Source organism: Anolis carolinensis, unplaced genomic scaffold (genome assembly GCF_035594765.1).
Source record: "Anolis carolinensis isolate JA03-04 unplaced genomic scaffold, rAnoCar3.1.pri scaffold_7, whole genome shotgun sequence".
Taxonomy (NCBI): Eukaryota; Metazoa; Chordata; class Lepidosauria; order Squamata; family Dactyloidae; genus Anolis; species Anolis carolinensis.
The window spans coordinates 29,205,211-29,262,710 of record NW_026943818.1 but is presented as its reverse complement, the minus strand read 5'-3'; the positions used below and the strand labels follow the sequence as shown (position 1 = coordinate 29,262,710).

The 57,500-nt window shown below is 33.3% G+C and overlaps 3 protein-coding genes across 11 annotated transcripts in view; 2 read left to right on the top strand and 1 right to left on the bottom strand.

The window, feature by feature from the left end:
• Positions 1 to 12,250, bottom strand: part of unc45b (unc-45 myosin chaperone B) — a 42,177-nt gene extending 29,927 nt beyond the window's left edge. Inside the window, exons 1-5 of one of the 2 annotated variants that reach the window (XM_062960478.1) lie at positions 12,171 to 12,250; positions 12,042 to 12,089; positions 8,926 to 9,087; positions 8,811 to 8,847; positions 6,104 to 6,279 (exon numbers count right to left, since the gene is read on the bottom strand). In XM_062960478.1, the coding sequence (XP_062816548.1) occupies positions 6,104 to 6,279; positions 8,811 to 8,847; positions 8,926 to 9,087 (375 nt within the window). In that variant the 5' untranslated portion in view covers positions 12,042 to 12,089; positions 12,171 to 12,250. The remainder of the gene's footprint in view (positions 1 to 6,103; positions 6,280 to 8,810; positions 8,848 to 8,925; positions 9,088 to 12,041; positions 12,090 to 12,170) is intronic. The other variant, XM_062960479.1, reaches the window with a different exon arrangement.
• Positions 12,251 to 16,513: 4,263 nt separating this feature from the next.
• On the top strand, positions 16,514 to 31,353 carry rad51d (RAD51 paralog D). 7 transcript variants are annotated; one of them, XM_062960500.1, is made up of 11 exons: positions 16,599 to 16,751; positions 16,936 to 17,033; positions 19,953 to 20,014; positions 20,111 to 20,290; positions 22,356 to 22,437; positions 25,671 to 25,805; positions 25,936 to 26,031; positions 27,153 to 27,246; positions 27,343 to 27,413; positions 28,891 to 29,052; positions 29,674 to 29,921. In XM_062960500.1, exons 2-11 carry the CDS (start codon positions 16,952 to 16,954, stop codon positions 29,736 to 29,738), a joined length of 1,029 nt encoding a protein of 342 aa, XP_062816570.1. In that variant the 5' UTR covers positions 16,599 to 16,751; positions 16,936 to 16,951; the 3' UTR covers positions 29,739 to 29,921. The 7 variants fall into 7 exon arrangements, with proteins under 7 accessions (XP_062816565.1, XP_062816564.1, XP_062816569.1 ...); XM_062960496.1 differs by lacking the exon at positions 29,674 to 29,921 and adding an exon at positions 29,947 to 31,353 and having other exon boundaries at positions 16,624 to 16,751; positions 20,111 to 20,229; XM_062960495.1 differs by lacking the exons at positions 16,936 to 17,033; positions 29,674 to 29,921 and adding an exon at positions 29,947 to 31,353 and having other exon boundaries at positions 16,514 to 16,751.
• A 4,852-nt stretch (positions 31,354 to 36,205) lies between these two features.
• Positions 36,206 to 52,671, top strand: rffl (ring finger and FYVE like domain containing E3 ubiquitin protein ligase). Of its 2 annotated transcripts, none has more exons than XM_062960491.1 (7): positions 36,206 to 36,345; positions 40,938 to 41,125; positions 43,257 to 43,613; positions 46,425 to 46,508; positions 48,786 to 48,993; positions 52,092 to 52,115; positions 52,212 to 52,671. In XM_062960491.1, the coding sequence occupies exons 2-7, from the start codon at positions 40,943 to 40,945 to the stop codon at positions 52,409 to 52,411; spliced, it is 1,056 nt and encodes a 351-aa protein (XP_062816561.1). In that variant the 5' UTR covers positions 36,206 to 36,345; positions 40,938 to 40,942; the 3' UTR covers positions 52,412 to 52,671. The 2 variants fall into 2 exon arrangements, with proteins under 2 accessions (XP_062816561.1, XP_062816562.1); XM_062960492.1 differs by having other exon boundaries at positions 36,255 to 36,361.
• The last annotated feature ends 4,829 nt before the right edge of the window (positions 52,672 to 57,500 follow it).

The window sequence follows — 57,500 nt, the reverse complement described above, 5'->3', positions numbered from 1 at the left end:
GAAAGGGAAAGTGAAACTGTTTATTCCTGTCCGCATAAAATTATATTATTATTATTATGACATTGCTGTTAGAAAGGGAAAGTGAAACTGTTTATTCCTGTCTGCATAAAATTATATTATTATTATATTACATTGCTGTTAGAAAGTGAAAGGGAAACTGTTTATTCCTGCCCGCATAAAATTATATTATTATTATTATGACATTGCTGTTAGAAAGGGAAAGTGAAACTGTTTATTCCTGTCCGCATAAAATTATTATTATTATTATTATGACATTGCTGTTAGAAAGGGAAAGTGAAACTGTTTATTCCTGTCTGCATAAAATTATATTATTATTATGATGACATTGCTGTTAGAAAGTGAAAGCGAAACTGTTTATTCCTGTCCGCATAAAATTATTATTATTATTATTATGACATTGCTGTTAGAAAGGGAAAGTGAAACTGTTTATTCCTGTCCGCATAAAATTATTATTATTATTATTATGACATTGCTGTTAGAAAGGGAAAGTGAAACTGTTTATTCCTGCCCGCATAAGATTATATTATTATTATGATGACATTGCTGTTAGAAAGTGAAAGCGAAACTGTTTATTCCTGTCCGCATAAAAATATATTATTATTAATATGACATTGCTGTTAGAAAGTGAAAGCGAAACTGTTTATTCCTGCCCGCATAAAATTATATTATTATTAATATGACATTGCTGTTAGAAAGTGAAAGCGAAACTGTTTATTCCTGCCCGCATAAAATTATATTATTATTATTATGACATTGCTGTTAGAAAGGGAAAGCGAAACTGTTTATTCCTGTCCGCATAAAATTATATTATTATTATTATGACATTGCTGTTAGAAAGTGAAAGCGAAACTGTTTATTCCTGCCCGCATAAATTTATATTATTATTATTATGACATTGCTGTTAGAAAGTGAAAGCGAAACTGTTTATTCTTGCCCGCATAAAATTATATTATTATTATTATGACATTGCTGTTAGAAAGTGAAAGTGAAACTGTTTATTCCTGCCCGCATAAAATTATATTATTATTATTATGACATTGCTGTTAGAAAGTGAAAGCGAAACTGTTTATTCCTGCCGCATAAAATTATATTATTATTATTATTACATTGCTGTTAGAAAGTGAAAGTGAAACTGTTTATTCCTGTCCGCATAAAATTATATTATTATTATTATGACATTGCTGTTAGAAAGGGAAAGTGAAACTGTTTATTCCTGTCCACATAAAATTATATTATTATTATTATTACATTGCTGTTAGAAAGTGAAAGTGAAACTGTTTATTCCTGCCGCATAAAATTATATTATTATTATTATGACATTGCTGTTAGAAAGTGAAAGCGAAACTGTTTATTCCTGCCGCATAAAATTATATTATTATTATTATTACATTGCTGTTAGAAAGTGAAAGTGAAACTGTTTATTCCTGTCCGCATAAAATTATATTATTATTATTATGACATTGCTGTTAGAAAGGGAAAGTGAAACTGTTTATTCCTGTCCACATAAAATTATATTATTATTATTATGACATTGCTGTTAGAAAGTGAAAGCGAAACTGTTTATTCCTGCCGCATAAAATTATATTATTATTATTATTACATTGCTGTTAGAAAGTGAAAGTGAAACTGTTTATTCCTGCCGCATAAAATTATATTATTATTATTATGACATTGCTGTTAGAAAGGGAAAGTGAAACTGTTTATTCCTGTCCACATAAAATTATATTATTATTATTATGACATTGCTGTTAGAAAGTGAAAGTGAAACTGTTTATTCCTGCCCGCATAAAATTATATTATTATTATTATGACATTGCTGTTAGAAAGTGAAAGCGAAACTGTTTATTCCTGCCGCATAAAATTATATTATTATTATTATTACATTGCTGTTAGAAAGTGAAAGTGAAACTGTTTATTCCTGTCCGCATAAAATTATATTATTATTATTATGACATTGCTGTTAGAAAGGGAAAGTGAAACTGTTTATTCCTGTCCACATAAAATTATATTATTATTATTATTACATTGCTGTTAGAAAGTGAAAGTGAAACTGTTTATTCCTGCCGCATAAAATTATATTATTATTATTATGACATTGCTGTTAGAAAGTGAAAGCGAAACTGTTTATTCCTGCCGCATAAAATTATATTATTATTATTATTACATTGCTGTTAGAAAGTGAAAGTGAAACTGTTTATTCCTGTCCGCATAAAATTATATTATTATTATTATGACATTGCTGTTAGAAAGTGAAAGCGAAACTGTTTATTCCTGTCCACATAAAATTATATTATTATTATATTACATTGCTGTTAGAAAGTGAAAGCGAAACTGTTTATTCCTGTCCGCATAAAATTATATTATTATTATATTACATTGCTGTTAGAAAGTGAAAGTGAAACTGTTTATTCCTGCTCGCATAAAATTATATTATTATTATTATGACATTGCTGTTAGAAAGTGAAAGCGAAACTGTTTATTCCTGTCCACATAAAATTATATTATTATTATTATGACATTGCTGTTAGAAAGGGAAAGCGAAACTGTTTATTCCTGCCTGCATAAAATTATATTATTATTATTATGACATTGCTGTTAGAAAGTGAAAGCAAAACTGTTTATTCCTGCTCGCATAAAATTATATTATTATTATTATTATGACATTGCTGTTAGAAAGTGAAAGCGAAACTGTTTATTCCTGCCCGCATAAAATTATATTATTATTATTATGACATTGCTGTTAGAAAGTGAAAGCGAAACTGTTTATTCCTGCCCGCATAAAATTATATTATTATTATTATTACATTGCTGTTAGAAAGTGAAAGCGAAACTGTTTATTCCTGCCCGCATAAAATTATATTATTATTATTATGACATTGCTGTTAGAAAGGGAAAGCGAAACTGTATATTCCTGTCCGCATAAAATTATATTATTATTATTATGACATTGCTGTTAGAAAGTGAAAGCGAAACTGTTTATTCCTGCTCGCATAAAATTATATTATTATTATTATGACATTGCTGTTAGAAAGTGAAAGCGAAACTGTATATTCCTGTCCGCATAAAATTATATTATTATTATTATGACATTGCTGTTAGAAAGTGAAAGTGAAACTGTTTATTCCTGCCCGCATAAAATTATATTATTATTATATTACATTGCTGTTAGAAAGTGAAAGTGAAACTGTTTATTCCTGCCCGCATAAAATTATTATTATTATTATTATGACATTGCTGTTAGAAAGTGAAAGCGAAACTGTTTATTCCTGCCCGCATAAAATTATATTATTATTATTATGACATTGCTGTTAGAAAGTGAAAGCGAAACTGTTTATTCCTGCCCGCATAAAATTATATTATTATTATTATGACATTGCTGTTAGAAAGTGAAAGTGAAACTGTTTATTCCTGCCCGCATAAAATTATATTATTATTATTATGACATTGCTGTTAGAAAGTGAAAGCAAAACTGTTTATTCCTGCCCGCATAAAATTATATTATTATTATTATGACATTGCTGTTAGAAAGTGAAAGCGAAACTGTTTATTCCTGCCCGCATAAAATTATATTATTATTATTATGACATTGCTGTTAGAAAGTGAAAGCGAAACTGTTTATTCCTGCCCGCATAAAATTATATTATTATTATTATGACATTGCTGTTAGAAAGTGAAAGCGAAACTGTATATTCCTGCCCGCATAAAATTATATTATTATTATTATGACATTGCTGTTAGAAAGTGAAAGCAAAACTGTTTATTTCTGCCCGCATAAAATTATATTATTATTATTATTATTACATTGCTGTTAGAAAGTGAAAGCGAAACTGTATATTCCTGCCTGCATAAAATTATATTATTATTATTATGACATTGCTTTGAGAAAGTGAAAGCGAAACTGTATATTCCTGCCTGCATAAAATTATATTATTATTATTATGACATTGCTGTTAGAAAGTGAAAGCGAAACTGTTTCTTCCTGTCCGCATAAAATTATATTATTATTATTATGACATTGCTGTTAGAAAGTGAAAGCGAAACTGTTTATTTCTGCCCGCATAAAATTATATTATTATTATTATTACATTGCTGTTAGAAAGTGAAAGCGAAACTGTTTATTCCTGCCTGCATAAAATTATATTATTATTATTATTACATTGCTGTTAGAAAGTGAAAGCGAAACTGATTATTCCTGCCTGCATAAAATTATATTATTATTATTATGACATTGCTGTTAGAAAGTGAAAGTGAAACTGTTTATTCCTCCCCGCATAAAATTATATTATTATTATTATGACATTGCTGTTAGAAAGTGAAAACGAAACTGTTTATTCCTGCCTACATAAATTAATAATAATAACAACATTGCTGTTAAAAACTGAAAGTAAAACTGTTTATTCCTGCCCGCGTAAATTATATTATTACATTACTGTTCGAAAGTGAAAGCGAAACTGTTTGTTCCCGCCTGGATAAAAAAATAACAATAATAATAACAACAACAACATTGCTGTTAGAAAGTGAAAGTGAAATGGTTTATTCCCACCTGAATAAAATAATAATAATAATAATAATAATAACAATAATTACATTGATATTAGAAAGTGAAAGCGAAACAGATTATTCCCGCCTGGATAAAATAATAATAATAATAACAACAACAATATTGCTGTTAGAAAGTGAAAATGAAACTGTTTATTCCCGCCTGGATAAAATAATAATAATAATAATTACATTGCTGTTAGAAAGTGAAAGCAAAACTGTTTATTCCCACGTGGATCAAATAATAATAATAATAATAATTACATTGCCGTTAGAAAGTGAAAGTGAAACTGTTTATTCCCGTCTGGATAAAATAATAATAATAATAATAATAATAATAATAATCATAATAATAATTACATTGCTGTTAGAAACTCAAATCAAAAATGTTTATTCCTGCCTGAATAAAATTATTATTATATTATTACATTGCTATTAGAAACTGATTATTATTATTATTATTATTATTATTACATTGCTGTTAGAAACTGAAAGCGAAACTTATTCCCACCCACATAAAATTATTATTATGATTATTACATTGGTGTTAGAAAGTAAAGCGAAACTGTTTATTCCCGCCTAGATAAAATTATTATATTATTACACTACTGTTAGCAAGTGAAAGTGAAACCCACATAAAATAATAATAATATATATATACTAGCTGTGCCCGGCCACGCGTTGCTGTGGCAAAGTGGTGGTGGTATTGGTTAAAAGTTGTTGTGGAATTTGTATTTGACGTTATTTGTATTTTTAAAATTAATTTTATTGTAACTTATCTTTTTTATTTATTATATTTTATTATTTTGTTGTATTATTTTTAGTTATTTTGTTATAGTATTTTATTGTATTAATTTTTTTAGTGTTTTTTATTATTATTTATTGTATTATTTGTATTTATTTTATTTTTTTATTCTTTTATTAACACTGGGCTGAGTGGGTTGCTAGGAGACCAAGTGGGCGGAGCTTAGACTTCTAAGTGGCAGCAATTGGATAAAAACAATTATTTCTCTCCCTCTAATTAGGACTTTATTTTTCTTTGCTTTTTGTTGTATCAACCTAGAGGCGTGGATGATGGGTTGTGTTGTCAAATTTCGAGGTTGGGGGGCCTTTAGTTTTGTTGTTTTGTGCGTCGCCATGATGCCATCACTCTTTTATATATATAGATTATACAGTTTTGCTTTCACTTTCTAATAGCAATGTAATTATTATTATTATTACATTGCTATTAGAAAGTGAAAGCGAAACTGTTTATTCCCGCCTGGATAAAATAATAATAATAATAATAATAATAATAATAATAATAATAATAACAATAATAATAATAATAATAATAATAATAATTACATTGATGTTGGAAAGTGAAAGCGAAACTGTTTATTCCCCCCTGCAATTCGAAGACCGGACACTAGATGGGGCTAAAGACACGGAGAAACTGAAACTGAAATTATTTCACTTGCAAACCCAAAACCGGTCACTAGATGGGGCCAAAGAGACGGGGAAATCCCAAAACCGGTCTCTAGGTGGCGGATTGGGGCCTGACCTTCTCCTGGATGTTGCTCCCGAGTCGTCGCAGGTTCTCCTGGAAGGCCGTGTTGCGTGGCTGGATGGCGGCGCAGCGCTGGAGGTCCTTGAAGGCCTGGTCCAGCTTGCCCAAGTGCTCCAGCGCCTGGCTCCGGCGGAAGAGCGCCTTCAGGTCCGAGGGGTCCACGTCCAGCGCTGCAAGGGCAAGGGTCAAGGCAACATCATCATCATCATCATCATAAAAATCAGAAACTCCTCAAAACACAGCAGACAAAGAATCAGTACAAGAAAATCGCACTACAAACTAGAGCTGACAGCTGGCACTACAAAAAATTGGAAAGTTCCTTGACAAAATTGAAGGAAAAGCTGATAATAATAATAATAATACCAGTACAAGAAAACCGCACTACAAACTAGAGCTGACAGCTGGCACAAGAAAACATTGCATGGAAAGTTCCTTGACAAAACTGAAGGAAAAGCTGATAATAATAATAATAATAATAATAATAATAATAATACCAGTACAAGAAAACCGCACTACAAACTAGAGCTGACAGCTGGCACTACAAAAAATTGGAAAGTTCCTTGACAAAATTGAAGGAAAAGCTGATAATAATAATAATACCAGTACAAGAAAACCGCACTACAAACTAGAGCTGACAGCTGGCACAAGAAAACATTGCATGGAAAGTTCCTTGACAAAACTGAAGGAAAAGCTGATAATAATAATAATAATAATAATAATAATAATAATACCAGTACAAGAAAACCGCACTACAAACTAGAGCTGACAGCTGGCACTACAAAAAATTGGAAAGTTCCTTGACAAAATTGAAGGAAAAGCTGATAATAATAATAATACCAGTACAAGAAAACCGCACTACAAACTAGAGCTGACAGCTGGCACAAGAAAACATTGCATGGAAAGTTCCTTGACAAAACTGAAGGAAAAGCTGATAATAATAATAATAATACCAGTACAAGAAAACCGCACTACAAACTAGAGCTGACAGCTGGCACTACAAAAAATTGGAAAGTTCCTTGACAAAATTGAAGGAAAAGCTGATAATAATAATAATACCAGTACAAGAAAACCGCACTACAAACTAGAGCTGACAGCTGGCACAACAAAACATTGCATGGAAAGTTCCTTGACAAAATTGAAGGAAAAGCTGATAATAATAATAATAATAATAATAATAATAATAATAATAATACCAGTACAAGAAAACCGCACTACAAACTAGAGCTGACAGCTGGCACTAAAAAAAATTGGAAAGTTCCTTGACAAAATTGAAGGAAAAGCTGATAATAATAATAATAATAATAATAATAATGATAATAATACCAGTACAAGAAAACCGCACTACAAACTAGAGCTGACAGTTGGCACTACAAAACATTGGAAAGTTCCTTGACAAAATTGAAGGGAAAGCTGATAAGGAGAAGACCTGGCAGAAACCAGTGCAGGTGGTTCCGGTGGTGATGGGCACACTGGGTGCCGTGCCAAAAGATCTCAGCCGGCATTTGGAAACCATGTCTATTGTTACGATCTGCCAACTGTACAAGAGAACCGCACTACAAACTAGAGCTGACAAAAAACCAGTACAAGAAAACCGCACTACAAACTAGAGCTGACAGCTAGCACAACAAAACATGGCATGGAAAGTTCCTTGACAAAATTGAAGGAAAAGCTGATAATGATAATAATAATAATCCGAAAATACGTCACACAGTCCTAGACACTTGGGAAGTGTTCGACTTGGGATTTTGTGATACGAAATCCAGCATATCTATCTTGTTTGCTGTGTCATACAATAAAACAATAATAATAATAATAATAATAATAATAATAATAATAATAATAATAATACATCACACAGTCCTAGACACTTGGGAAGTGTTCAACTTGTGATTTTGTGATACGAAACCCAGCATATCTATCTTGTTTGCTGTGTCATAATAAAATAATAATAATAATAATAATAATAATAATAATAATATATCACACAGTCCTAGACACTTGGGAAGTGTTCGACTTGGGATTTTGTGAAACAAAATCCAGCATGTCTATCTTGTTTGCTGTGTCATACAATAAAACAATAATAATAATTTATAATAATAATAATAATAATAATACATCACACAGTCCTAGAAACTTGGGAAGTGTTCGACTTGTGATTTTGTGATACGAAACCCAGCATAGCTATCTTGTTTGCTGTGTCATACAATAAAACAATAATAATAATAATAATAATACATCACACAGTCCTAGACACTTGGGAAGTGTTCGACTTGGGATTTTGTGATACGAAATCCAGCATATCTATCTTGTTTGCTGTGTCATAACATAATAATAATAATAATAATAATAATAATAATAATAATAATAATAATAATAATAATAATAATAAATCACACAGTCCTAGACACTTGGGAAGTGTTCGACTTGTGATTTTGTGAAACGAAATCCAGCATGTCTGTTTGCTGTGTCATACAAAGTCATTGTGTCAATAATAATAATAATAATAATAGCCGACTTAGATATAGTCATTGGCACAGAGGCCAGCAATGAGGTGTCCAGCAACTCTGTGAGTGTGATACGAAATCCAGCATGTCTATCTTGTTTGCTGTATCATACAATATAATATAAGAATAATCTAATAAGAATGGTGATGCAATAATTATAATAATAATATCACGTGGTCATACTGAACAGGACGCACCTCGGGACGCATCGGACGCCGCTTGGACGTAGTTCTCCTGCGGAAAAGGCAAGTGGTGATGAGCGACAGGGTTGGACTACAAAGCCCAGCATCCCAGGTGGGGACTCCCAGGTACCTTTTTGAGGAAGCAGGCGGCCCGGTTGCGGAAGAGGAGGCCCCGGAGGGCGGGATCGGGCCCGCGCTTGAGCGCCTGCGAGTAGCAGCGGAGGGCGCTCTCCACGTCGCCCGAGGCAAAGTGCCCGTTGCCTTCCTCCTTCAGCTGCAACGGGTCCTCCATCTGCACAATATAATAAATATTATTATTTATTATATTTTGCCCGGCCACGTGTTGCTGTGGCTTATGGGAATCCTTTGTTGGCCAGGTGGAATAGCAGTGAATAGCCTTGCAGTCTCAAAGCCTGGCCGTTTTCTGGAGCTTTTTGCTGTATAAACGTAGAGGCATGGATGAGGGGTTGTGCTGCCAAGTTTAGTGTTTCTGGGATGTGTAGTTTTGTTGTTTTGTCCCAGGCCGAAATTTCATTATCTATATATATAAAAGGGTAATGGAATCACGGCGCCGGACAAAACAACTAAACTAAATGCCCCACAACCTTGAAAATTGACAGCAGAACCTCTCATCCACGCCTCTACGTTCATACAATAAAAAGAAAAGTAAAATTAAGTCCTAGCCACAGCAAAGCCTGGCCAGGCACAGCTAGTCTATATATATATATAAAATGGTAATGGAATCACGGCACCGGACAAAACAACTAAACTAAACGCTCCACAACCTCGAAAATTGACAGCAGAACCTCTCATCCATGCCTCTATGTTCATACAATAAAAAGAAAAGTAAAATTAAGTCCTAGCCACAGCAACGCATGGCCAGGCATAGCTATCTATATATATATATAAAAGGGTAATGGAATCACGGCACCGGATAAAACAACTAAACTAAACGCCCCACAACCTTGAAAATTGACAGCAGAACCTCTCATCCATGCCTCTACGTTCATACAATAAAAAGAAAAGTAAAATTAAGTCCTAGCCACAGCAACGCGTGGCCGGGCACAGCTAGTCTATATATAAAAATGTAATGTACATTTGTAGGACTGAGTAAACAACAAAACCACTGAACCAAACCACACCAGATTTGGCCACAAAAGACATGGTCATCCCCTCTATGTCTTTCAAACAAAAAACCTGGAAAATAAAGTCCAAATTGGGGGACGAGGAAGAGCCATTTTCAACCCTGGTTGCTGGTCAGAAGGGTAGGCCCCGCCCCTTTAGGTCCCGTCCACTTCGTCTCCTAGCAACCCCCTCGGCCACACTGGCGGCTTACACAACTGGCAGAATCACTACCAGTACCTCATAATACAATAAAATAAGAATAAAAAAGTTATATATAAATATATATACACACACACACAATGTATATGACTTACAAGAAAGCCATTGAATATACAGACTGGATAATAACTATTCTATATGTGTGTCTATATATATTACATTACATTACATTACATTACAATATATATATATATATATATATATATGAACACACATGCACACACAGACATATTTGAATACTGATATATTATTGAATATATATATATTATAATTATTTCATATATATATATATATATACACACACACACACACACACACATATATATATATAATGAAATATTCTATCTGTGTATATATACATATATATGGGACATATTACTTGAAAAAACTATTATATTATATATAAATTTTATATTTTATATATTCTTGTACAGCACAATGGGACTTATATTGCTGGAAAAAAACGATTGTATTATATATAAATTGTATATTTTATATATCATTGTATAGAATAATGGGACTTATATTGCTGGGAAAAAACTATTATATTATATATAAATTGTATATTTTATATATCATTCTATAGCATAATGGGACTTATATTGCTGGAAAAAAACTATTATATTATATATAAATTGTATATTTTATATATCATTGTGTAGCATAATGGGACTTATATTGCTGGAAAAAAACGACTGTATTATATATAAATTGTATATTTTATCTATCATTGTATAGTCTAATGGGACTTATATTGCTGGATAAATTGTATTTTTTATATATTGTTGTATAGCATAACAGGACTTATTTTACACACAGAGAGATTGTATAATAATATAATGCAACATAATATAATATATAATATATATAATAGGTATTGCTGGGAAAAAACTATTATATTATATATAAATTGTATATTTTATATATCATTGTGTAGCATAATGGGACATATTGCTGGAAAAAAACGACTGTATTATATATAAATTGTATATTTTATATATCATTGTATAGCATAATGGGACTGATATTGCTGGAAAAAAAGATTGTATTATATATAAATATATAATATATAATGGGACTTATATTGCGGGGGAAAACTATTGTATTATATATAAATTTTATATTTTATATATTGTTGTATAGCATAATGGGACTTATATTGCTGGGAAATAAAACTATTATATTATATATAAATTGTATATTTTATAAATCATTGTATAGCATAATGGGACATATTGTATAAATTGTATAAAATATACAATTTATATATAATATAATATTTTTTCCCAGCAATATGAGTCCCATTATGCTATAGAATGATATATAAAATATACAATTTATATATAATAGGTTTTTTTTCAGCAATATAAGTCCCATTATGCTATACAATGATATATAAAATATACAATTTATATATAATACAATCGGTTTTTTCCAGCAATATAAGTCCCATTATGCTATAGAATGATATATAAAATATACAATTTATATATAATACAATCGTTTTTTTCCAGCAATATGTCCCATTATGCTATACAATGATATATAAAATATACAATTTATATATAATAGTTTTTTCCCAGCAATGTAAGTCCCATTATGTTATAGAATGATATATAAAATATACAATTTATATATAATACAATAGTTTTTTCCAGCAATGTAAGTCCCATTATGTTATAGAATGATATATAAAATATACAATTTATATATAAAATAATAGTTTTTTTCCCAGTAATATAAATCCCATTATAATGGGATTTATGTTACTGGAAAAAAACTATTATATTATATATAAATGTATATTTTATATATTGTTGTATAGCATAATGGGACTTATTTTACACACAGAGAGATTGTATAATAATATAATGCAATATAATATATAATATTTAGACGTACCTTCTGCGTTTTCGTTCCGAGTCCTGGAAGAGTTTCCTTTGGGCGGATCTGCCAATCAAAACAAAACTCAATTAATAAAACCGATCAATAATAATAATAATAATAATAATAATAATAATGGATAATAACCGATCAGTAAGTCTAATACAGTCTGCAAAGAGAACCCGCTAGACTCTTTCTATCTCGTCGTGTGTGATTATATATATATATTTTTAGCCCAGCCAAGTGAGTCTGAGATAAGAGTGGGCCGGGCTTGGGAAGGAATGCCAGGAATCCCAGTATCCACTGGCTGGACTGGTCTCAATGGGGAGAAAAAGACACATGGGATCTATTTTAGGAAAGGAAGAAATTTGATGCTTCGGAGCAACAGCTGCAGCAAAATAAAAGTCCAGCCAGAGTCTGGCTGCTTCCAGAAATTGCTGGAAACACTAATGTTAATTTATAATATTACAATATATTATATACTTTGGATGCAATCATAATATTTATAATAATAATAATAATAATAAATATTATTGCTAAATTCGTAATTACAGTAATTACAACATAACATCCTCCAAAGTATTCTTGTTTGTTTGGGGAATTAATACGTTACAATAATAATAATAATAATAATAATAATAATAATAATAATAATAATAATAATAATAATAATAAATTATTATTGCTAAATTCGTAATTACAGTAATTACAACATAACATCCTCCAAAGTATTCTTGTTTGTTTGGGGAATTAATACGTTACAATAATAATAATAATAATAATAAATTATTATCGCTAAATTCGTAATTACAGTAATTACAACATAACATCCTCCAAAGTATTCTTGTTTGTTTGGGGAATTAATACGTTACAATAATAATAATAATAATAATAATAATAATAATAAATTATTATTGCTAAATTCGTGAATACAGTAATTACAACATAACATCCTCCAAAGTATTCTTGTTTGTTTGGGGAATTAATACGTTACAATAATAATAATAATAATAATAATAATAATAATAATAATAATAAATATTATTGCTAAATTCGTAATTACAGTAATTACAACATAACATCCTCCAAAGTATTCTTGTTTGTTTGGGGAATTAATACGTTACAATAATAATAATAATAATAATAATTTATTATTGCTAAATTCGTGAATACAGTAATTACAACATAACATCCTCCAAAGTATTCTTGGTTGTTTGGGGAATTAATACGTTGTTGTTGTTGTTATGATTATTATTATTATTATTTTATATTTAGTATTATATTATTATTATTAGCAATATATTATTATTATTATTATTATTATTATTATTATTATTATTATTATTATTGACACAAAGACATAGTATGACACAGCAAACAAGATTTTATATTATTATTACATCGTGATATTTTGGTGCTAAATTCGTAAATACAGTAATTACAACATAACATTACTGCATATTGAACTATTTTTTCCGTCAAATTTGTTGTATAACATGATGTTTTGGTGCTTAATTTGTAAAATCATAACCTAATTTGATGTTTAATAGGCTTTTCCTTAATCCCTCCTTATTATCCAAGATATTCGCTTATCCAAGCTTCTGCCGGCCCGTTTAGCTTGGATAAGTGAGGCTCTACTGTATAGTACAATATTAATAATATAATAATAAAATATGATGTAATACTAATATAATAAAATATAGTATAATGTAATACTAAAATAATATAATACAATAATAATAATAATATAATATACTTTGAAACACTAATAATAATGTATAATATTATTATATGTTATATTAATAATATATAATACTAATAAAATGATAATAATAATAGTGATATATGAATACTGATATAATACAATACTAATAATATAATAATAAAATATAATACAATATAATGTAATACCAATATAATAAAATATAGTATAATGTAATACTAATATAACGTAAAATACTATAACGTAGTATAATGTAATATAATGTAATATAACTACTATTACAGCCTCACTGTTTTTAATTCTATGTTTTAATAAGTGTTTTTTTTTAAATTTTAATGTGTAAATGCTACTACTGGTGCATGTTATTGTTTGTTGATGTATTGTATATTGTAACTGTATCTGATATTTCTGTGAGCCGCCCCGAGTCCCCTTCGGATACAAATAAACTTATTATTATTATTATTATTATTATTATTATTATTATTATTATTATATGCCTGGCTGCTTCCTGCCTGGGGGAATCCTTTGTTGGGAGGTGTTAGCTGGCCCTGATTGTTTCCTTCCTGGAATTCCCAATTTCCCTGCTTTCAGAGTGTTGCTCTTTATTTATTTACCGTCCTGGTTTTTAGAGATTATATTGTTCTGTATTATTATACCACTGAAACACTAATAATAATGTATAATATAGGTTATATTAATTACTAGCTGTGCCTGGCCAAGCGTTGCTGTGGCAAAGTGGTGGTGGTATTGGTTAAAAATTGTGTAATTTTTATTTGACGTTATTTGTATTTTTTTTATAAATTTTATTGTAAGTTATCTTTTTATTATATTTTATTATTTTCTTGTATTATTTTTAGTTATTTTCTGATATAGTATTTTATTGTATTAATTTTTTAGTGATTTTAATTATTTTTTAGTGTTTTTTATTATTTTTATTGGGTTGCTAGGAGACCAAGTTGGAGGAGCTTAGCCTTCTAACTGGCAGCAATTGGATAAAAGCAATTATTCCTCTCCCTCTAATTAGGACTTTATTTTTCTTTTCTTTTTGTTGTATCAACCTAGAGGCGGGGATGATGGGTTGTGTTGTCAAATTTCGAGGTTGGGGGGCCTGTAGTTTTGTTGTTTTGTGGGTCGCCGTGACGCCATCACTCTTTTATATATATAGAAGATATATAATACTAATAAAACAATGATAATAATAATAAATGTGATATACTAATACTAATATAATACAATACTAATAATAATGAAATATAATGGGATACTAATATAATAAAATATACTATAATGTAATACTAATACTAATATAATGTAATCTATATATATAAAAGAGTGATGGCATCACAGTGACCAACAAAACAACAAAACTACAGGCCCCCCAACCTCGAAATTTGACAACACAACCCATCATTCACGCCTCTAGGTTGATACAACAAAAAGAAAAGAAAAATAAAGTCCTAATTAGAGGGAGAGGAATAATTGCTTTTATCCAATTGCTGCCAGTTAGAAGGCTAAGCTCCTCCAACTTGGTCTCCTAGCAACCCAATAAAAATAATAAAAAACACTAAAAAATTAAAACAATAAAATACTATAATAACAGAAAATAACTAAAAATAATACAAGAAAGTAATAAAATATAATAAATAAAAAGATAACTTACAATAAAATTAATTAAAAAATACAAATACAATAGAGTCTCACTTATCCAACATAAACAGGCCGGCAGAATGTTGGATAAGTGAATATGTTGGATAATAAGGAGAGATTAAGAGAAAGTCTATTAAACATCAAAATAGGTTATGATTTTACAAATTAAGCACCAAAACATCATGTTATACAACAAATTTGACAGAAAAAGTAGTTCATTACACATTAATGCTATGTAGTAATTACTGTATTTACGAATTTAGCACCAAAATATCATGATATATTGAAAACATTGACTACAAAAATGCGTTGGATAATCCAGAACGTTGGATAAGCGAGTGTTGGATAAGTGAGACTCTACTGTATATAGAAGATATATAATACTAATAAAACAATGATAATAATAATAAATGTGATATACTAATACTAATATAATACATTACTAATAATAATGAAATATAATGTGATACTAATATAATAAAATATACTATAATGTAATACTAATACTAATATAATCTATATATATAAAAGAGTGATGGCATCAGGGCAGCGGACAAAACAACAAAACTACAGGCCCCCCAACCTCGAAATTTGACAACACAACCCATCATTCACGGCTCTAGGTTGATACAACAAAAAGAAAAGAAAAATAAAGTCCTAATTAGAGAGAGAGGAATAATTGCTTTTATCCATCTATATATATATAAAAGAGTGATGGCATCACGGCGACCCACAAAACAACAAAACTACAGGCCCCCCAACCTCGAAATTTGACAACACAACCCATCATCCACGCCTCTAGGTTGATACAACAAAAAGAAAAGAAAAATAAAGTCCTAATTAGAGAGCGAGGAATAATTGCTTTTATCCAATTGCTGCCAGTTAGAAGGCTAAGCTCCTCCAACTTGGTCTCCTAGCAACCCAATAAAAAATAATAAAAAACACTAAAAAAAATTGATACAATAAAATACTATAATAACAGAAAATAACTAAAAATAATACAAGAAAATAATAAAATATATTAAATAAAAATATAACTTACAATAAAATTAATTAAAAAATGCAAATAACGTCAAATAAAAATTACACAACAATTTTTAACCAATACCACCACCACTTTGCCACAGCAACGCGTGGCCGGGCACAGCTAGTATAATATAAGATAGTATAATACCATGTAATAATACTATATAACCATGCTTTCTGACTCGGTTCCCGCGCCTGGCCAGGAGAGGGCGCCAAAGCTTCCTCTCTGTCCCTTCTAGGGATGCAAGGAGGCCACAGAGAGGGAGCTGCAGCCTGGGAAAGCAGGAAATACATTTTATTTTATTTTCTCCAACTTTTTTCCTGCAAAGTGGGTGAGTTTGCAAAACGGGGCAAGGAAATTCCTTGTCTGGCTTTGCAGGGCCCTTCTTTCCAACCAGGCCCAGCAGTTGCATGCTTTGTTTGGACCCCCCAGAAAGGTTGCATTCATTAATTTTGCCTTGGAAATTTGCATTAATTTTGCAATTTTGTCCTGAATGGTTTTGGCTTGACCTGCAGGAATCAGGAAAAGGCCATGACCCTCCTCCGGCCGGGCCTCTGCCCGGGACTCACGCCGGAAGCCGTGGCACTCCTCCGAGAACAAGGCGTCCACACAGGTCAGGAGCTGGCTGGCCGGCTGGACATCTGCCGGGAGGGATCGAAGGGGGCAGAAGTGGGTCAGCCTTCGGGGGTCCCTTCCAACTCTGTGATCAGGGAAAAAACAATAAGAATATTTAATATTATTAAATTATTATTATTATCCATTATTCTTAATATTATCCATTATTATTATTCATTATTTTTATCCATTATTCTTAATAATCATATCCATTATTCTTAATAGTATTATCCGTTATTACTATTTATTATTATCCATTATTCCTAATATCATCCGTTATTATTATCCATTATCATTATTATCTATTATTATCCATTATTATCCATTATTCTTAATAATCATATCCATTATTATTATCCATTATTCTTAATATTATTATCCGTTATTACTATTTATCATTATCCATTATTCCTAATATCATCCGTTATTATTATCCATTATCATTATTATCTATTATTATCCATTATTATCCATTATTCTTAATATTATCCATTATTATTATTCATTATTTTTATCCATTATTCTTAATAATCATATCCATTATTATTATCCATTATTCTTAATAGTATTATCCGTTATTACTATTTATCATTATCCATTATTCCTAATATCATCCGTTATTATTATCCATTATCATTATTATCTATTATTATCCATTATTCTTAATATTATCCATTATTATTATTCATTATTTTTATCCATTATTCTTAATAATCATATCCATTATTATTATCCATTATTCTTAATATTATTATCCGTTTTTACTATTTATCATTATCCATTATTCCTAATATCATCCGTTATTATTATCCATCATCATTATTATCTATTATTATCCATTATTATCCATTATTCTTAATATTATTATCCATTATTACTATCCATTATTCTTAATATTATAATCCGTTATTACTATTCATCACTATTATTATCCATTATTATTATCCATTATTATTAATAACCATATCCGTTATTATTATCCATTATTATTATTATTATCCATTATCCTTAATATTATAATCTGTTATTACTATTCAACATCATTATTATTATCCATTATTATTATTATTATCCATTATTTTTATCCATTATTATTAGTAATAATATCCATTATTATCCTTCTTAATATTATTATCCATTATTATTATTTATTATTATTATCCATTATTCTTAATATTATTATCCATTATTATTATTATCCAGTATTATTATTATCCATTATTACTATCCATTATTCTTAATATTATAATCCGTTATTACTATTCATCACTATTATTATCCATTATTATTATCCATTATTATTAATAACCATATCCGTTATTATTATCCATTATTATTATTATCCATTATCCTTAATATTATAATCTGTTATTACTATTCAACATCATTATTATTATCCGTTATTATTATTATCCATTATTATGATCCAGTATTCTTAATATTATTATCCATTATTATTATTATCCATTATTATTATTTATTATTATTTTCCATTATTCTTAATATTATTATCCATTATTATTACTCATATTATTACTACCATTATTTTTATCGATTATTCTTAATCATATCCATTATTATTATTATTATTATAATGGATAATATTATTATCTATTATTATTATTATCCATTATCCTTAATATTATAATCTATTATTACTATTCAACATCATTATTATTATCCATTATTATTATTATCCATTATTATGATCCATTATTCTTAATATTATTATCCATTATTATTATTATCCATTATTATTATTTATTATTATTTTCCATTATTCTTAATATTATTATCCATTATTATTACTCATATTATTACTACCATTATTTTTATCGATTATTCTTAATCATATCCATTATTATTATTATTATTATAATGGATAATATTATTATCCATTATTATTATTATCCATTATCCTTAATATTATAATCTATTATTACTATTCAACATCATTATTATTATCCATTATTATTATTATCCATTATTATGATCCATTATTCTTAATATTATTATCCATTATTATTATTATCCATTATTATTATTTATTATTATTTTCCATTATTCTTAATATTATTATCCATTATTATTACTCATATTATTACTACCATTATTTTTATCGATTATTCTTAATCATATCCATTATTATTATTATTATAATGGATAATATTATTATCCATTATTATTATTATCCATTATCCTTAATATTATAATCTATTATTACTATTCAACATCATTATTATTATCCATTATTATTATTATCCATTATTATGATCCATTATTCTTAATATTATTATCCATTATTATTATTATCCATTATTATTATTTATTATTATTTTCCATTATTCTTAATATTATTATCCATTATTATTACTCATATTATTACTACCATTATTTTTATCGATTATTCTTAATCATATCCATTATTATTATTATTATAATGGATAATATTATTATCTATTATTATTATTATTATCCATTATCCTTAATATTATAATCTATTATTACTATTCAACATCATTATTATTATCCATTATTATTATTATCCATTATTATGATCCATTATTCTTAATATTATTATCCATTATTATTATTATCCATTATTATTATTTATTATTATTTTCCATTATTCTTAATATTATTATCCATTATTATTACTCATATTATTACTACCATTATTTTTATCGATTATTCTTAATCATATCCATTATTATTATTATTATTATTATTATAATGGATAATATTATTATCCATTATTTTTGTCCGTTATTATTAATAATTATATCCATAATAATAATAATAATAATACAATAATAATATAATATTACAATATTAATATTATTATTAATAATAATAATAGTAGTAATAATAATAATAAATGTTATTCCATATATAATATATCTGTATCTGCTTGTAGTGGTGGACCTGGCCTCCTCGGACCTGGAGGCCTTGGCCCAGCGGTGCTCCCTGTCCTTCAAGGTGAGTGAGTGAGTGAGTGGCGGGGACCCCGGTGTTGACCCTGGAGGGACCCCAAGGGTGACCCCTGACCCTTCCTCTCCCCCCCCCCCCTTGCAGGGCCTGTCCTCGTCCCGGCGCCTGCTCCTGGCCCGCTTCTCCTCCTTCCCGGCCAACGGGACCGACCTCTTCGAGGAGCTCCACAAGGGCGGCGCCATCCTCCCCACCGGGACGCCCAGGTCAGGACCACGGAGGGACCCAGGGAGGGATGGACCTCTGCCGGGAGGGGTCGCGCCGAAGGTGGGGACCTTCCAACACTCGGGCTCCACCCATCCATCCATCCATCCATTCATCTATATCTGCATCTATCCATCCATCCATCCATCCATTTGTCTGTCCTTCCGTCCAACCATCCGTCCATCTATCTGTCCATTTGTTCATCCATCCATCCATCCACCAACCGATATATCCATCCATTCTTCTGTCTGTCCATCTATCTATCTATCGGTCTCTCTGTCTATCTATCCATTTGTCTGTCCATCCATCCATCTGTTCACTCATCCATCCATCCATCCACCCACTGATATATCCATCCATTCGTCTGTCTGTCCGTCCGTCTGTCCATCCACCTATCTATCCATTTGTCTGTCCATCCATCCATCCACCCACCCACTGATATATCCATCCATTTGTCTGTCTGCCTATCTATCTCTGTCTATCCATCCATCCATCTATCTATCCATTTGTCTGTCCATCCATCCATCTTTCCATTCATGTATCAGTCTATCCATCTGTCCATCTGTCCATCTATCTATCTATCCATCTATCTATCTATCTATCTATCTATCTATCTATCTATCTATCTATCCATCCATCCATCCATCCATCCATCCATCCATTCATATATCATCAATCCATCTTATCTATCCATCCATCTGTCCATCTATCTATCTATCTATCCATCTATCTATCTATCCATCCATCTATCCATTCATATATCAGTCTTCCAATCAATCCATCCTATCCATCAATCCATCCTATCTATCCATCCATCTGTCCACCTATCTATCTATCTATCTATCTATCTATCTATCTATCTATCTATCTATCCATCCATCTATCTATCTATCTATATCTATCTATCTATCTATCCATCCATCTATCCATTCATATATCAGTCTTCCCATCAATCCATCCTATCTATCCATCCATCTGTCCATTCATATATCAGCCTGTCCATCCATCCATCCGTCCATCCATCCATCTGTCCATCTATCTATCTATCTATCTATCTATCTATCTATCTATCTATCTATCTATCTATCTATCTATCTATCTATCCATATATCAGTCTATCCTTCAATCCATCCTATCTATCCGTCCGTCTATCTATCTATCTATCTATCTATCTATCTATCTATCTATCTATCTATCCATCCATCCATCCATCCATCTATCCATTCATATATCATCAATCCATCCTATCTATCCATCCATCTATCCATCCATCTGTCCATCTATCTATCTATCTATCTATCTATCTATCCATCCATCTATCCATTCATATATCAGTCTTCCCATCAATCCATCCTATCTATCCATCCATCTGTCCATCCTTCCATCTATCTATCTATCTATCTATCTATCTATCCATCCATCTATCTATCCATCCATCTATCCATTCATATATCAGTCTTCCCATCAATCCATCCTATCTATCCATCCATCTGTCCATCCTTCCATCTATCTATCTATCTATCTATCTATCTATCTATCTATCTATCTATCTATCTATCTATCTATCTATCTATCCATCCATCCATCCATCCATCCATATATCAGTCTATCCATCAATCCATCCTATCTATCCATCCATCCGTCCATCTATCAATTCATATATCAGTCTATCCACCAATCCATCCATCCATCTGTCTGTCTGTCCGTCTGCTTCTGCTTATTATTATTATTATCAACACAACGACGTTGTATGGCACAGCAAACAAGATAGACATGCTGGATTTCGTTTCGCAAAACCACAAGTCGAACACTTCCCAAGTGTCTAGGACTGTGTGATGTATTTTCTGATGATGTGTGCAGATCCCAGTAGGGTGGCCTTTTGCAGTTGGCAATTATTATTATTATTATTATTATTATTATTATTATTATTATTATTATTATTATTGCCAACTGCAAAAGGCCACCCTACTGGGATCTGCACACATTATTATTATTATTATTATTACATCTGTGTATCCCCCGCTTTCCCTCCCTGGCTGCCTCCCTGCGAGGGCAGGGCCGGGGTGGGTCTGGATGGCCTCTGGGGTCCCCTTGCCCTTCCCTTGCCCTTGTGATGCCTCCTTTGCAGCCTGGACCGGCTTCTCGACACCGGATTGTACACCGGGGAGATCACCGAGTTCGTGGGAGCGCCCGGGTCGGGGAAGACCCAGGTCAGAGGAAGACTTATCATCATCATTATTATTACCATCATTAACACTATATAATAATATTATAATGTATTGTATATATTACTATTATTATAACGTAATAATAATATTACATATATATATAGATACTAGCTGTGCCCGGCCACGCGTTGCTGTGGCAAAGTGGTGGTGGTATTGGTTAAAAATTGTTGTGTAATTTTTATTTGACTTTATTTGCATTTTTTATTAATTTTATTGTAAGTTATCTTTTTATTTATTATATTTTATTATTTTCTTGTATTATTTTTAGTTATTTTCTGTTATTATAGTATTTTGTTGTATTAATTTTTAGTGTTTTTTATTATTTTTTATTGGGTTGCTAGGAGACCAAGTTGGAGGAGCTTAGCCTTCTAACTGGCAGCAATTGGATAAAAGCAATTATTCCTCTCTCTCTAATTAGGAATTTATTTTTCTTTTCTTTCTGTTGTATCAACCTAGAGGCGTGGATGATGGGTTATGTTGTCAAATTTCGAGGTTGGGGGGCCTGTAGTTTTGTTGTTTTGTTGGTCACTGTGATGCCATCACTCTTTTATATATATAGATTATATTGTAATTATGATCATAATAATGATGGAAATGGACTTGGCAAGGCAGACCTAGAAGGAGAAAAAAAAAAAGTCCATTTCCATCACTGCTAATACGGCCAATAATAATAATAATAATAAAAAATATACGATTACAATAGTAATAGTAACAATATATATTATTACATATAATAGTGTAAAAATATAATGTAATAATAATGGTCATATATAAAATATTTTAATGTAATAATAATATTTATAATATAATTTAATAATATATTATCATAGTAATATATAAAATATTATATAATATAGTAATACAGTAGAGTTTCACTTATCCAACGTTCTGGATTATCCAATGCATTTTTGTAGTCAATGTTTTCAATACATCATCATATTTTGGTGCTAAATTCATAAAAGTAATTACTACATAGCATTTACTGTGTATTGAACTACTTTTTCTGTCAAATTTGTTGTAAAACATGATGTTTTGGCGCTTAATTTGTAAACTCATAACCTAATTTGATGTTTAATAGGTTTTTCCTTAATCCCTCCTTATTATCCAACATATTCGCTTATCCAACATTCTGCCGGCCCGTTTATGTTGGATAAGTGAGACTCTACTGTATATATAATATTACATAATGTAGTAACAATATATAATAATATAATATAATAAGAATATAGTATCATTATAGTAATATATAATATATTATGTGTATGTGTGTGTGTATATATATATATATATATATATATATATATATATATATATAACTATTATTATTATAATGTAATAATAAATAATATTACATATATGTATATAATATTATATAATGTAGTAACAATATATAATAATATAATAATATAGTATCACTAGCTGTGCCCGGCCATGCGTTGCTGTGGCAAAGTGGTGGTGGTATTGGTTAAAAATTGTTGTGTAATTTTTATTTGACTTTATTTGCATTTTTTATTAATTTTATTGTAAGTTATATTTTTATTTATTATATTTTATTATTTTCTTGTATTATTTTTAGTTATTTTCTGTTATTATAGTATTTTATTGTATTAGTTTTTAGTGTTTTTTATTAATTTCGAGGTTGGGGGGCCTGTAGTTTTGTTGTTTTGTGGGTCGCCGTGATGCCATCGCTCTTTTATATATAGAGATTATAGTAACATATATATATATAATATTATATACTGTGGTAATAATATATAATAATATAATGTACTAATAGTAATATTACATATATATATATATATATATATATATATATATATATATATATATATATTATAATATGTAGTAACAATATATAATAATGTAATATAATAACAGTATAGTATCATTATAGTAATATATATATATAATATTATATCATGTGATAATATATAATAATATAATGTAATAGTAATAATACGTAGTAACAATATATAATTATATAATGTAATGTAATTATATATGTATGTATGTATATCTATATATATAAAAGGCTTTTGGCATCACGGCGACTCACAAAAAAAAAAACCCAACACCCCCCAAACTCTAAAATTGGCAACACAATCCATCATCCCTGCCTCCAGTAAGTTACAACACAATCACACAAAAAACACAACCACAACACCAAAAAAAGGCCAAAACCCACAACAGGCAATGTGCCATGCTTTCTATATTTTGTAATCTATATATATAAAAGGCTTTTGGCATCACGGCGACTCACAAAACAACAAAACCCAACACCCCCCAAACTCTAAAATTGGCAACACAATCCATCATCCCTGCCTCCAGTAAGTTACAACACAATCACACAAAAAACACAACCACAACACCAAAAAAAGGCCAAAACCCACAACAGGCAATGTGCCATGCTTTCTATATTTTGTAATCTATATATATAAAAGGCTTTTGGCATCACGGCGACTCACAAAACAACAAAACCCAACACCCCCCAAACTCTAAAATTGGCAACACAATCCATCATCCCTGCCTCCAGTAAGTTACAACACAATCACACAAAAAACACAACCACAACACCAAAAAAAGGCCAAAACCCACAACAGGCAATGTGCCATGCTTTCTATATTTTGTAATATATATATATATAATACAAAATAATAAATACAGCCAGACATTGGAGCTGCAAGGATATTCAGTGCAATTCAACCACACCAATAAAAGATTAACCTTCATAAAAGGCGACCAGGCTTTGAAACAGTGATACTACTCTGAAGCTGACCAACCAAAGATTTCCACTAGATAGCAAGCACCCAGGCTTTGAACCACCGAGGCTATTCATTACAATTCTACCCCCCTAAAAGGCAACTACCTAACCTTCCAAGCAGCAAGCCTATTCCTTTCTATTCCAGCTCACCAAACAAGGATTCCCATAAGAAAATGGCCAGGCTTTCAGGCTACAAAGCTATTCACTGTTATTCCACCTACCTAACAAAGAATTCCCATACGCCACAGCAACGCGTGGCCGGGCACAGCTAGTAATATTATATAATGTAGTAATATATAATAATATAATATATATATTACTATTATCATTGTAATGTAATAATAATAATATTACATATATATATATGTATATAATATTATATCATGTAGTAACAATATATAATAATATAACGCCATAGTAATAATAGTCATGGGCCGACCTTTTCTCCCGTCAGACGTGCCTGGAAATTGCAGCGCACACGGCCCTGGTCTTGAAGCAAGCGGTGCTCTACGTGGACTCCTCGGGGGGCTTCTCGGCGGCCCGCCTGCTCCAGATTTTGGGCCGCATGACCGCCAGCCAAGAGGAGCAGGTCGGTGAGCCCAGAGTGTGATGCGGCGGCACACAAGGCCCATGCGATCCCAGGGAGGGACGTGTGAATGAATCCACTTTAAATGCCCAAGCCGTGCGTGTTGTCTCTCTTTCCCCGTCGATCCCTCCAGACAGAGGCCCTGCGCCGGGTCCACGTCATGCGTGTCTTCGAGGCCTACAAGATGCTGGACGTCCTGCAGGACCTTCGGAGCAGCCTGGCCCAGCAGGTGAGCGGGTCACCAGGCGATCCCTCCCGACAGATGGACATCCAGCCTCTGTGTCATAATAATAATAATAATAATAATAATAATAATAATAATAATAATAATAATATATAATAATATCAGAGAGCACAATCAGAGCCTCCCTGACAGATGGCCATTCAGCTTCTGCCAATAATAATAATAATAATAATAATAATAATATATAATAATATCAGAGAGCACAATCAGAGCCTCCCCGACAGATAGACATCCAGCCTCTGTGTCATCATAATAATAATAATATAATATCAGAGAGTGCAGTCAGAGCCTCCCCGACAGATGGCCATCCAGCCTCTGTGTCATAATAATAATAATAATAAATATAATATTATATAATAATATCAGAGAGCACAATCAAAGCCTCCCCGACAGATGGCCATCCAGCCTCTTTGTAATAATAATAATAATAATAATAATATATTATATAATAATAGAGAGCACAATCAGAGCCTCCCTGACAGATGGCCATCCAGCCTCTTTGTAATAATATTAATATTAATAATAATAAAATATTATATAATAATAGAGCATAATCAGAGCCTCTCCGACAGATGGCCTTCCAGCCATTGTGTAATAATAATAATATTAATATTAATAATAATAATATATAATAATATCAGAGAGCACAATCAGAGCCTCCCCGACAATTGCCATCCAGCCTCTGTGTAATAATAATAATAATAATAATAATAATAAATAAATATATATATATAATAGAGAGCACAATCAGAGCCTCCCCAACAGATGGCCATCCAGCCTCTGTGTAATAATTATAATATAATAATATTATCAGAGAGCACAATCAAAGCCTCCCTGACAGATGGCCATCCAGCCTGTCTAATAATAATAATAATAATAATAACAACAACAGAGAGCACAATCAAAGCCTCCCTGACAGATGGCCATCCAGCCTGTCTAATAATGATAATAATTATATCAGAGAGCACAATCAGAGCCTCCCCGACAGATGGCCGTCCACTCTGTGTCTAATAAAAATAATATAATAATAATAAGATCAGAGATTATTATTATTTTGCATTATTATTACTACTACTACTAGACTTGCCTCTCCTGGTTCCCCGCAGGCCCTGAGTGGCGGTGGTGGGTCGGCCAAGGTGCTGGTTCTGGATTCGGCCTGGGCGCTCCTCTCCCCGGTCCTGGGGGGCCGGTCGCCCGATGGTAAGCGGTTCTGTCTTCATCCTGGGACAAAACAAAGCAAATAGGGTAAGACCAGTAGTGCCCATGATGATGCCTTTGCCCTCCCTGTGGTTCCAGGCCTGGCCCTCATGAGCCACTTGGCCTTGGAGATGAAGACCCTGGCCAAGGACTTCGGGGTGGCCCTGGTGGTGAGTGGACAACCATCCATCCATCCATCTCTCTATCCATCCATCCATTTGTCCATCTATCTATCCATCCATCCATCTCTATCCCTATCTGTCTATCCATCCATCTATCTATCTATCTATCCATCCCTCCATCCATCTCTATCTCTAACTCTATTCATCCATCCATCCATCTTTCCATCAATCTCTATCCTTGTCTGTCTGTCTGTCTATCCATCCATCCATCCATCTCTATCTCTATCCATCCATCCATCTCTATCTCTGTCTATCTATCTATCTATCTATCTATCTATCTATCTATCTATCTATCTATCTATCTATCTCTCCATCCATCCATCCATCCATCCATTCGTCTATCTAGCTATCCAACTATCCTCCCATCTATCCCTCCATCTCTGTCCCTATCCATCCATTTGTCCATCTATCTATTCATCCATCTTTCCATCCATCTCTATCTCTAACTCTATCTATCCATCCATCTTTCCATCAATCTCTATCCCTGTCTATCTATCTCTCTATCCATCCATCCATCCATCTTTCCATCCATCCATCTCTATCTCTAACTCTATCTATCCATCCATCTTTCCATCAATCTCTATCCCTATCTATCCATCCATCCATCAATCCATCTTTCCATCCATCCATCTCTATCTCTAACTCTATCTATCTATCCATCCATCCATCCATCTTTCCATCAATCTCTATCCCCATCTATCTATCCATCCATCCATCTATCCATCCATCTCTGTCTCTAACTCTATCTATCCATCCATCAATCCATCCATCCATCTATCTATCCATCTCTATCTCTATCCATCCATCCATCCATCCATCCATCTATCTCCATCTCTATCTATCCATCCATCCATCTCTATCCATCCATCCATCCATCTTTCCATCAATCTCTATCCCCATCTATCTATCCATCCATCCATCTATCCATCCATCTCTGTCTCTAACTCTATCTATCCATCCATCAATCCATCCATCCATCCATCTATCTATCCATCTCTATCTCTATCCATCCATCCATCCATCCATCCATCTATCTCCATCTCTATCTATCCATCCATCCATCTCTATCCATCCATCCATCCATCTTTCCATCAATCTCTATCCCCATCTATCTATCCATCCATCCATCTATCCATCCATCTCTGTCTCTAACTCTATCTATCCATCCATCAATCCATCCATCCATCCATCTATCTATCCATCTCTATCTCTATCCATCCATCCATCCATCCATCTTCATCTCTATCCATCCATCCATCCATCTCTAACTCTATCCATCCATCCATCCATCTTTCCATCAATCTCTATCCCCGTCTATCTATCCATCTCCATCTCTATCTATCTATCCATCCATCCAGAAGGGTGGAGTGTCCTTCTGCCATGCGGGAAGGCACCACCCGATCCCTCCTGCCAGATGCCTCGGCCGCCACTCCCCCAAGGACGGCTCTCCTTCATGTCTTTCCAGCTGACCAACGCCGTGACCAGAGACCCGTCCGGCGGCCGTCCGAGGGCTGCCCTGGGCCGCTCCTGGGCCTCTGTGCCCCACACGCGGGTCCTGCTGGAAAAGGACGGGCCGGGAAACGGCCGGAGGGGCCGGAGGGCCTCCTTGGTGAAGTCTCCTCGACAGGTGAGGAACGACCTATGTGTCCGCTTCGGGTTGAAGTCCGAACTCCCCGGAAAAATCAGACCAGAGCCCGCCCTCCTTGCCTTCAGGAGGAAAGTAAACACTTGGCTTTGGGAATGGATTCGGGGATTATGTGCAAAGGATACGATGTTATGGGTACGAATGGCATCATGGCAGTGGACAAAACAACAAAAGTAAACACCCCACAACCTCGAAAATTGACAGCACAACCCCTCATCCATGCCTCTAGGTAGATACAACAAAAAGAAAAGAAAAATAAAGTCCTAATTAGAGGGAGAGGAATCATTGCTTTTATCCAATTGCTGCCAGTTAGAAGGCTAAGCTCCGCTCACTTGGTGTCCTAGCAACCCACTCAGCCCAGGGGACCCTTGACCTTAACTACCACCAATTCCTCAATACTTTATTTCCCATACCACCAGACTTCGCCACAGCAATGCATGGCCGGGCACAGCTTATATATATATATATATATATATATATATATATATATATATATATATATATATATATAATGTGAGGCAATGGATTTTGCCATAATTATGCTGGAAAATAATAAATTATTTATGAAGTAAATAATAAATAACGATGGGTTGTCCTTTGCAGCCTGTTGGGATCCAGGTGGAGATGGAAGAAGGAGCGTAACGGAACAACACTCATGGCTACGATAATATTATCCATATATATCTATATCTATATCTATATAGATATATATATAGGATTTGGGATTTGCCTGAGATGGAAGCCCATGGTTTGGGAAGCAATAGAAATATTATAGAAATGGTTTTAATAATCTGTACACATAATAAAAGTGAAAATATGTATACAAAAATAAAGTTATTATTATTATTAAAGTTGTTGTTGTATTGTTATCCATAGGTTTTGGATTTGCCTGTGATGAAAGCCCAAGGTTTGAGAAGTAATAGAAATATTGTAAAAATTGTTTTAATAATCTGTACACATAATAAAAGTGAAAATAGGTAAACAAAAATAAAGTTATTATTACTGATTATTATTATTATTAAAGTTATTGTTGTATTGTTATATATATGATATATAACATATAACATAATATACTATATTATATGTTATTATATATATATATATATATATATATATATATATATATATATATGAATGATATATATGGTATTGTTATATATATGAATGAGGTTTTGGATTTGCCTGCGATGAAAGCCCAAGGTTTGAGAAATAATAGAAATATTGTAAAAATGGTTTTAATCATCTGTACACATAATAAGTGAAAATATGTATACAAAAATAAAGTTATTATTACTGTTATTATTATTAAAATTATTGTTGTATTGTTGTTATTATTATGTTGATGGGGAAAGTTTGAGAAGTAACATAAATATTGTAAAAATTGTTTTAATAATCTATACACATAATAAAAGTGAAAATAGGTATAAAAAAATAAAGTTATTACTGTTATTATTATTATTAAAGTTATTATTACTGTTAGTATTATGATTAAAGTTATTATTACTGTTATGATTAAAGTTATTGTATCGTTATTATTATTATTATCATTATGTGGATGGGGAAAGTTTGAGAATAGAAATATTGTAAAAATTGTTTTAATAATCTATACACATAATAAAAGTGAAAGTATTTTTGTAATAAAAGTGAAAATATGTATACAAAAATAAAATTATTATTATTATTACTGTTATTATTATTATGTGGATGGGGAAAGTTTGAGAAGTAATAGAAATATTGTAAATATTGTTTTAATAATCTATACACATAATAAAAGTGAAAATATGTATTACAATTATTATTATTACTGTTATTATTATTATGTGGATGGGGATAATTTGAGAAGTAATATAAATATTGTAAAAATTGTTTTCATAAGTTATTATTACTATTATTATTATTATTATTATTATTAAAGTTATTGTTGTATTGGTTTGAGAAGTGATAGAAATATTGTAAAAATTGTTTTAATAATCTATACACATAATAAAAGTGAAAATATGTATACAAAAATAAAATTATTACTGTTATTATTATTATTATTATTATTATTATTATTATTATTATTATTATTATTATTATTATTATTATGTGGATGGGGAAAGTTTGAGAAGTAATAGAAATATTGTAAAAATTGTTTTCATAAGTTATTATTACTATTATTATTATTAAAGTTATTGTTGTATTGGTTTGGGAGGTGATAGAAATATGGTAAAAATTGTTTTCATAATCTATACACATAATAAAAGTGAAAATATGTATACAAAAATAAAGTTATTATTATTACTGTTGTTGTTATTATTATTATTATTAAAGTTATTGTTGTATTGGTTTGAGAAGTGATAGAAATATTGTAAAATTGTTTTCATAATCTATACACATAATAAAAGTGAAAATAGGTATACAAAAATAAAGTTATCATTATTAAAGTTGTTGTTATTATTATTATTATTATTATTATTATTATTATTATTATTATTATTATGTGGATGGGGATAGTTTGAGAAGTAATATAAATATTGTAAAAATTGTTTTAATAATCTATACACATAATAAAAGTGAAAATAGGTATACAAAAATAAAGTTATTATTATTAAAGTTGTTGTTATTATTATTATTATTAAAGTTGTATTGGTTTGAGAAGTGATAGAAATATTGTAAAAATTGTTTTAATAATCTATACACATAATAAAAGTGGAAATATGTATACAAATATAAAGTTATTATTACTGTTATTATTATTATGTGGATGGGGAAAGTTTGAGAAGTAATAGAAATATTGTGAAAATATGTATAAAAATAAAATTATTATTATTGTTATTATTATTAAAATTATTGTTGTATTGTTGTTATTATTATGTGGATGGGGATAGTTTGAGAAGTAATAGAAATATTGTAAAAATTGTTTTAATAATCTATACACATAATAAAAGTGGAAATATGTATACAAATATAAAGTTATTATTACTGTTATTATTATTATGTGGATGGGGAAAGTTTGAGAAGTAATAGAAATATTGTGAAAATATGTATAAAAAATAAAAGTATTATTATTGTTATTATTATTAAAATTATTGTTGTATTGTTGTTATTAGTATGTGGATGGGGATAGTTTGAGAAGTAATAGAAATATTGTAAAAATTGTTTTAATAATCTATACACATAATAAAAGTGAAAATAGGTATACAAAAATAAAGTTATCATTATTAAAGTTGTTGTTATTATTATTATTATTATTATTATTAAAGTTGTATTGGTTTGAGAAGTGATAGAAATATTGTAAAAATTGTTTTAATAATCTATACACATAATAAAAGTGAAAATAGGTATACAAAAATAAAGTTATTATTATTAAAGTTGTTGTTGTTATTATTATTATTATTATTAAAGTTGTATTGGTTTGAGAAGTGATAGAAATATTGTAAAAATTGTTTTAATAATCTATACACATAATAAAAGTGAAAATATGTATACAAAAATAAAGCTATCATTATTAAAGTTGTTATTATTATTATTATTATTATTATTATTATGTGGATGAGGATAGTTTGAGAAGTAATAGAAATATTGTAAAAATTGTTTTAATCATCTATACACATAATAAAAGTGAAAATAGGTATACAAAAATAAAGTTATCATTATTAAAGTTGTTATTATTATTATTATTATTATTATTATTATTATGTGGATGGGGAAAGTTAGAGAAGTTTGAGGGGGATTGGCCAGGAAATATTGTAAAAATTGTTTTAATAGTCTATACACATAATAAAAGTGGAAATATGTATACAAATATAAAGTTATTATTACTGTTATTATTATTATGTGGATGGGGATAATTTGAGAATATAAATATTGGAAAAATGTTTTAATTATCTATACACATAATAAAAATGAAAATATGTGTTAAAATTATTATTATTATTATGTGGATGGGGATAATTTGAGAATATAAATATTGGAAAAATGTTTTAATTATCTATACACATAATAAAAATGAAAATATGTGTTAAAATTATTATTATTATTATGTGGATGGGGATAATTTGAGAATATAAATATTGGAAAAAATGTTTTAATTATCTATACACATAATAAAAATGAAAATATGTGTTAAAATTATTATTATTATCATGTGGATGGGGATAATTTGAGAATATAAATATTGGAAAAATGTTTTAATTATCTATACACATAATAAAAATGAAAATATGTGTTAAAATTATTATTATTATTATTATTATTATTATTATTATTATTATTATGTGGATGGGGATAATTTGAGAATATAAATATTGGAAAAATGTTTTAATTATCTATACACATAATAAAAATGAAAATATGTGTTAAAATTATTATTATTATTATGTGGATGGGGATAATTTGAGAATATAAATATTGGAAAAATGTTTTAATTATCTATACACATAATAAAAATGAAAATATGTGTTAAAATTATTATTATTATTATGTGGATGGGGATAATTTGAGAATATAAATATTGGAAAAATGTTTTAATTATCTATACACCTAATAAAAATGAAAATATGTGTTAAAATTATTATTATTATTATTATGTGGATGGGGATAATTTGAGAATATAAATATTGGAAAAATGCTTTCATTATCTATACACATAATAAAAATGAAAATATGTGTTAAAATTATTATTATTATTATTATGTGGATGGGGATAATTTGAGAATATAAATATTGGAAAAAATGTTTTCATTATCTATACACCTAATAAAAATGAAAATATGTGTTAAAATTATTATTATTATTATTATGTGGATGGGGATAATTTGAGAATATAAATATTGGAAAAATGTTTTCATTATCTATACACATAATAAAAATGAAAATATGTGTTAAAATTATTATTATTATTATTATGTGGATGGGGATAATTTGAGAATATAAATATTGGAAAAATGTTTTCATTATCTATACACATAATAAAAATGAAAATATGTGTTAAAATTATTATTATTATCATGTGGATGGGGATAATTTGAGAATATAAATATTGGAAAAATGTTTTAATTATCTATACACCTAATAAAAATGAAAATATGTGTTAAAATTATTATTATTATTATTATGTGGATGGGGATAATTTGAGAATATAAATATTGGAAAAATGCTTTCATTATCTATACACATAATAAAAATGAAAATATGTGTTAAAATTATTATTATTATTATGTGGATGGGGATAATTTGAGAATATAAATATTGGAAAAATGTTTTCATTATCTATACACATAATAAAAATGAAAATATGTGTTAAAACTATTATTATTATTATTATGTGGATGGGGATAATTTGAGAATATAAATATTGGAAAAAATGTTTTCATTATCTATACACCTAATAAAAATGAAAATATGTGTTAAAATTATTATTATTATTATTATGTGGATGGGGATAATTTGAGAATATAAATATTGGAAAAATGCTTTCATTATCTATACACCTAATAAAAATGAAAATATGTGTTTAAATTATTATTATTATTATTATGTGGATGGGGATAATTTGAGAATATAAATATTGGAAAAATGTTTTAATTATCTATACACATAATAAAAATGAAAATATGTGTTAAAATTATTATTATTATTATTATGTGGATGGGGATAATTTGAGAATATAAATATTGGAAGAATGTTTTAATTATCTATACACCTAATAAAAATGAAAATATGTGTTAAAATTATTATTATTATTATTATGTGGATGGGGATAATTTGAGAATATAAATATTGGAAAAAATGTTTTAATTATCTATACACATAATAAAAATGAAAATATGTGTTAAAATTATTATTATTATTATGTGGATGGGGATAATTTGAGAATATAAATATTGGAAAAATGTTTTAATTATCTATACACATAATAAAAATGAAAATATGTGTTAAAATTATTATTATTATTATGTGGATGGGGATAATTTGAGAATATAAATATTGGAAAAATGTTTTCATTATCTATACACATAATAAAAATGAAAATATGTGTTAAAACTATTATTATTATTATTATGTGGATGGGGATAATTTGAGAATATAAATATTGGAAAAAATGTTTTCATTATCTATACACCTAATAAAAATGAAAATATGTGTTAAAATTATTATTGGAAAAAATATTTTAATTATCTATACACATAATAAAAATGAAAATATGTGTTAAAATTATTATTATTATTATTATTATTATGTGGATGGGGATAATTTGAGAATATAAATATTGTAAAAATGTTTTAATTATCTATACACATAATAAAAATGAAAATATGTGTTAAAATTATTATTATTATTATTATGTGGATGGGGATAATTTGAGAATATAAATATTGGAAAAATGTCTTAATTTATACACCTAATAAAAATGAAAATATGTGTTAAAATTATTATTATTATTATGTGGATGGGGATAATTTGAGAATATAAATATTGGAAAAATGTTTTAATTATCTATACACATAATAAAAATGAAAATATGTGTTAAAATTATTATTATTATTATTATTATGTGGATGGGGATAATTTGAGAATATAAATATTGGAAAAATGCTTTCATTATCTATACACATAATAAAAATGAAAATATGTGTTAAAATTATTATTATTATTATTATGTGGATGGGGATAATTTGAGAATATAAATATTGGAAAAATGTTTTAATTATTGAAAATAGGCATACAAAAATCAAGTTATCATTATTAAAGTTATTATTATTATTATTTGGATGGGGAAAGTTTGAGGGGATTGGGCCTAGACATTTGGGAGTTGTAGTTCCTGAAATATGAACTCCACCAAGGATGGAATTAGACCAAATTTTTCACAGAGACCAGCAAAAAAAGACTGTCTTTGGGGGGAATTCACCTTGATTTGTGGGAGTTGTAGTTCGCCCACAGCCGGAGAAAACTTTAAATCCAATTCTCCTCAGGCGCCACTTCCGGCTAGGCCGGCCAAATACAACCGCCTCACAGAAACGGCCCCTAACGCGCATGCGTAAAGAGACAAGCCTTCCTTTCCCCCCCCTCCGGGAGTCGCCATGGCAACGGGCGCCGCTGGGACTGTGCTGAGTGGCTGGCCGGGGAGAAAGGGGCGTGGCTTCGGCTCCGGCCACGCCCCTCGTCGTCCCTGAGGCTGGCTCAGTCGACGCCGAGACGCGGAAGGAGGAGGACGCGCCGAGGCGGAAGCGGAAGCGGAAGCAGGAAGCAGGAAGTGGAGGAAGGGGAAAAGCCCCCCAGCATCGCATGGGGGTCGGTAGGCCTTAGTGTCAGTCATAATTAGCATTATTATATGTATATACTGTGATATTTATATGCTGCTTATTTAATTTACATATATAAATATAATATATATATATATATATATATATATATATGATTGATATATATTATATTTCTATGCTGCTTATTTAATTTGCATATATAAATATAATATATATATATATATATGATATATATTATATTTCTATGCTGCTTATTTAATTTGCATATATAAATATAATATATATATATGATTGATATAATATTTCTATGCTGCTTATTTAATTTGCATATATAAATATAATAAATAAATATATATATATGATTGATATAATATTTCTATGCTGCTTATTTAATTTGCATATATAAATATATATATATATATATATATATGATTGATATAATATTTCTATGCTGCTTATTTAATTTGCATATATAAATATTATATATATATATGATATATATTATATTTCTATGCTGCTTATTTAATTTGCATATATAAATATAATATATATATATATATATGATTGATATATATTATATTTCTATGCTGCTTATTTAATTTGCATATATAAATATAATATATATATATATATGATTGATATAATATTTCTATGCTGCTTATTTAATTTGCATATATATATATATATGATTGATATATATTATATTTCTATGCTGCTTATTTAATTTGCATATATAAATATAATATATATATATATATGATTGATATAATATTTCTATGCTGCTTATTTAATTTGCATATATAAATATATATATATATATATATGATTGATATAATATTTCTATGCTGCTTATTTAATTTGCATATATAAATATAATATATATATATATGATTCATATATATTATATTTCTATGCTGCTTATTTAATTTACATATATATATATATATAGAAATATAATATAAAATATATCAACCATATATATATATATATATGTGGTTGATATATTATATATTATATTTCTATGCTGCTCAATTTACATATATAAATATATAATATAATATATCAACCATATATATATATATATATATATATATATATATGTGTGTGTGTGTGTGTGTGTGGTTGATATATATTATATTTCTATGCTGCTTAATTTACATATATAAATATAATATATATATATATATATATACGATTGATATATATTATATTTCTATGCTGCTTATTTAATTTACATATACATATATATTATATTTATATCTATATATAATTGATATATACTATATTATATATTATGCTGTTTATATGCTGCTTTTTACATATATAATATAATATATTATATTTATATATATATAATTGATCTATACTATATTATATATTATATTTATATGCTGCTTATTTAATTTACATATATATATTATATTTATATCTATATATAATTGATATATACTATATTATATATTGTGATGTTTATATGCTGCTTATTTTACATGTATATAATATAATATATATATATATATATGATTGATCTATACTATATTATATTTATATCTATATATAATTGATATATACTATATTATATATTATGATGTTTATATGCTGCTTATTTTGCATATATATAATATATATATATATGATTGATCTATATTATATATTATATTTATATGCTGCTTATTTAATTTACATATATATATATTATATTTATATCTATATATAATTGATATATACTATATTATATATTATGATGTTTATATGCTGCTTATTTTACATATATATATATATAATATAATATATATAATGTATATGATTGATCTATACTATATTATATATTATATTTCTATGCTGCTTATTTAATTTACATATATATATTATATTTATATCTATATATGATTGATCTATACTATATTATATATTATATTTCTATGCTGCTTATTTAATTTACATATATTTATATATATGTGATATATACTGTATTGTATATTATGATGTTTATATGCTGCTTATTTTACATATATATTATAATATATATATTATATTTATATATGATTGATCTATACTATATTACATATTATATTTCTATGCTGCTTATTTAATTTACATATATTTATATATATCATTGATATATACTATATTATATATGATGTTTATATGCTGCTTATTTTACATATATAGATATAATATATTATATTTCTATGCTGCTTATTTAATTTACATATATATATATTATATTTATATCTATCTATATATATATAATTGATATATACTATATTATATATTATGATGTTTATATGCTGCTTATTTTGCATATATATAATATAATATATATATATATATATATATATATATATATATATATATACACTATATTATATATTATGATGTTTCTATGCTGCTTATTTTACATCTATATATATAAAAGGAGAATGGCATCGCTCCACCGGGCAAAACAACAAAACTAAAGGCCCCCCAAGCTCAAAATTTCATAAAAAACCATCATCCACGTCTCTAGGTTCATACAACAAAACTAGACATCCCCAACCTCCATGGGGCCTATATGCTGGTTATTTACATATATGTATAATATAGTATATATCAATTATATATATATATATATATATATATATATATATATATATACACACACACACACACACGTATACATAATATATATTAAATATATGTAAATTAAATAAGCAGCATACAAATATAATATACTAGCTGTGCCCGGCCACGCGTTGCTGTGGCAAAGTGGTGGTGGTATTGGTTAAAAATTGTTGTGTAATTTTTATTTGACGTTATTTGCATTTTTTAATTAATTTTATTGTAAGTTATATTTTTATTTATTATATTTTATTATTTTCTTGTATTATTTTTAGTTATTTTCTGTTATTATAGTATTTTATTGTATTAATTTTTAGTGTTTTTTATTATTTTTTATTGGGTTGCTAGGAGACCAAGTTGGAGGAGCTTAGCCTTCTAACTGGCAGCAATTGGATAAAAGCAATTAGGACTTTATTTTTCTTTTCTTTTTGCTGTATCAACCTAGAGGCGTGGATGATGGGTTGTGTTGTCAAATTTCGAGGTTGGGGGGCCTGTAGTTTTGTTGTTTTGTGGGTCGCCGTGATGCCATCACTCTTTTATATATATAGATAATATTATATATAAATCATATATATATAATATATATGTAAATTAAATCAGCATATATACACAATATAGTATATATCAATCATGTATGTATAATATATAATATTTATATATATATAAATATGATTGATATATACTATATTATTTATTTATATGCTGCTTATTTAATTTACATATATATAATATTATATATATGGTTGATATATACTATATTATTTATTATATTTATATTTTATTGATATATACTATATTGAATGAGATTTTCCTGCTTCTTGGCAGCGGGTTGGACTGGATGGCCCGTGGGGTCTCTTCCAACTCTATGATTCTATATTATGATATTATATATATATATGTATATATATATATATTACAGTCTATTATGATGTTTATAGGGTTCTAGTGAGCCTTCCGGCCAGCAACACTATCCATCCATCCATGCATTTGTCTATCATTTATCTATCAGTTCATCTATCCATCCATCCATCCATTTGTCTTATCTATCCATCCACCTATGTATGTATTAGGCATGTCCAATTGATGAAAAAAATGTTTCAATTCTCGTTTCTAAAGTAGGGGGCGCTGGCGCTTCGATATAGAAAGTATTTCCGATTTTTTTCACCCAAAAATTTCGGATATTTCCAAAAATTCGTAATGATTCTAAATCATGAGCAATCGCTACACACCGGGCTTGTATGTCAATCTTCCATGTGGACGCAGAGGACGTTAGCCCCCACCTTTGCGTCCATCGTGGAAGCTTCTGATTGGCCGGGGAGCGGCAGCCATGTTAGGCCGCGCTAAGCTCCCATTCAAGGTAGGTTGCAGAAACAAAAAAAAATTTTTTAAAAAAATTTTAAAAAATATATTTTAAAATATTTGGGGGGTGGGAGAGAAATTAACGAAACATTAAGAGACAATTAGAGAATGGTCCAACAAGGGTTCGAATTACATTGCTGGTTGCGCTGTGAGACAATGTCTTGGAATGCGTATCAAAAAGCGAGAACAATCCGAAATAATTCCGATATACGATTCAAAACGATTTTTTGGACATGTCTAATATATATTGTCTAATATATTACAGTCTATTATTATGTTTATAGGGTTGTAGTGAGTCTTCCGGCCAGCAACACTATCCATGCATTTGTCTTATCTATCCATCCACCTATGATTCATCATTTTGTCTTTCTCTTGATCCACCTATGTATGTATGTATGTATGTATAGATGCATATCTATCCATTTGTCTGTCTATCTATCCATCCATCTTTCCATGTATCTTAGGGGTTCTACTGGATGTCCCTTGGACTCTCTTCCAACTCTAGGATTCTTATTATCCATCTGTCTTATTTGTCTCTCCTATCATCCTTATCTTCGGGGTTTAACTGGCTGCTCCTGGGATCTCTCCGAACGCACTGGGGTGTCTGGGGCCCGTTGTTGCCCCCCTTGTGACCCCTCCCTTTCCCCTCCACCCCTGCAGCCACCATGTGGGCGGCCTGCTGCAACTGGTTCTGCCTGAATGGCCAGCCGGAGGACATGGCCCACCGCCCGACGGCCGGGAGCCGGGCCTACGCCAACGCCGGCTACAGCGCCTTCCCTTCGCCCACCAGCCCCGACCCCCCCGTCTGCAAGGCCTGTGGGGGGCCCTTCGGAAGCCCCCCACTCAAGGTGAGCAAACACGCGAGCGAGGGTGAGCAATTCCCCGCGGATACGGGGTGAGCAATTCCGCGCGGATACGGGGTGGTCAATTCCCCGCGGATACGGGTTGAGCAATTCCCAGTGGATACGGGGTGGGCAATTCCCCGCGGATACTGGTTAGCAATTCCTCACAGATACTGGTGAGCAATTCCTCACAGATACTGGTGAGCAATTCCTCACAGATACTGGTGAGCAATTCCTCGCAGATACTGGTGAGCAATTCCTCACAGATACTGGTGAGCAATTCCTCGCAGATACTGGTGAGCAATTCCTCACGGATACTGGTGAGCAATTCCTCACAGATACTGGTGAGCAATTCCTCGCGGATACTGGTGAGCAATTCCTCGCAGATACTGGTGAGCAATTCCTCGCGGATACTGGTGAGCAATTCCTCGCGGATACTGGTGAGCAATTCCTCGCGGATACGGGGTGAGCAATTCCTCACAGATACTGGTGAGCAATTCCTCGCAGATACTGGTGAGCAATTCCTCGCGGATACTGGTGAGCAATTCCTCGCAGATACTGGTGAGCAATTCCTCGCAGATACTGGTGAGCAATTCCTCTCGGATACTGGTGAGCAATTCCTCACAGATACTGGTGAGCAATTCCTCACAGATACTGGTGAGCAATTCCTCGCGGATACTGGTGAGCAATTCCTCACGGATACTGGTGAGCAATTCCTCACGGATACTGGTGAGCAATTCCTCGCGGATACTGGTGAGCAATTCCTCACGGATACTGGTGAGCAATTCCTCGCGGATACTGGTGAGCAATTCCTCACAGATACTGGTGAGCAATTCCTCGCGGATACTGGTGAGCAATTCCTCACGGATACTGGTGAGCAATTCCTCACGGATACTGGTGAGCAATTCCTCGCGGATACTGGTGAGCAATTCCTCGCGGATACTGGTGAGCAATTCCTCGCGGATACTGGTGAGCAATTCCTCACGGATACTGGTGAGCAATTCCTCACGGATACTGGTGAGCAATTCCTCGCGGATACTGGTGAGCAATTCCTCACGGATACTGGTGAGCAATTCCTCACGGATACTGGTGAGCAATTCCTCACAGATACTGGTGAGCAATTCCTCGCGGATACTGGTGAGCAATTCCTCACGGATACTGGTGAGCAATTCCTCACGGATACTGGTGAGCAATTCCTCGCGGATACTGGTGAGCAATTCCTCGCGGATACTGGTGAGCAATTCCTCGCGGATACTGGTGAGCAATTCCTCGCGGATACTGGTGAGCAATTCCTCGCGGATACTGGTGAGCAATTCCTCGCGGATACTGGTGAGCAATTCCTCGCGGATACTGGTGAGCAATTCCTCCCGGATACTGGTGAGCAATTCCTCGCGGATACTGGTGAGCAATTCCTCGCGGATACTGGTGAGCAATTCCTCGCGGATACTGGTGAGCAATTCCTCACGGATACTGGTGAGCAATTCCTCGCGGATACTGGTGAGCAATTCCTCGCGGATACTGGTGAGCAATTCCTCGCGGATACTGGTTGAGCAATTCCTCGCGGATACTGGTGAGCAATTCCTCACGGATACTGGTTGAGCAATTCCTCGCGGATACTGGTTGAGCAATTCCTCGCGGATACTGGTGAGCAATTCCTCGCGGATACTGGTGAGCAATTCCTCGCAGATACTGGTGAGCAATTCCTCACAGATACTGGTGAGCATTTCCTCACGGATACTGGTGAGCATTTCCTCGCCGATACTGGTGAGCATTTCCTCGCCGATACTGGTGAGCAATTCCGCACGGATACTGGTGAGCAATTCCTCGCGGATACTGGTGAGCAATTCCTCACGGATACTGGTGAGCAATTCCTCACCGATACTGGTGAGCAATTCCTCGCGGATACTGGTGAGCAATTCCTCGCGGATACTGGGGACAATTACCCGCGGATACTGGGTGAGCAATTCCCAGTGGATACTGGTGAGCAAATGAGCATTTTCCAACCACGTCCAACAGTATAACTATACAGTATTGTGAGTCTCCCCCCACTTTGTTTACATCCAACGCTCGCCAGGAAAACAAAGCCCCCATTGAGAGCCTTGTGAATGGAGCCATTAACGTGGTGATCTCTTGTCAGAACGTGTGCCTGGACTGCAAGAAGAGCTTCTGCGAGTCCTGCTCCCACCGCCTGGAGGGGGGCCTGTGCCGCTGCCTCCTCTGCGAGCGCTTCCGGGCCACGGGCCTCCGCCGCGAGGACCTCATCAAGATGAAGGTCAAGGACCTGCGGGACTACCTGGACCTGCGGGACGTCTCCACCACCACCTGCCGCGAGAAGGACGAGCTGGTGGGACTCATCCTCGGCCTGCGGGAGCTCGACCCGGACCCCCGGGGAGACCGGGCCCCTCCTCCGGCGGAGACCCCCTCCCGGGCCCTCCCGGATGAGTGTTCGCCGACCACCACGGACCCTCCGGTGCAGATGGAGCAGCCGGCTCAGGTAGGCCCCCCACCACGCTCCTATCCGTCACCCGAATCCTCGCTGGTCCTTGCTCTGGGTTGACTCGAAATGGCTCTTGCTTGGCTTGCCCGAGAGATGAAGAAAAGTCAGCCGAGTGAGAAGGAAAGTCAGTTGAGAGAGAAGGTAAGTTAACTGAAATAAAGAAAAGTCAGCCGAGAGAGAAGAAAAGTCAATTAAGAGAGAAGGTAAGTTAACTGAAATAAAGAAAAGTCAGCCGAGAGAGAAGAAAAGTCAATTAAGAGAGAAGGTAAGTTAACTGAAATAAAGAAAAGTCAGCCGAGAGAGAAGGACAGTTGACTTTGACAAGACTCACGGCTGACTGTCCTCTCTCGGCTGACTTTTTTTCATCTCAGTTGACTTCACAGAAGTCTCGACTGACTTTCCTTCTCCCTTAATTGACTTACCTTCTCTCTCAGCTGACTTTCTTTCTCCCTCAGCTGACTTTCTTCATCTCCATTGGCCTTACAAAGATCTTGGCTGGCTTTCCTTCTCGATTGACTTTCCTTCTCTCTCGATTGACTTTCCTTCTCTCTCGATTGACTTTCCTTCTCTCTCGATTGACTTTCCTTCTCTCTCGATTGACTTTCCTTCTCTCTCAATTGACTTTCCTTCTCTCTCGATTGACTTTCCTTCTCTCTCGATTGATTTTCCTTCTCTCAATTGACTTTCCTTCTCTCTCGATTGACTTTCCTTCTCTCTCGATTGACTTTCCTTCTCTCTCGTTTGACTTTCCTTCTCTCTCGATTGACTTTCCTTCTCTCTCGATTGACTTTCCTTCTCTCTCGATTGACTTCCCTTCTCTCTCGATTGAATTTCCTTCTCTCTCGATTGACTTTCCTTCTCTCTCGATTGACTTTCCTTCTCTCTCGATTGACTTTCCTTCTCTCTCGATTGACTTTCCTTCTCTCTCGATTGACTTCCCTTCTCTCTCGATTGACTTTCCTTCTCTCTCGTTTGACTTTCCTTCTCTCTCGATTGACTTTCCTTCTCTCTCGATTGACTTTCCTTCTCTCTCGATTGACTTTCCTTCTCTCTCGATTGACTTTCCTTCTCTCTCGATTGACTTTCCTTCTCTCTCGATTGAATTTCCTTCTCTCTCGATTGACTTTCCTTCTCTCTCGATTGACTTTCCTTCGCTCTCGATTGACTTTCCTTCTCTCTCGATTGATTTTCCTTCTCTCAATTTACTTTCCTTCTCTCTCAATTGACTTTCCTTCTCTCTCGTCTGATTTACCTTCTCCTGATTGACTTTCCTTCTCTCTCAATTGACTTTCCTTTGCTCTCGATTGACTTTCCTTCTCCCTTGATCGACTTTCCTTCTCTCTTGATTGATTTTCCTTCTCTCAATTTAATTTCTTTCTCTCTCGATTGATTTTCCTTCTATCTTGATTGATTTTCCTTCTCTCAGTTGACTTTCCTTCTCTCTCGATTGACTTTCCTTCTCTCTCAGTTGACTTTTCCTTCTCCCTTGATTGACTTTCCATCTCTCTCGATAGACTTTCTTTCTCCCTTGATTGATTTTCCTTCTCTCTCAGTTGACTTTCCTTCTCTCTCAATTGACTTTCCCTCTCTCAATTGATTTTCCTTCTCCCTTAATTGACTTTCCTTCTCTCTCGATTGACTTTCCTTCTCTCAATTTGATTTCCTTCTCTTTCGATTGACTTTCCTTCTCTCAATTTAATTTCCTTCTCTCAATTGACTTCCCTTCTCTCTCAATTGACTTTCCCTCACTCTTGATTGACTTTCCTTCTCTCTCGATTGACTTTCCTTCTCTCTCGATTGACTTTCCTTCTCTCTCAATTGACTTTCCTTCTCTCTCGATTGATTTTCCTTCTCTCAATTGACTTTCCTTCTTTCTCGATTGACTTTCCTTCTCTCTCGATTGACTTTCCTTCTGTCTCAATTGACTTCCCTTCTCTCAATTGACTTCCCTTCTCTCTCAATTGACTTTCCCTCACTCTTGATTGACTTTCCTTCTCTCTCGATTGACTTTCCTTCTCTCAATTGATTTTCCTTCTCTCGATTGACTTTCCATCTCTCTGTTGACTTTCCTTCTCTCTCGATTGACTTTCCTTCCCTCTCTATTGACTTTCCTTCACTCTGTTGACTTTCTTTGCCTTTGATTTGGCTTCCCTTCTCTCTCGATGGACTCCCCAAGGCTCTCGTTAACACAGCAGCTCTTTCCTCCCTGCGTTTCTGTGCTTAAGATAACGACTATGATTATATTTATTTATTTCTACCCCGCATCCCTCCCTTCCGTGAGAACTGAAAGCAATACGACTTAACGTACAAGTCACCCCAAATCACAGCAAAGTGATAGGCGATAAGAGTACCGTGTCAATGGGTCTTTATTGGATGGTATATGGAAAGGGGTGTAAGGAGTGGTGGGAGGTCCCGAGAGGGGGGTGGGCCCGTCTAGGGGCGCAAGGCCTCTTGGGAAAGGGAGGAAAGGCTCTCTGCGTGTGTCACATACGTGTCGTGTCCTCCCCTCGCGATGTCACAATGGGAGGCAGCTGAGCAGAGCCAGGGCCATCGTGGGTGGGGGTCTCCTTGCGGCTCAACCATGACCGGCCCCAGTCGCCTCCCTCGGAGACACCACCCTCGGGACCCCCGACCCAAATCTTGGCGGTCCTAACCAGCAAGAAGGTGGGCGGCCCAACCACACCGACCCTCCACTGACCCCTTCCTCTCGATTCCTCCCTCAATGGACCCCTCCCCTCGCTCCCGTGACCCCGGTATTTGTTTTCGTGTCTGAAGCGCCCCTCTGTTTCCTTCTGTCCTCCCGCTCAGGCCAATGGGCAAGCGCTGCCCAGCCAGGACATGGCGGACGTCGTCGAGGAGGCAGCGGAGCGGCGGAACGAAGAGGAGACGCAGGTGAGGGCATCTGGCCCGCCCTCCATCATCTTCCTTCCACCACCTGCCAATCTACCTCTATTGTAGATTGAGTTGGAAGAGGGGCATCCAAGGGGCATCCAGTTGGGTCCAAAAGAATTAAAGATGATAGGTTGACCCAAAGATAGGAATCCTAGAGGTGGAAGAGACCCCAACCCTCTAAGATGGATGGATGGATAGGAGAGATACATGGATGGATGGGTTGATAGATAGATAGATAGATAGATAGATAGATAGATGATATATGTGCATGGATGGATGGATGGATGGATGGGTTGATTGATTGATTGATTGAGAAGGGCGGGATAGAAATATTTGAAATAAATAAAATAAAATAGATAGAGACGTGAATTGATAGATAGAAGAGATAGATAGGAGATATATGTGCATGGATGGATAGATGGATGGGTTGATTGATTGATGGGTAGATAGATAGATAGATAGATAGATAGATAGATAGATAGGAGATATATGTGCATGGATGGATAGATGGATGGGTTGATTGATTGATGGGTAGATAGATAGATAGATAGATAGATAGATAGATAGATAGATAGATAGATAGGAGATATATGTGCATGGATGGATAGATGGATGGGTTGATTGATTGATGGGTAGATAGATAGATAGATAGATAGATAGATAGATAGATAGATAGATATATGATATATGTGCATGGATGGGTTGATTGATGGGTAGATAGATAGATAGATAGATAGATAGGAGATATATGTGCATGGATGGATAGATGGATGGGTTGATTGATTGATTGATGGGTAGATAGATAGATAGATAGATAGATAGATAGATAGATAGATAGATATATGATATATGTGCATGGATGGGTTGATTGATGGGTAGATAGATAGATAGATAGATAGATAGATAGATAGATAGATAGATAGGAGATATATGTGCATGGATGGATAGATGGATGGGTTGATTGATTGATTGATGGGTAGATAGATAGATAGATAGATAGATAGATAGATAGATAGATAGATAGATGATATATGTGCATGGATGGGTTGATTGATGGGTAGATAGATAGATAGATAGATAGATAGATAGATAGATAGATAGATAGATAGATAGGTTGACAGATAGATAGATAAATAGATACGTGAATTGATAGATAGGAGAGATAGATAAACGGACGGATGGAGGGATAGATAAATGGATGGATTGATGTAGAGATAGACAGGAGAGATAGACAAATGCATGGATGGACAGATGGATAGATGGATAGATCGATCGATAGATAGATAGATAAATGGATTGATGTTGAGATAGACAGGAGAGATAGACAAATGCATGGATGGACAGATGGATAGATGGATAGATCGATCGATAGATAGATAGATGGATGGATGGATGGATGGATGGATGGATAAATGGATGGATGGATGGATGGATGGATTGATGTTGAGATAGACAGGAGAGATAGACAAATGCATGGATGGACGGATGGATGGATAGATAGATGGATGGATGGATGGATGGATTGATGTTGAGATAGACAGGAGAGATAGACAAATGCATGGATGGACAGATGGATAGATAGATAGATAGATAGATAGATAGATAGATAGATAGATAGATAGATAGATAAATGGATCGATAGATAAATGGATGGATGGATGGATGGATGGATGGATGGATGGATGGATTGATGTTGAGATAGACAGGAGAGATAGACAAATGCATGGATGGACAGATATTTGAATGGCTAGAGAAATTGATAGATGGATAGATGGATGAATGGACGGACTGATGGATGGATAGGAGAGATGGATGGATTGATAGACAAATAGGTAGACGAATGGATAGATAGACGAATGAATGGATGGATAGATGGATTGATGTAGAGGTAGATAGGAGAGATAGCCAAATGTATGGATGGACAGACAGACAGACGGATGGATAAATAAATAGGATGGATGGATAGAAAGAGAAATTGATGAATGGATGGATAAACAGACAGACAAATGGATGGATGTATGGATAGAAGGAAGAGGTAGATAGATAGATAGATAGATAGATAGATAGATAGATAGATAGATAGATAGATAGATAGATACCTAGAATCCTAGAGTTGGAAGAGGCCTCGAGGGCCACCCAGTTGGACCATCTTCTGCCCATCCAGGAAGGCACAACTCAAACCCTCTTGGCAGATGGCCGAACTCCAGCCTCTGCTCTGAACCACTCCAAGGAGGAAAGCGGACCTCTCTCGCTCTTGTTGCCTCTTCCCTTTCGCAGTCCATCGACTCGGAGGACAACCTGGTCCCCGGGCGGAGGGCCTCCCTCTCGGACCTGACCAGCCTCGGGGACATCGAGGGCCTCTCCGTCCGGCAGCTGAAGGAGATCCTGGCCCGCAACTTCGTCAACTACAAGGGCTGCTGCGAGAAGTGGGAGCTGATGGAGAGGGTCACCCGCCTCTACAAGGAGAAGGACCTCCAGCACCTCGGTGAGGCCTTGTATACACCATTCCCATCCCTCACAGCCTTCCAACTATTTATTATTATTATTATTATTATTATTATTATTATTATTATTATTATTATTATTATTATTTACTACAAGTCTTCCTCCAGCTTCGGACTCCAACTCCTACCATTCCTAACAGCCTACTGGCTGTTATCATTTATTATTATTATTATTATTATTATTATTATTATTATTATTATTATTATTTTATTATGACACAGCAAACAAGATAGATATGCTGGATTTAATATCACAAGTCGAACACTTCCCAAGTATCTAGGACTGTGTGATGTATTATTATTATAATTATAATTATTATTATTATATCAAGTCTTCGTCTGCTGTTGATTCTGTATATTCTATCCTCCTCCTCTAATACACCTTTGGTGTTGATTCTGTATACTATACTCTATCGACTTCCTCTAATATGTCTTCTTTACTGTTGATTCTGTATACTCTATCATCTTCATCTAATATGTCTCTACTGTTGATTCAGGATACTCTATCATCTTCCTCTAATTTCTGTATACTCTATCATCTTCCTCTAATATGTCTCCTTTATTGTTGATTCAGTATACTCTATCATCTTCCTCTAATTAATTTCTGTATACTCTATCATCTTCCTCTAATATGTCTCCTTTATTGTGGATTCTGTATCATCTTCTAATATGTCTCCTTTATTGTTGATTCGGTATACTCTATCATCTTCATCTAATATGTCTCTACTGTTGATTCAGGATACTCTATCATCTTCCTCTAATGTCTGTATACTCTATCATCTTCCTCTAATGTCTGTATACTCTATCATCTTCCTCTAATGTCTGTATACTCTATCATCTTCCTCTAATATGTCTCCTTTATTGTTGATTCGGTATACTCTATCATCTTCCTCTAATTTCTGTATACTCTATCATCTTCCTCTAATATGTCTCCTTTATTGTTGATTCAGTATACTCTATCATCTTCCTCCAATTTCTGTATACTCTATCATCTTCCTCTAATATGTCTCCTTTATTGTTGATTCAGTATACTCTATCATCTTCCTCCAATTTCTGTATACTCTATCATCTTTCTCTAATATGTCTCCTTTATTGTTGATTCGGTATACTCTATCATCTTCCTCTAATTTCTGTATACTCTATCGTCTTCCTCTAATTAATTTCTGTATACTCTATCATCTTCCTCTAATTAATTTCTGTATACTCTATCATCTTCCTCTAATATGTCTCCTTTATTGTTGATTCTGTATCATCTTCTAATATGTCTCCTTTATTGTTGATTCGTATACTCTATCATCTTCCTCTAATTTCTGTATACTCTATCGTCTTCCTCTAATTAATTTCTGTATACTCTATCATCTTCCTCTAATTAATTTCTGTATACTCTATCATCTTCCTCTAATATGTCTCCTTTATTGTTGATTCTGTATCATCTTCTAATATGTCTCCTTTATTGTTGATTCAGTATACTCTATCATCTTCCTCTAATTTCTGTATACTCTATCATCTTTCTCTAATATGTCTCCTTTATTGTTGATTCAGTATACTCTATCATCTTCCTCCAATTTCTGTATACTCTATCATCTTCCTCTAATATGTCTCCTTTATTGTTGATTCAGTATACTCTATCATCTTCCTCTAATTAATTTCTGTATACTCTATCATCTTCCTCTAATATGTCTCCTTTATTGTGGATTCTGTATCATCTTCTAATATGTCTCCTTTATTGTTGATTCGGTATACTCTATCATCTTCATCTAATATGTCTCTACTGTTGATTCAGGATACTCTATCATCTTCCTCTAATGTCTGTATACTCTATCATCTTCCTCTAATGTCTGTATACTCTATCATCTTCCTCTAATATGTCTCCTTTATTGTTGATTCGGTATACTCTATCATCTTCCTCTAATTTCTGTATACTCTATCATCTTCCTCTAATATGTCTCCTTTATTGTTGATTCAGTATACTCTATCATCTTCCTCCAATTTCTGTATACTCTATCATCTTCCTCTAATATGTCTCCTTTATTGTTGATTCAGTATACTCTATCATCTTCCTCCAATTTCTGTATACTCTATCATCTTTCTCTAATATGTCTCCTTTATTGTTGATTCGGTATACTCTATCATCTTCCTCTAATTTCTGTATACTCTATCGTCTTCCTCTAATTAATTTCTGTATACTCTATCATCTTCCTCTAATTAATTTCTGTATACTCTATCATCTTCCTCTAATATGTCTCCTTTATTGTTGATTCTGTATCATCTTCTAATATGTCTCCTTTATTGTTGATTCGTATACTCTATCATCTTCCTCTAATTTCTGTATACTCTATCGTCTTCCTCTAATTAATTTCTGTATACTCTATCATCTTCCTCTAATTAATTTCTGTATACTCTATCATCTTCCTCTAATATGTCTCCTTTATTGTTGATTCTGTATCATCTTCTAATATGTCTCCTTTATTGTTGATTCAGTATACTCTATCATCTTCCTCTAATTTCTGTATACTCTATCATCTTTCTCTAATATGTCTCCTTTATTGTTGATTCAGTATACTCTATCATCTTCCTCCAATTTCTGTATACTCTATCATCTTTCTCTAATATGTCTCCTTTATTGTTGATTCAGTATACTCTATCATCTTCCTCTAATTTCTGTATACTCTATCATCTTTCTCTAATATGTCTCCTTTATTGTTGATTCAGTATACTCTATCATCTTCCTCCAATTTCTGTATACTCTATCATCTTTCTCTAATATGTCTCCTTTATTGTTGATTCGGTATACTCTATCATCTTCCTCTAATTTCTGTATACTCTATCATCTTCCTCCAATTTCTGTATACTCTATCATCTTCCTCTAATTTCTGTATACTCTATCATCTTCCTCTAATTTCTGTATACTCTATCATCTTCCTCTAATTTCTGTATACTCTATCATCTTCCTCTAATATGTCTCCTTTATTGTGGATTCTGTATCCTCTTCTAATAGGTCTCCTTTACTGTTGATGCTGTATACTCTATCATCTTCCTCCTCTAATACTCCTCGTTTTCTTCTTGTTTTCCCTTCCAGTTTCCGACATGGATGACCCGACGGGTAAGTCATTAATCCGCCTTTTTTGGTGCCGGGTGCCGGGTTCCGGGTTCTGTCCTTGGCCCAGACCCCCCTCCTCGTGTTCCCTTCCTCCCGCAGCCCCGCCGCCCAGCGCCCCCTCGCAGCTCCCGCCGTCCGCGGAGGAGAACCTCTGCAAGATCTGCATGGACTCGGCCATCGACTGCGTCCTCCTGGAGTGCGGCCACATGGTCACCTGCACCAAGTGCGGGAAGCGCATGAACGAGTGCCCCATCTGCCGCCAGTACGTCATCCGGGCCGTCCACGTCTTCCGGACTTAACGGGGGGGAGGGGGGGCCGTCTCGTCGGCCATCTTGGTCCAGGAAGCGCCCGCGGGGCAAAGGGGCCCCAGAGACTCGGTCGGGGCCGGGTTTCGGGCCCCCGCCTCACTTACCGCAGTGCCTACAGAGCCCAAAAACGCCTCCATATTGGAACGGCAGGGACCGAAGGACCCCCTCGGGGGTATTTCCCCCTTCTCCCCCCCCCCCCCACCCGAAATGCCGAGAGAGGCTTGGCGAATAAAAACAAAAGTGGTCTTAAAGAGGAGCAGAGATCCGCTGCTATCCCTTGCCCCGCTTTCCCCTCCGGAAAACGGAGTAGTTTCCGGAGCTCGTTTCCTCTCTCGGTTGCCTTTCTCCGATTCTGAGATGCTCGTTTCCTCTCTCCGTTGCCTTTCTCCGATTCTGCTCGTTTCCTCTCTCGTTGCCTTTCTCTGGTTCTAAGACGGATAATTTCTGGAACCTGCCTTCTTTCGAGCCCAAGAAGCTTGGTGAGTCATTCATATTTAGCCTTGAACCGATTCCAGCGAACTTTGGGCGGTTTTACGAGGATTTTTATGGCTTCTTGGATTTGACTCGCAAAGCCGTTGTGATGTTTACACGCTGGCGCTCCACAAAGGCCTGTTCGCCTCACTAAAGCCTTCCTTCCTTACCTCCCTCCTTCCATTTCTCTCCTTCCTTCCTTCCTTCCTTCCATCCATCTGTCCTTCTTTCCTCCCTTCTTTCTGTCTCTCTCCTTCCTTCCATCTTTCTCACTCCTTCCTTTTTGTGTCTCTTTCCTCCCTTCCATCTCTCTCCTTCCTTCCCTCCTTCCGTTTCCTTCCTTCCGTCTCTTTTCTTTTTTTCCTTCCCTCCTTTCTTCCCTCTCTTCTTCCGTCGCCTCTCCTTCCTTCCATCTCTCTCCCTCCTTTTTTCCGTCTCTTTCATCTCCTTCCTTCTTTCCGTCTCTCTTCTTCCTTTCTTTCCGTCTCCTTCCTTCCGTCTCTCTCCCTTCCTTCTTCCGTCTTTTTCCTTCTTCCTTCCCTCACTCCTTTTTTCCGTCTATTTCCTTCCATCTCTCTCCTTCCTTCCTTCTCTCTCTTCCTTCCATCTCTCTCATTTCCTCCTGTCTCTCTCCTTCTTTCCCTCTCTCGTTCCTTTGTTCCTTCTCCTTCTTTTCTCCCTTCTGTCTTTCCTTCCTTGCATCTCTCTCCTTCCTTCTGTATCTCTCGTCCTTCTTCCTTTCTCCCGTCTTTCTCCTTCCCTCCTTTCCTCCTTCTTCCTTCAGTCTCTCTCCTTTCCTTCTCTCGTTCCTTTGTTCCTTTTCCTTCCTTTCTCCCTTCCCTTTCCTTCCTTGCATCTCTCTCCTTCCTTCTGTATCTCTCGTCCTTCCCTCTTCCTTCCTCCCATCTTTCTCCTTCCCTCCTTCCTTCCGTCTCTCATCTTCCTTCCTTCCTTCCTTCCGTGTCTCGTCTTCCATCTCTCTCCTTCCTTCCCTCTTCCTTCCTTCCTTCCATCTCTCTTCCTTCTATCGCTCTCATTTCCTCCCTCCCGTCTCTCTCCTTTCCCTCTCTCGTTCCTTTGTTCCTTCTCCTTCCTTTCTCCCTTCTCTTTCCTTCCTTCTGTATCTCTCGTCCTTCCCTCTTCCTTCTTCCCGTCTTTCTCTTTCCCTCCTTTACTCCTCCTTCCTTCCGTCTCTCTCCTTCTTTCCCTCTCTCGTTCCTTTGTTCCTTCTTCTTTTCTCCCTTGTCTTTCCTTCCTTGCATCTCCTTCCTTCTGTATTTCTTGTCCTTCGTTCTTCCTTACTCCCGTCTTTCTCCTTCCCTCCTCCTTCCTTCAGTCTCTCTCTCTTTTTCTTCTCTCGTTCCTTTGTTCCTTCTCTTTCCTTCCTTGCATCTCTCCTTCCTTCTGTATCTCTCGCCCTTCCTTCCTCCTGTCTTTCTCCTTCCCTCCTTCCTTCCGTCTCTCCTTCCTTTATTCCATCTCTCTCCTTCTTTCCTTCTCTCGTTCCTTTGTTCCTTCTCCTTTCTCCCTTCCTTCCTTGCATCTCTCTCCTTCCTTCTGTATCTCTCGTCCTTCGTTCTTCCTTCCTCCCGTCTTTCTCCTTCTCTCCTTTCCTCCTTCCTTCCTTCTTTCCTTCCTTCCTTCCGTGTCTCGTCTTCCATCTCTCTCCTCTTTCCTCTTCCTTCCTCCTTCCTTCCATCATCTTCTTTCCTTCCTTCCGTGTCTTGTCTTCCATCTCTCCTTCCTTCCCTCTTTCTTCTTCCTTCCTTCTTTCCATCTCTCTCCTTCCTTACTTCCATCTCTCCTTCCTTCCGTCTCTCTCTCTCCTTCCTTTATTCCATCGCTTTCCTTCCATCTCTCCTTCCTTCCCTCTTCCTTCCATCATCTTCCTTCCTTCCATCTCTCTCCTTCCTTTCCTCTTCCTTCTATCTCCTTCCTTCCTTCCTTCCATCATCATCTTTCCTTCCTTCCGTCTCTCTCTCTCTCTCCTTCCTTTATTCCATCGCTTTCCTTCCATCTCTCCTTCCTTCCCTCTTCCTTCCATCATCTTCCTTCCTTCCATCTCTCTCCTTCCTTACTTCCATCTCTCCTTCCTTCCGTCTCTCTCTCTCTCTCCTTCCTTTATTCCATCGCTTTCCTTCCATCTCTCCTTCCTTCCCTCTTCCTTCCATCATCTTCCTTCCTTCCCTCTCCTTCCTTCCCTCTTCCTTCTATCTCCTTCCTTCCTTCCATCATCATCTTTCCTTCCTTCCTTCTGTCTCTCTCTCTCCTTCCTTTATTCCATCGCTTTCCTTCCATCTATCCTTCCTTCCTTCCTTCCATCTCTCTCCTTCATTCCCTCTTCCTTCCTTCCTTCCTTCGTTCCATCTCTCCTTCCTTCCGTCTCTCTCTCTCTCTCCTTCCTTTATTCCATCGCTTTCCTTCCATCTATCCTTCCTTCCTTCCTTTGCCATTGAGCTGCCCTCCGTGGCCTTCTTGACCAAAACCCTTTGTTGTTTCCTTCGCGGCCTTAACCTGCCTTGAAAACCTCACGGGCGACTCGGGTTTTGCCCCTTCGCAAAGGACGGATGCCTTACTGCTCACCTTGAAAATAGAGCAAATCCGGGCCATATCTGACCCCAGAAAAGCCTTCCGAGCGTGTCCGTCTATGTATGTATATATTGCACCTACTTGGCCTTTCACGGACACTCACGAACCCGAACCAAAGACGAACGCGGGCGCTTGATCGACCAGACAGGGCAGTGCTGTCAAGGGAAGCTTCCTCCCGCTTCCTCTTCCTTTTGGGGTTCCTGTCCCTTCGCCAAAAGGCAGGAAACCCTCTTAACTCAAGCTGTGAATCGAGGCCTTGGTCCAAAACACTGCCGTCTCCCCCTCCGCGACAAAGCAAAGGCCCGCGGTGGGAACCCCAGGCATTTCTATTTGGGGTTCGATGCGTCGGCGCGAGGCTGGTTCCGAGTCTTGCATTGTCATTTTATAATAAAAACAAGATGCCTCATTTGAGTGAGTCCTTTTTCCATAATTTTCCATCACAATTATTGCCAATTATTGTTATTACTGGGTCCTTTTTCCATAATTTTCCATCACAATTATTACCAATTATTATTATTACTGGGTCCTTTTTCCATAATTTTCCATCACAATTATTACCAATTATTATTATTATTATTATTATTATTATTGGGTCCTTTTTCCATAATTTTCCATCACAATTATTACCAATTATTGTTATTACTGGGTCCTTTTTCCATAATTTTCCATCACAATTATTACCAATTATTATTATTATTATTATTGGGTCTTTTTTCCATAATTTTCCATCACAATTATTACCAATTATTATTATTACTGGGTCTTTTTCCCATAATTTTCCATCACAATTATTACCAAATAGTATTATTATTGGGTCCTTTTCCCATAATTTTCCATCACAATTATTACCAAATAGTATTATTATTGGGTCCTTTTCCCATAATTTTCCATCACAATTATTACCAATTATTATTATTACTGGGTCCTTTTTCCATAATTTTTTGTCACAATTATTACCAATTATTATTATTATTGGGTCCTTTTCCCATAATTTTCCATCACAATTATTACCAATTATTATTATTATTCGGTCCTTTTCCCATAATTTTCCATCACAATTATTACCTATTATTATTATTGGGTCCTTTTTCCATAATTATACATCACAATTATTACCAATTATTATTATTATTGTTGTTGTTATTGGGTCCTTTTTCCATAATTTTCCATCACAATTATTACCAAATGGTATTATTATTATTATTGTTATTGTTATTGGGTCCTTTTTCCATAATTTTCCATCACAATTATTACCAAATGGTATTACTACTATTGTTGTTGTTGTTGTTGTTGTTGGTTATTGGGTCCTTTTTCCATAATTTTCCGTCACAATTATTACCAAATAGTATTATTATTATTATTGGGTCCTTTCTCCAGAATTTTCCATCACAATTATTACCTATTATTATTATTATTATTATTATTATTATTATTGGGTCTTTTCCCCATAATTTTCCATCACAATTATTACCAATTATTATTATTATTATTATTATTGGGTCCTTTCCCCATAATTTTCCATCACAATTATTACCAAATATTATTATTGTGATTGGGTCCTTTTTCCATAATTTCCCATCACAATTATTATGAAATATTAGTACTCATTACTATTATTATTATTGGCAGAAATAATAATAATCACTTTGGCACGTTGTCAGAATAATAATAATAATAATAATAATGACTGGGACATCGGCACGTCAGAATAATAATAATAATAATGACTGGGACATCGGCACGTCAGAATAATAATAATAATAATGACTGGGACATTGGCACGTTGTCAGAATAATAATAATAATAATGACTGGGACATCGGCACGTCAGAATAATAATAATAATAATGACTGGGACATCGGCACGTTGTCAGAATAATAATAATAATAATGACTGGGACATCGGCACGTTGTCAGAATAATAATAATAATAATGACTGGGACATCGGCACGTTGTCAGAATAATAATAATAATAATGACTGGGACATCGGCACGTTGTCAGAATAATAATAATAATAAT

What these genes read in the sequence shown, in the direction of transcription:
- rad51d (XM_062960493.1), top strand. Translation starts at nt 16,661, where the DNA reads ATGCAAGGAGGCCACAGAGAGGGAGCTGCAGCCTGGGAAAGCAGGAAA. An exon ending in GGTGCTCCCTGTCCTTCAAG is followed by an intron (nt 20,015 to 20,110) that starts GTGAGTGAGTGA and finishes CCCCCCTTGCAG; the next exon opens with GGCCTGTCCTCGTCCCGGCG. An exon ending in CCGGGTCGGGGAAGACCCAG is followed by an intron (nt 22,438 to 25,670) that starts GTCAGAGGAAGA and finishes TTCTCCCGTCAG; the next exon opens with ACGTGCCTGGAAATTGCAGC.
- rffl (XM_062960491.1), top strand. Translation starts at nt 40,943, where the DNA reads ATGTGGGCGGCCTGCTGCAACTGGTTCTGCCTGAATGGCCAGCCGGAG. An exon ending in TCGGAAGCCCCCCACTCAAG is followed by an intron (nt 41,126 to 43,256) that starts GTGAGCAAACAC and finishes ATCTCTTGTCAG; the next exon opens with AACGTGTGCCTGGACTGCAA. An exon ending in CGACATGGATGACCCGACGG is followed by an intron (nt 52,116 to 52,211) that starts GTAAGTCATTAA and finishes TTCCTCCCGCAG; the next exon opens with CCCCGCCGCCCAGCGCCCCC.